Source organism: Lotus japonicus, chromosome 2 (genome assembly GCF_012489685.1).
Source record: "Lotus japonicus ecotype B-129 chromosome 2, LjGifu_v1.2".
In the NCBI taxonomy this organism is placed as follows: Eukaryota; Viridiplantae; Streptophyta; class Magnoliopsida; order Fabales; family Fabaceae; genus Lotus; species Lotus japonicus.
The window spans coordinates 70312422-70384190 of record NC_080042.1 but is presented as its reverse complement, the minus strand read 5'-3'; the positions used below and the strand labels follow the sequence as shown (position 1 = coordinate 70384190).

At 37.2% G+C, this 71769-nt stretch overlaps 5 protein-coding genes across 7 annotated transcripts in view; 2 read left to right on the top strand and 3 right to left on the bottom strand.

Moving 5' to 3' along the window:
* LOC130739189 (glycosyltransferase BC10) overlaps positions 1-158 on the bottom strand; it is a 6777-nt gene extending 6619 nt beyond the window's left edge. The window contains exon 1 of one of the 2 annotated variants that reach the window (XM_057591427.1): positions 15-158. The gene's annotated coding sequence lies outside the window, so the exon portion shown is untranslated. The remainder of the gene's footprint in view (positions 1-14) is intronic. The other variant, XM_057591428.1, reaches the window with a different exon arrangement.
* Positions 159-1674: 1516 nt separating this feature from the next.
* Positions 1675-5630, bottom strand: LOC130739188 (uncharacterized). 2 transcript variants are annotated; one of them, XM_057591425.1, is made up of 5 exons: positions 5288-5630; positions 5027-5206; positions 3417-4242; positions 3189-3322; positions 1675-2712 (listed from the first exon to the last, which is right to left on the bottom strand). In XM_057591425.1, exons 1-5 carry the CDS (start codon positions 5398-5400, stop codon positions 1866-1868), a joined length of 2100 nt encoding a protein of 699 aa, XP_057447408.1. In that variant the 5' UTR covers positions 5401-5630; the 3' UTR covers positions 1675-1865. The 2 variants fall into 2 exon arrangements, with proteins under 2 accessions (XP_057447408.1, XP_057447409.1); XM_057591426.1 differs by having other exon boundaries at positions 5027-5186.
* Positions 5631-35113: 29483 nt separating this feature from the next.
* Positions 35114-63112, top strand: LOC130739187 (nuclear pore complex protein GP210). The gene is made up of 36 exons (XM_057591423.1): positions 35114-35553; positions 36778-37043; positions 37488-37654; positions 37763-37979; positions 38545-38891; positions 39930-40109; positions 40324-40453; positions 40538-40686; positions 41236-41347; positions 41441-42027; positions 42407-42530; positions 42626-42900; positions 43713-43820; positions 44027-44089; positions 46007-46198; positions 46903-46962; positions 48110-48178; positions 48405-48551; positions 48638-48757; positions 53052-53171; positions 54086-54241; positions 54328-54390; positions 55290-55423; positions 56044-56455; positions 57661-57763; positions 57854-57966; positions 58635-58706; positions 59853-59928; positions 60599-60706; positions 60828-60969; positions 61052-61135; positions 61219-61435; positions 61698-61764; positions 62041-62132; positions 62255-62315; positions 62436-63112. The coding sequence occupies exons 1-36, from the start codon at positions 35375-35377 to the stop codon at positions 62795-62797; spliced, it is 5874 nt and encodes a 1957-aa protein (XP_057447406.1). The 5' UTR covers positions 35114-35374; the 3' UTR covers positions 62798-63112.
* Positions 63113-64293: 1181 nt separating this feature from the next.
* LOC130739186 (heterogeneous nuclear ribonucleoprotein 1) lies at positions 64294-67421 on the bottom strand. Its single transcript, XM_057591422.1, has 6 exons — positions 67159-67421; positions 66916-66956; positions 66603-66766; positions 66396-66495; positions 65682-65851; positions 64294-65072 (listed from the first exon to the last, which is right to left on the bottom strand). Exons 1-6 carry the CDS (start codon positions 67290-67292, stop codon positions 64560-64562), a joined length of 1122 nt encoding a protein of 373 aa, XP_057447405.1. The 5' UTR covers positions 67293-67421; the 3' UTR covers positions 64294-64559.
* Positions 67422-68974: 1553 nt separating this feature from the next.
* Positions 68975-70252, top strand: LOC130736960 (uncharacterized). Its single transcript, XM_057588735.1, has one exon. The coding sequence runs from the start codon at positions 68975-68977 to the stop codon at positions 70250-70252; it is 1278 nt and encodes a 425-aa protein (XP_057444718.1).
* Positions 70253-71769: the final 1517 nt, after the last annotated feature.

Genomic DNA, 71769 nt, shown 5'->3' with positions numbered 1-71769 from the left:
ATGAGTATCTTCACCTTGTTATTATACCTCAGTTGGGAAGTAGTAAAGTTGCTAGCTTTATTTTTTCTGGTTGCGTGTGAAGAAGGTGAGTAAAATGCTTTGTAATATGATTGGGATTTGTGAGTTTTTGAGGCTTTGTTTATAAAATATTGAGACTTTGTTTTCTGTCATATTGAAGTGTGCACTGTGATTTGGTGAAATTTGTAGTGTGGCTTTTGTTTTGTGTTTAGAGTAGGTGTTGGATTGGGGAGTAGTACCTAATGGAAGGTTGTTTGTGACAAACTAATGATTAGCAGTTTGTTAGGGGGTGATGTGATCAAATGCAAGAATTTCAGTTCACACAATTAAGAATTCATATTCGCTTTTATGTTGTTTCTCTGCCGCCAATAAATCATCGTAAATTCTTTCAATAGATTATTTTTATTTAAATTAATCTTAGTTATAGATTATAAAAATCAATAGTCTATAATTATGCAGGAGTATCCGTAGAGAATCTCTATGGCCGAAATTCAAATTGCATTAGTAGGCATTGCAAACAAAATTGCATTATTAGGTGAATTGTGTGCTTGTCTTATAAAAAGAGGTTTGGTAGTACCCATAATAATATTTAAAAAAAAGGTGTCGACAATCCTTTTAACACATAATTAGCATGTTTGGATGGGAAATGAGTGCATAATTTAAAACATGATATTTCTTAATATGTTTTGCTTTATTTTATGTGACTCTCAAAATCACTTGTTGGCATGCAAAAGCTATTAGTATTTGCAGTTTTTAAGAGACTACTTTACAAGCTATACTGTGTAATTTTCTCTTTAAAAGTGCTTACAGAATTAGCATTACAAATCGGATAAAAGTGGAAATTGTTATAGTTTTCTGTTAAGTAGTTAATTATTATTGTTAATAGGAAGTTCTAAACATATATTGTTCCTGCTTTGTAATTTATGAAGCTTTGCACTTACCTGCACATGCCATTCTTCTATATAGTTGGATGATAATTCTCACTACAATGGTGATGTGGATGGCTTATTGGGTTAATTAGTAAACAGGCCAAGTGTCACTTATCACAGGAACATAATTTCTCCAGACAGTGAATCACGTGGCTCGAACTGTGTAGATTCTCCAAGTGGTCTCACGGATGTAGAAAAATCAATATCCAACTAAGTATACACACGTAGCGTCTAAAATTTCTAAATTCAATGCTTAATGGAGCACAAAATTATATGATATTATGAGAATCAGAATAGTTTATAGTTTTATAATAGTAATAAATATAATTGGGAGGTGAGTTTAGCCAGAAGGACTGCCAAACTGTTACGATATAGCTTATGATTTGATTTTATTATCACAATTGCACCTGCAGTATAAAAGACAAAACCATTGTTACAAACAAAAAACGTACTTAAAAAACTTCTATTTATAAACTTTCAAGGCATTTTTGGCTTATCCACATATTATTGTCTATAATGCTTTGTTTTAAGGAATAAGAAAGCATATGAGCTTTACCAACTCATGTTGATTCAATTGGTAATGACAGATAATTTTTCCTCAAAATGTTGTGTTCGATTCTTAGTGTTGAGGTAGAATTGTGTTGGTAGGCAATGTGGAAGTACATACGTAAGCATCACAAAAGCTCTAATGTGTGGTGGTGATTGAACTAAAAAAATAACAGATATGAGGCTCAACAATAATTCACACTTTAGGCATCTAAACCTTTTCTCCTTCTCTACTGCTCAATAGTTTTCATAACCTAATTACAATGACAATGACTCGTGAAGAAATATGATATGAATTAGAGAAAAATACATAAACGTGAAGGGAAAAAATTTCTTGCATGCATTGCATGTCCAACTAACCAATAGTACATGTCAACAATGATGAAATAAAATGTGAACACACAGTGCCCAGCATGGCAGATGAACAACACCTACGTAGAGGTAAGTGGCACTGTTCCATGTCCAAAGGGATTCCACCCAATTCCAATAGTCACCAACATTAGTACCATGAAAACCTTCAAACGTGCCTTTCATTAGAACATATGCAACTGGCGGAAACCCAATAAAACCTAAAGCAAGATTACAAATGGCCCTTAGTAAGGTTCTCAAGCTCCTAGCTTGAACATCAAGCCTCAATGGTCGAGCCATTAGACAAATCGGGACGATGAGTAAAGCCCCGATTTCTGCTGTAGCAAAGTTAATGACTGACATGAGAGATAAACCAATGAAAGTGGTTGATATGGTTACAGACTTTAAGCTAGCCCATTCACTTTTCTCAGGTTGAGATGCTGCAGTTTCAAAAATTGGAGAGCCCAATATCAAGGACAGAATTACGAGACTAAAAGCTGATAGCAAACCCCATGTTATAAAGTTTGTTGTTGCCGTGGTATTGGGTATTTGGCATAGGAAATATGGGAGTAAGGAGACAACAGCACCCCATAAATGAATGACCAAGACCTTTCTGGCTGAGTTCAGCCATTTCCAAGATTTGCGGTTGACATCAACTTCAGAGGCAGGTGTGGCTAGGGGAGTGGATTTATTAGCATCAGCATGGAGGGAAGCCGCAACTATTGGAAGCGGCGCAACAAGTAATGCAAATGGAATCATGTAAACGCCAACCGACACAAACTTACTAGGGGATGTCAAGAGGTACAAAAAGAACGATTGATGAAACTTCTCAAGAAGGTTGTTTATTGAGCGTATGATTCCTTCAATCAACCTGCAACAAGAAGGAAATGTTATGACCGCCACCGGGGATCAAACAAAGAGAGAAAGGTATTCTGGCTTGCTTTGAAATGTGAAAGCTAAATAACATTCTATAGAATTAACATATGCTAGTTATAAGAATAACAATTTCCAACCACAAGAAACCCCCAGTTTCCCATCACAAGCACCCCCCCCCCACCCACCCACAATTGGCAAAAGAAAAAACAAGGATACAAGATTGAAAGTGGACTGAGCCTTCAACTAATTACCTAGTACTTCTCACTTTCTTTAGTTTCTAAAAACAAATACAAGATATTCTTAGTTTCTGTGCAGTAGCTTGCTAGTAAATGGCAAACATAAGCAGATGGGAATCACCATAATAGACTTGACTATTGTAAAATCTGTACGATAAATCAATTGATGGACAGGCCAGCCATTTATTCAATGATTGTTACAAATGCAACTTGTATGAGTGACAACTACACATACCTTCCGCCACGGAGCATGAAATCATTACGCCTGATCATTTTAGCAGGAGAAACTTTTGGAAGAATTTCCAGAGTAATTGCATCAACTTGATAGTCACGGAAGGCACCATGAGGACCAGTGGGAACACCCAAACCCTGTGAAGAATAATACACAGACACAGAATATTTATGAAGAGGCCAGAGGGAATAAAATAATAAACACTTTTTAGATGGGGTAAAAGTAAAGCACCTGGTAATACAATGAACTTGCCAGGGTAGCAGCGCCCTCAACATATTCAGCAGCAGGAATACTGAATTTCCATTTAGGATCTAAGCTTCTAGCAATATGTCCCAAAGATTCAAATATAACACCTAAAGTATTGAGCCACCTGGATCCAAGTAGAGACCACATCTTCTTCACTTTCATCCGCAAACCCTGTTTATGCACCGCTAGATAATTTACAATATTGATGAGGTCGAGGTTCGGCATCTGGCCATTGGACGCCTCAGCATAAATATTAATACTGTCTTCAATATGGTTACCTTGCTCTGCAACCTTAATTACAAGAGCTGCAGCCATAGTTCCAGCACGTCTAAACCCGTCATATTCATCAATGGTGTTGCTGCCATTACACTGTTCACTATTAACTATGCCAATTCCACGAGAAACAGGGGCCTGATATTCTGTTAGCCAAGCAGCCACAGCAGAATACTCTCCATATTGAGAATCAGCCACAAGCCATACAACGTCCTTCGCCAGCCAAGTAACTCGCGAAAGCAGTGAGAACACTGAGTAAGCAATGCCCAAAGACAAAGCCTCCCCTGGACCAACTTTCTTCGAATTGATAGGTGTTACCAAGACAATAGCTTCCTTGCCATCCCCACGTGGCGCTCTAACAATTCCAACAGTGTTCACCCCTAGCAAGGAACAGCTTATATTTTCTGAGATTAAGCCTGAATCAGGACTGGTAAAAAAGTGCAGCGGATGGAACTGATTCAATTGAGGATAGAACTTGTGATGAGTAACTTCAGCATCCAAGGCTGACATATACTGTGCAATAAGTTTTTGACTTTCACTGCATTGAAACAGAGTGAATTTCTCTTTATTTCTTTTCTCTCATAAAGTCATAAAAATCAATTTCAATACAACAATAGCCAACCATTTTACCATTAAGAGAGACCAACTACATGAATCAAATATTATCAAAATGTCCTGCCATGTATCAAGCTCAAAATAGATCATTTATTATAAACCTCTCTTACGTCTGATCAAATCCTCCATACGATATTTCTACGAGTCTTCTGCACACATGCCAAAATCACCTAAGAAAAGATATAGGCCCCGTTTGGAACAGCTTAAGCACTTATGCAAGAATTTGAGAGAGCTTATGTAAACAGTTCATGGCCCCCCTACAAACCGTTTTGAGCTAATTTTCATAAGTTGTTCACATTAGCCTATAAATAAGAGCTTATGCTTATCAGTAAAACTATTTTCAGCTTATTTTAGTAAGTTTCACTTACGTGATAAGAGCTTATTGCCATAAGCGCTTAATCAAGTTGTTTACCCAAACACCCACTTAAGCCCCCCCCGCCCCAAATTATAATGTTAATACTATCTTACTTAGAGCATGTTTGGTACGAGCTTATTCTTCTCTTATCTACTAAAAAATACACTAAATAAGCTCCAAAAAATGCTCTATGGTTTGCATCCAAACAGGTAACTAGTATGACTAATCATAAAATTTCCTTTTTGACAATGGAAAGCTTCACCAACTGCTATAATTAACATGGAAGGATTGAATTTGAAAGGTTACATACTAAACATAGAAAGGGTGGATATGGAAGGGAATGAGAAGTTACATGGAAGTGAGGTGCGACTGAGTTAACTCGTTGATGAGCTTATTTGCCTCGGAAACATCGTGAGTGGAAAGCATGCTGTTAGCTGAACCTGGCATGAGGGCATTCTCGGAAATGTAGGTGTTCTTGGCGAGGATGGGGAGAAGAAGAAGAGCCACCACACCTGCAATGAAACAAACGACGCTGAAAAACACAAAACGACGGTGAGAAAACGAGAACGAAGTGAAGAGGATGAAGGAGAGTTGAGAGAGTGAGAATGGTAACCTGACGAAGTTGCTGTGAGAGATGAGGAAGATCCCTATGCGTACGATTGGGCGAGCTCTCTGCTTCTGCTTCGCCCTACCACCGCCTTCGCCTTCACCTTCACCCTCACCCATCACCTCCTTGCACTTCAGATTCGCCGATTCAAAATCGCTGCTTCGCAATCAACAGCAGAATCGAGGAACAGTAACACCGAAGATAGTAGATTCCGAATCTGGATCGGAGATGAAGCTGTTGGGGACGGCGGCGGAAAGGGGAGGAGAAAGCAACTGTAAGCGCGCGGCGGAGCAGAGGGGGCTTGACGGCCAGTGATGAGAGGATTGGCGGAAGTGCTCAAGGAAGGAAGAAGGGGGAATTTTGTTTGATTAAATATTAATTTTCGTCCCTGCAAATTACATTATTTCTAGTTTTAGTCCTTAAAAAATTAAAGAACATGGATTGTATAAAAATTAGAGACTACCCACGGAAATGAAATTACGTACTTGAATGATAGCTGAAGTGGTAAGGAGCTAAGGGACATATAAGTTAGGATGAGGAGGTCCAGAAATCAAATCTTAGAGGATTGGGTGTAATTTATCTTTCTGATGTACCAACAAAAACTCACGGAAATGACGATTGGTAACTAACGACAGTATTGGTGCGTCGATGGTAAATAATTACCGACAATTCATATACGCCACAATCGATGGTAAGCATTCAAGTCCCGTTTGGGAGAGTTTATCTGATAGGATAGGCGTTTGTGCAAGTATTTGGGAGAGTTTATGCAAACAACTTATGACATATCATTACCATAAGTTGTTTTGAGCTTATTTTCATTAGCTACTTAGGATAGCTTATGAAAAAGAGTTCAGCTTATGCTTATGCTTATATATATATATATATATATATGGGGAATGCTAACTTACTCCCACTTATTTTTTAGAAGGAGTAAGTTAGCAAGCAACACCTTTTACTTTGCACAAATTTATCCCTTGTGTTCTATTTAAAGAACAATTAAAATTTTGGGCTTTTTGTCATTTCGTACTTCTTTTCATTCCACCACGTCAAACCCCACCTCTCACATTTAATTGATTTCCCTGAGTCTGGTTCCCAAGTTCTTCTTCCTTGAACAGTGAGTAAATTTCGAGGATCAAAAATCAACGAAGCAATATTGGTAAACAAATTGAAAAAGGATCATTGTTTCATTGTCTATGCTGGATAATTTAATTTTCCTGTCTGGTAAAGCAATATTGTATTCAAAACTCCTCTCTCATCCTCCCAATTCCAGATTCACGTTATCTTTATTTAACAAACAAAAAAAACAAATAAATCCCTTTATGAATGTCGAAGCTAGAACCACCCATGGAGGCCGGAGCAATTATGGAGGCTGGAGCAACCACGCCGCTGTGCCGGATCTATAAAATACAGTCACGAAATCGCCGGATCTACAACCAATCGCCACTGATGTCAAGCCCATCTGAAGGATTTCCATCGTTTCTGAGATGACAGGGCAAGCCGATGGAGGTTTTTTTTCTTGGGTTAAAGAGGGAAGATGAAAGAACGTGAATCGAGATGAGAGAGAAATTATGATTTTTGAATTAAAAAAATAATTAAAATTACAAAACTAGCCTTAAAATTAACTTGTCAGCAATAGGGTGGTGAGGTTTTTATGTCTAAAGTAAAAGGTGTTACTTGCTAACTTACTCCTTCTAAAAAACAAGTGGGAGTAAGTTAGCATTCCTCATATATATATATATATATATATATATATCTTATTTTTAATTTATTTCAAAAAGTTTTTTAAAATAGCTTATGAATAAGCGTTTATATCATAAGTGTTTATGGTAGTCTATCCATAAGTGCTTAATTAAGCTGTTTTTCCAAACAAGGCCTTAATAATCAAGACTTTCAACTCTCCTCCATAATAATCAAGACTTTCAACTCTCGTCCATATGATACTTGAAAACTTGAAACCAATTTCCAAAATCCTTATTTCAAGAGTGCAAGGAAGGCTTGATTTCTGGCAAAGTTTGCAGGCAAGACTTTTTCGGGTAGTGATGAAGATGTTATTCGAGAGTTGGCTGGGGAACTTAAAGAAAATTTTCCTACTAGTTGTTAGGATTTTTGCGCTTTTTCTCTTAGGTGTTTGTTTTTTGTCTTTGGGTGACTTTGTGATTTTGTTTTTTCCCTTCCCATTGGGTTTGGGTTGTACCCTCTTTTGATTATTGATAAATAAATAATAATGCTCTAAAAATTTTTTCCTAAAATCACACTCGAATACTACTGACAAGAGATTACTACCATTGCAGCACTTGTAGGTATTTGCAGAGGCAACATTTAGACATCACTGATTACAAATAATTGTTGAGGAGGAAATAATTGTTGAGGAGGAGGGGGAAGAGGAATTTGTCAAATTGGTTAAACCTCACTCAATATTACATGTTGTGGTCCATGAATAAAAATTAAAAAACTGTAACTTGTTATTAGTATCGGCAACAGGGAAGTAAATTAAAGGTTCGTAAATAATGGGCATAGCAAAACAAATTTGTACTCTTGTCAAAGCCCAAGCAAAGTTCATGTGTACCCTTTTAATTGTCATCTGCCAGTTATCAAACTATCCATAGTTTGAGCCTAATTCAAGTAGTTTAGATGTGTCTCACTTTATATTAAAAAATGTTTTGTGAACATAGGCAGTGCAATAAAAGGAAAGACACTCTTGAAGAAGAAATGCTGAGAAAGGAACAAATGATGATGTGCATATATACCAGAGGAGGTTGCTGAAAACCTTTGATTTACCAGAAGAGATGGATAGAATAAGGCTTGTGAGTTGTGGGTTAATGTAATGATTTCTTTCGCGCTTTTTGAATTTGATGCAGCAAGGACCTTTTATGAGGAATAAGGTGTTAAGATAAATATTAACACATAATTCGAGATTAACAAGGCACACTATAAATCAAACAGTTATTTTACCTAAACCATAATCTGATCAGGCCATAATATGCAGCAGCTAGCAGCAAACCAAAGATAAATATTAAGAGTGTGCAAAAGAAAGCTAACAAAATCTAAAATAACAAGAGTTAAAAAAAAAATCTAAAATAACAAAAACAATTATAATAAGTCACCTTTGTTTTTCTACCAAAGACCAGGTGTGAACCACAAATTTCGATCATCAGATACTTCTGAGAGAGAAAATTTTCTAAATCCCTTATCCTTCAAAGAGAAGACCCGAAGATCATGCTGCTTCACAACTGAACTGTGGTTTGCAATAGGACAAAAGATAATACTATTGCCTCCACCCAACTTTTCAGGAAGGTTAATGTCCTTAGCAGATATAACTTGAATTCCAACATAATCCATTAATAAAACACGGTCGTCTAAGTCATCAATCTCTATCCATTTGTGGCCACACATGTCAAGTTTAAACACGCGAAATTCTTTTACCTCCATGACTTTGCCTTTGCCATTAAAATATTCATATCTCATGCAATGAACAACTAACAAGATCTCATCCTCATCTCTTGCCAACACACATGTCTCCGTAACCCTGAGCTGGATAGGTGGAATTTGTTTTGGTTCCAGCTTCTCAAATGTAATGTTATTGGAGTCTGTGAGATTAAAAACAGAAACACAACCTGAATGATATAAAAGCATACTCATAGCATATAATTTGCTATCAAGAATAATAAACTCATCAAGTCTTCGAGATTGATCGGTTGGAATTAGAGTCCACTTCTTGTCAGTCACCTTGTAAACAGCTAAAGTATACTATTCCATCCATTGAGCTTTCAGTGCAATAGCACGAACTGTTGGTGATTTTAGTATTATCAATGAATTTTAGTAGTAATGTGATTTATTGTAGGCCGATGCGATTATGCGTTAAGCTCGGAAACGAGTTAGGGTAGTGCGGAGTGCACGCTTGTTGAGTCAACGCATAATTGACCGCGATTAGATTGCGGGGTTCCAAGAGGCGGAGCCTTAGTTTCATGTACAGAAAAACAAAAACCGATTGCTCTCTACATTCCTAGTCTGTTCTCATTTGCCTGAAGCAGATTGTTCTTGAAGAATTATCCCAACAAGGATTTCGTGAACCCAGGCAAGAATAGGGTCGAAATACTTTGTTCGGAAAGTGTACGAACACGATTCTTTCAAGTTTTCCATGATTATCATACCCAATTTCTAACAAACGAACAAAGTACTCTGATAATCATGGCTGGAGGAAGCACCGTCAAGGAGATGACTACTAATTTCGGAAAATTGGACAAGTTTCAAGGACAAGACTTCAGGCGTTGGCAGAAGAAGATGCATTTCATGTTGACAGCGTTGAAGGTGGTGTATGTCCTGTCTACACCAATTCCAGAACTTCTGGAGGATGACACGGTTGAAAATATAAGGCGCAGATCAAAGTGGGAGAACGACGACTACATATGCAGAGGGCACATTCTTAACGGTATGTCTGATCCCTTATTTGATGTTTATCAAAACGTGGAATCTGCAAAGGAATTGTGGGATTGTCTCGAATTCAAGTACATGGTAGAGGACTCATCTAGTAAAAAGTTTCTTGGAACCGATTTCAACAGTTACAAGATGGTTGAATCAAGGTCTGTCATGGAACAATTCAATGAACTCCTCCGAATCCTTGGACAGTTCACACAACACGGATTGAAGATGGATGAAACAATATCTGTCTCAAGTATCATAGACAAGTTGCCTCCTTCGTGGAAGGATTTCAAACACAATTTGAAGCATAGAAAAGACGACTTGTCTTTGATTCAACTTGGAAGTCACTTGCGCATAAAAGAATCTCTAAGGGCGCAGGAGGGTGACAAGGGAAAAGGAAAAGAAGTTGCTGGACCCTCGGTTAATATGATCGAAGAGGGTGATAAGAACGATAACAATAGAAACAAAGGAAAGAAGCGTGCTTTCAAGAAGAACAAAGGCAGTTTCGGTTCTAACAAGAAACCGAAACTAGAATGTTGGAAGTGTGGAAAAACATGCCACTTCAAGAGGGATTTTCGTTCAGGCAAAAAGCACGACAACGCGAATGCAAGTGGTTCGGGAAAAGGGTCAAAGGACCAATCCCAAAACCAAGGTCAGAAATCAATTTGTGATTTGAATATTTTTATTAAACATTCGGTTTCACTAATTTCTGAAGCATTTTATGTGCAGGATGATGCTATCGCGTGGTGGATTGATTCTGGCGCCACAACACATGTTTGCAAGGATCGTTTCTGGTTCAAGACTTTTGTTCCAATGGAAGATGGATCTGTACTCTACATGGGAGATCATCACTTTGATCTTGTTGAAGGCAAAGGAAGCGTGGTATTAGAATTCAGTTCTGGAAAGACTATTACTTTGTTTAATGTTTTATATGTTCCTAAACTACGTAAGAACTTAATTTCTGGTCCTGTATTGAATAAGCTTGGATACAAGCAAGTGTATGAATCCGATAAATATGTTTTATCGAAGTCTGGTGTGTTTGTAGGATTTAGATATTATAATAATGGTATGTTCATGATGAATTTGAATGGAGTTCCTATTGATTCTGGTTCTGTATTTATGTCCATTTCGAATGTTAATAAATCATCTTTATGGCATGCTCGTCTAGGACATGTACATTATAAAGAATGCTTGAAATGTCTAAAGATGATTTAATTCCTGTATTTGATGGAAATGTAGAAAAGTGTAAAACTTGCATGTTAACAAAGATCACTAGGCAACCTTTTAAAAGTATAACAAGGAAGTCTGTCATACTTGAATTGATGCATAGTGATTTATGTGATTTGCATGCTACTCCATCGTTAGGGCATAAAAAGTATCTTGTCACTTTCATAGATGATGCATCCAGATTCTGCTATGTTTATTTGTTGCATGCTAAGGACGAAGCCTTAGATAAATTCAGAATTTATAAAACTGAAGTTGAACTGCAACAGAATGTGTTGATTAAAACATTACGTACGGATAGAGGTGGTGAATATTATGATCCTGTATTTTTCCAATCCGTAGGAATCATTCATGAGACTACGACGCCTTATACACCTCAACAAAATGGTGTGGCTGAAAGGAAAAATAGAGTTCTTAAAGAAATGGTGAATGTCATGTTATCATACTCTGGTTTGAGTGAAGGGTTTTGGGGAGAAGCCATGTTAACGGCTTGCTATTTGTTAAATAGGGTTCCTAATAAAAGGAACAAGACTACCCCCATATGAACTTTGGTATAAGAAACGACCCAATTTGACATTTCTACGTGTTTGGGGTTGCAGGGCCGTGGTTAGACTCCCGGACCCTAAAAGGAAAACTTTGGGTGAAAAGGGTGTAGCTTGCATCTTTGTTGGATATGCTGAGCATTCCAAGGCTTATAGGTTTTATGTTATAGAACCTAATGACTCGATTTCTATTAACACGATTATAGAATCGAGAGATGCCATATTTGATGAGAATTGTTTCTCTTCTATGTAAGATCAAGTTTTGATCTAGTAGTACAACTCTATGTTTTGATGATTACAAGTTAACCTTTTGATATGAACAATTGTGGTACTCTAACGTGTTTCTCTGAGTGTACTATTTACAGGCTCTGACCTCAACTCAATCTCACACAAATCAGAAGCACTGTGTATAAAGAGCAACCCAAGCAACGCTTTCGCATTCACCATGTTCAGTATGAACAGTGGAAAAGCTTCAGAAGTTCTGAAGTTATACAAACTCTGATGTGGACTCAGTCACTAGAAGTTCTGAAGATCCAGAAAGTCTGATAACCAAGAAACACTGAAGGCTCAGATGTTCTGATGGTGTAGAAGACTCTGAAGATCTAGAAGCTGATTAGTGAAATTCTGTTGTCCAGAAGCAAGATACTCTGAAGACCATGTTCTTCCCTCTGAGCTCAGAACCAGAAGAAACAATGGTCAGAGGATCTGGGCTTTCCCTCTGACTCTGATCTACCGGCTTCACAAGTTCCAATATGAAGCATTCCCCTGATCAGAAGTCTCCTAGGTTTAAAGGTCAAGTCGCTATCCAAGTACAAAAGCAACTGTACCTTCCTGACGACCTACCTAACAGTCTCAGACACAGCAGAAGCTGGATTTTCCAGAACTGCCCTCCAACGGTAGCATTTCCCATACAACGCTCAACCCTAATCCTTGGAGTATATAAAGAGGCTGAAGACTGAAAGAAACGGCTAGAAGCATTCACATACGCGCAAGACAAACTTAAATTCTTCTAAGCTTTCTTTCATCTGAAATTCATTGAGTTTACTATTAGTTTTTTAGAAGCAAATCTCTTGTAAACAATTCTTTGATAAACAGTTTGTTTAGTTCCTTTAGGAGATCAAGGCTGATCGGATCCTAGAGAAGACTAAGAGAGTGAATCTTAGTGTGAGCTAAGTCAGTGTAATTGTTAGTCACTTGTAGGTTTCAAGTGCAGTTGTAACTCTTACCTGATTAGTGGATTGCCTTCATTCTAAGAAGGAAGAAATCACCTTAACGGGTGGACTGGAGTAGCTTGAGTGATTTATCAAGTGAACCAGGATAAAATCCTTGTGTGCTTTTCTATCTCTTATCTTTAGCACTTAAGTTCTCGAAAGATTTGTCAAAATCTTTAAGGTGGAAGTTTTATACTGAAAACGTTATTCAAACCCCCCTTTCTACCGTTTTTCATACCTTCAATTGGTATCAGAGCGCAAGTTCTGATTACCACACCTAACAGTGTTCAGTGATCCGGGCCGGTGTGAAAAACAATGGCTGCCACCACCAGTGAAACTCAAAGAGATGGTTACAATGCAAAGCCTCCTATGTTCGACGGTCAAAGGTTCGAATATTGGAAAGATAGACTGGAAAGTTTCTTTCTGGGTTTCGATGCAGATCTCTGGGATATTATTGTGGATGGCTACGAGCGTCCAGTTGATGCAGATGGCAAGAAGATCCCAAGGTCAGAGATGACTGCAGATCAAAAGAAGCTGTACTCACAACATCACAAAGCAAGAGCAATTCTTCTAAGTGCTATTTCCTATGAAGAGTACCAGAAGATTACAGATCGTGAGTTTGCGAAAGGCATTTTCGAATCTCTGAAGATGTCTCATGAAGGAAACAAGAAAGTCAAAGAATCAAAGGCATTGTCTTTGATCCAAAAGTATGAATCCTTCATCATGGAGCCAAATGAGTCCATTGAAGAAATGTTCTCCAGATTTCAGTTGCTTGTAGCTGGCATACGACCTCTCAACAAGAGCTACACAACAAAAGATCATGTCATAAGGGTCATCAGGTGTCTTCCTGAAAGTTGGATGCCTTTAGTGACTTCAATAGAGCTCACGAGAGACGTTGAGAATATGAGTTTAGAAGAACTCATCAGCATTTTGAAATGCCATGAGCTGAAGCGCTCAGAGATGCAAGATCTGAGGAAAAAGTCCATAGCCTTGAAATCTAAATCTGAAAAGGCTAAGGTTGAGAAGTCAAAAGCTCTTCAAGCTGAAGAAGAGGAATCTGAAGAAGCGTCAGAAGATTCTGATGAAGATGAGCTGACTCTGATCTCCAAGAGACTCAATCGCATCTGGAAGCACAGGCAGAGCAAATACAAAGGCTCTGGAAAGGCAAAAGGAAAGTCTGAATCCTCAGGTCAGAAGAAGTCCTCACTTAAGGAAGTCACATGCTTTGAGTGCAAAGAATCAGGGCACTACAAAAGTGACTGTCCAAAATTGAAGAAGGACAAGAAGCCAAAGAAGCACTTCAAGACAAAGAAGAGTCTGATGGTGACATTTGATGAATCAGAGTCAGAGGATGTTGACTCTGATGGTGAAGTCCAAGGACTCATGGCTATTGTCAAAGACAAGGAAGCAGAGTCAAAGGGAGCTGTTGACTCTGACTCAGAATCAGAAGGAAATCCTAACTCAGACGATGAAAATGAGATATCCTTGATAGCTCCACTGAAACACCAATCATGGTATCTGGACAGTGGATGCTCGCGTCACATGACGGGAGAAAGGCGTATGTTCCGAGAGCTGAAACTTAAGCCTGGAGGCGAAGTTGGCTTTGGAGGAAATGAAAAGGGTAAAATTGTTGGTACTGGTACTATTTGTGTAGATAGTAGTCCATGCATTGATAATGTGTTATTGGTAGACGGCTTAACACATAACTTATTGTCTATAAGTCAATTAGCTGACAAGGGTTATGATGTTATATTCAATCAAAAGTCCTGCCGGGCTGTAAGTCAAATCGATGGCTCTGTTCTGTTTAACAGCAAGAGGAAGAACAACATTTATAAGATCAGATTATCTGAGTTGGAGGCTCAGAATGTGAAGTGCCTTCTGTCTGTTAATGAAGAGCAGTGGGTATGGCATAGACGGTTAGGGCATGCCAGTATGAGAAAGATTTCTCAGCTGAGCAAGCTAAACCTTGTCAGGGGCTTACCCAATCTGAAGTTCGCTTCAGACGCTCTTTGTGAAGCATGTCAGAAAGGCAAATTCACAAAAGTCCCTTTCAAGGCAAAGAATGTTGTCTCAACCTCAAGGCCGTTAGAACTTCTACATATCGACCTTTTTGGACCAGTGAAAACTGAGTCTATAGGTGGCAAGAGATATGGGATGGTTATCGTTGATGACTATAGCCGCTGGACATGGGTAAAGTTTCTAACCCGCAAGGATGAGTCTCATGCTGTGTTGTCTACCTTCATTGCTCAAGTGCAAAACGAGAAGGCTTGTAGGATTGTGCGTGTCAGAAGTGACCATGGTGGAGAGTTTGAGAATGACAAGTTTGAGAGTCTGTTTGATTCCTATGGAATTGCACATGATTTCTCTTGTTCCAGAACTCCTCAACAAAATGGTGTTGTTGAGAGGAAGAACAGAACTCTTCAGGAGATGGCTAGAACCATGCTCCAAGAAACTGGCATGGCTAAGCACTTTTGGGCAGAGGCAGTAAATACAGCATGTTACATTCAGAACAGAATCTCTGTGAGACCAATTCTGAATAAGACTCCTTATGAATTGTGGAAGAACATAAAACCCAACATTTCTTATTTTCATCCTTTTGGCTGTGTTTGTTATGTTCTCAATACTAAGGATAGATTGCATAAATTTGATGCTAAGTCTTCTAAATGTCTATTACTTGGTTATTCTGAGAGATCTAAAGGTTTTAGATTTTATAATACTGATGCTAAGACTATTGAAGAATCTATTCATGTTAGATTTGACGATAAGCTTGACTCTGACCAGTCAAAGCTAGTTGAAAAGTTTGCAGATTTAAGCATTAATGTTTCTGACAAAGGCAAAGCTCCAGAGGAAGTTGAGCCAGAGGAAGATGAACCAGAGGAAGAAGCTGGTCCCTCTAACTCACAAACTCTGAAGAAGAGCAGAATCACTGTAGCTCACCCTAAGGAATTGATTTTGGGCAACAAAGACGAACCAGTCAGAACCAGATCTGCCTTCAGACCCTCTGAAGAGACCTTGCTCGGTCTGAAAGGATTGGTGTCCTTAATTGAACCCAAGTCCATAGATGAAGCTCTTCAGGACAAGGATTGGATTCTGGCCATGGAAGAAGAATTGAATCAATTCTCCAAGAACGATGTTTGGAGCTTAGTGAAGAAGCCTGAGAGTGTCCATGTTATTGGAACGAAATGGGTATTCAGAAACAAGCTGAATGAGAAAGGAGATGTAGTCAGAAACAAGGCAAGGCTAGTTGCTCAAGGCTACAGCCAGCAGGAAGGAATAGACTACACTGAAACATTTGCTCCAGTAGCAAGACTGGAGGCAATCAGACTGTTGATCTCTTTTTCAGTAAATCACAACATAGTTCTACATCAGATGGACGTGAAGAGTGCCTTCCTAAATGGTTATATTTCAGAGGAAGTCTATGTTCATCAACCCCCAGGTTTTGAAGATGAGAAGAAACCAGACCATGTGTTCAAATTGAAGAAATCACTCTACGGTCTGAAGCAAGCTCCCAGAGCATGGTATGAGAGACTTAGCTCATTCCTTCTGGAGAATGAGTTTGTAAGGGGTAAAGTAGATACAACTCTTTTTTGCAAGACTTATAAAGATGATATCTTAATTGTGCAAATTTATGTTGATGATATTATATTTGGTTCTGCTAATCAATCTCTATGCAAAGAATTTTCTGAGATGATGCAGGCTGAATTTGAGATGAGTATGATGGGAGAATTAAAGTACTTTCTGGGAATACAAGTTGATCAAACACCAGAAGGAACATATATCCATCAGAGCAAGTACACTAAGGGCCCGTTTGGTGGTCAGGATAGGATATGATAGGATATGATATGTGAACAGGATATCAACAGGATATGATAAGAGCAGGATAGACTCTTATCATATCCTGTGTTTGAGGTGCACATGATAAGGACAAGATATGATAAGGAAAAATGTATCAGATTTATATTTGAATAAAAAATACATTTAAAATTGATCATTCTATTAAATTTAATTTCTTTACATTTTCATGAATGAGTCTATATTTTAAAATAAATAAAATTAATTTAAATTTTATTAATTAGCCTATTTTATTGTTTTGAAGATACCCTATATTTTAAATAAAATTATGCAGTTAACCGATTGGTTTTCACTTAGTTGTGACACGTGATAATTAACAATAAAAGTTAACTAAATTAAGAATATTATTATTTCAAAAGTAATTTATATTTGAATTATAAATTATTATATAAGTAGATAAGTAGTTTTAAATAATAGGAGTTGAAAATAAAAAATTAATCTATTACTATTAAAAATCAATATTTGTAATCAATGTTTTTCACTTATTTGTGACACGTGATAAACAATAAAAATTAACTAAATTAAAAATATTATTATTTCAAAAATAATTTATATTTAAATTATTATATAAGTAGATAAATAATTTTTAAATAATAGGAGATGAAAATATTAAATTAGTCTATTATTATTAATAATAGATCAATATTTGTAAGTGAGTAGTCTATTTTTACTATTTATGAATAATAATTTTATTTATTTTTTATTTTAGTTAAATTAATATTTTTATATTTACTAATTAATATTATTATAAATTATAAATTATAAATTATATAATATTAAAATAAATTAATTTGGAGTTAGGATACTGAAAGAAAATATATAACTGGTATCCTATCCTGCTCTATCCTAACTCCCCCCTCAGGATAACTTTTACACATGATTGACAGGATAGGATAGAAGACAGGATAGTGTTATCATATCCTGCTGGTGCAACAAACAACAGATAACAACAGGATATGATTATTATCCTGTCCTATCCTATCCTATCCTGGTCACCAAACGGGCCCTAAAGAACTTCTGAAGAAGTTCAATATGCTGGAATCTACAGTGGCCAAGACTCCAATGCATCCTACATGCATTATGGAGAAAGAAGATAAAAGTGGTAAAGTATGTCAGAAGCTCTATCGTGGCATGATAGGTTCACTTCTATACTTAACTGCATCTAGGCCAGACATACTATTTAGTGTTCATTTATGTGCTCGTTTTCAATCAGATCCAAGGGAAACCCACTTAACTGCTGTTAAGAGGATCCTAAGGTATCTGAAAGGCACCACTAACCTTGGCTTGATGTATAAGAAAACATCAGAGTATAAGCTTTCAGGTTACTGTGATGCTGATTATGCTGGAGATAGAACAGAGAGAAAAAGTACTTCTAGAAATTGTCAATTTCTGGGAAGCAATCTAGTCTCATGGGCAAGCAAGAGGCAATCAACCATTGCACTATCAACTGCAGAGGCAGAATATATCTCAGCAGCAACATGCAGCACTCAGATGCTCTGGATGAAACATCAGTTGGAGGATTATCAGATCCTTGAGAGCAATATCCCAATCTATTGTGATAACACTGCTGCAATCTCATTGAGTAAGAATCCTATCTTGCATTCAAGGGCAAAGCACATTGAGGTAAAGTATCACTTTATTAGAGATTATGTACAGAAGGGCGTACTTCTTCTGAAGTTTGTTGATACTGACCATCAATGGGCAGATATCTTTACAAAGCCCTTAGCAGAGGATAGATTTAATTTTATTCTGAAAAATCTAAACATGGACTTTTGTCCAGAGTGAAGATGGATCAGAACCTCTGACTATGATACTTCTTGATCAGAAGATGTCTAGCCCAGAAGGTAACTCAATCAGAGTGTGTGTACCCACTGGTACTGACTCTGAAGCTGAGACAGCAACACGTGTGTCAGTATTTCTGATGCATAGTTCCTTGTGCCCGTGTGACAGTCTGTTATGATTGCGTGTAGATGTGCTTCTCTCCTGTGTGTGATTTGTGTATTTACTGTTACTATCTATCTTTAATTTTCAACCGTTGATCTTAAATTGCTTTTTGAATCAACAACGGTTATTTGTCAAAACCCACTATACACACACGATCTCTTTCACTTCCGGTTTTTACTCTCTCTCTCTCTGCTATTTCGAAACCGCTTATCCTCGTTTTCTCTCTCGATCTCTCTTCATCTTTCAACCTTCATCTTCTACCTCAAACCTTCAACCGCTTCAAAAATGGTGAGTCAAACCAGAAGAGTTACTGCAGATGCAACCCAGTTCCCTCACATGGTAGTTGGTCTAGCAACGGGTCAAAGGGGCCCTGAGAATCCGACACAAGATCAAGGTCAAGCTCAAGAGCAGATTATTCCAATTGCAGAACGGGGCTGTGCCGTTCACTGCGTATATGCTCCTGAGGAACTTCAAGTCCTGGCAGAATGGAGATTCGACCTCGACAACCTGGCTACAAATGGGTATGATCTTCGTCCTGAAGTCCAAGTTCAAGGTTTGGGAAATTACTTCAACAGACTTCGAGGACCGGTGTATGATAAACTGGTCAAGGAATTCTGGAAGCACGCCGACTGTGATGATACTCAGATGGTATCTCACATTCTTGGAAGAAAGATCATCATCACAGAGAAGTCCTTCGTGAACTTGCTGGGTGCAGAAACTGCTTTTGGGTATCGTTTCCAATTCACGGAATCGAAGCTGAAACCCAAGACGAAGGATGAGATCAACAAGGCCATGTACACCAATTACAAACCGGGCAAGACGAATTACAAGGTAATGGACCTTCATCCCAAGCTCAGGATCTGGCACAAAATTTTGCTCCACTGCATAAACCAGAGACCAAAGGGCAGTTCCCCAGACTACATCAACTTCAACCAGAAGGTGATGTTGTTCTTCATCCAAGACCAGAAGAAGATCTGCCTTCCCTACTTCCTGTTCTCCTACTTGAAGGAATGTATCCGGAAGTCTCGTACCACTGCCTCCATCAAGTCAGCGATCAAGTATATTCCCTTCGGGAGACTTTTGTCTGATCTCTTCATTGAGAGTGGCCTCATTCAAGATCTGATAAATGCTGGATGCATAGAGGATCTGACCACCATTGTCAGTGATGTCTTCACGGCAAATTCTCTAAAGAAGATGGGCCTAATCAAGAAGAAGATTGCCCAATCAGGAATCAGATGTCTCTCTGATCAAAAAGAAGAAGGCTGGTCAATCCAAGAGAAAGCAAGATGAAACCAGCAAGCCTGATGATGGTGATGATGGTGATAATGAGGATGGTCCTCCTAAGAAGAAGAAGAAGCAGGTCAGAATTGTGGTGAAGCCTACTCGGGTGGAACCAGCTGCTGAAGTGCTCAGAAGGACTGAACCTCCTGCCAGAGTGACAAGATCATCAGCACATTCAAGTAAGTCTGCAATTGCTTCTGATGATGATTTGAATTTATTTGATGCACTCCCCATATCTGCCATGCTCAAACACTCTTCAAATCCCCTCACTCCTATTCCTGAATCCCAACCAGCTGCACAAACCACCTCTTCATCACATTCCCCAAGGTCTTCATTTTTTCAACCTTCTCCTACTGAAGCACCTCTCTGGAATTTGCTCCAGAACCAACCCTCTAGGTCAGATGAACCAACCTCTCCCATCACCATTCCATACAACCCATTAACTTCTGAACCCATCATTCTTGAACAACCAGAGCCTACCCAAACAGAACCTAGACCCAGAACCTCTGATCACTCTGTCCCAAGAGCATCAGAACGTCGGGCTCTCAGACCCACGTATACAGACTCTTCCACAGCCCTTACACCTGTATCCTTCCCAACCAATGTTGCTGACTCTTCTCCCTCCAATAACTCTGAATCCATTAGAAAATTCATGGAGGTCAGAAAAGAAAAGGTGTCTACCTTAGAAGAGTATTATCTCACTTGTCCAAGCCCTAGGAGATATCCTGGCCCTAGACCTGAACGTCTAGTTGACCCAGATGAACCTATCTTGGCCAATCCTTTACATGAGGCAGACCCTTTGGCTCAACAAGCTCACCCTGCCCCTGACCAACAAGAGCCTATTCAACCAGAACCTGAACCAGAACAATCTGTGTCTAACCAATCCTCGGTTAGATCACCTCATCCTCTGGTTGAAACTTCAGAACCTCACCTTGGAACCTCTGAACCCAATGCTCAAATGTTTAACATTGGCTCTCCACAAGGTGCCTCTGAAGCTCACAGCAGCAATCACCCAGCCTCTCCTGAAACCAACCTCTCCATAATTCCTTACACTCACCTCCGACCCACATCTCTCTCTGAGTGCATCAATATTTTCTATCATGAAGCCTCTTTGATGCTACGCAATGTGCACGGTCAGACTGACCTAAGTGAGAATGCTGAACGTGTGGCTGATGAGTGGAACAATCTGGGCACTTGGCTAGTGGCTCAAGTTCCAATTATGATGCAGCTCCTGCATGCAGAGGGAAGTCAGAGGATTGAGGCTGCAAAGCAAAGGTTTGCTCGAAGGGTGGCTCTTCATGAACAAGAACAGAGACATAAGCTTCTTGAAGCTATTGAAGAAGCCAAGAGAAAGAAAGCTCAAGCAGAAGAAGCTGCACGTCAAGCAGCAGCTCAAGCTGAACAAGCCAGATTAGAGGCAGAACGACTTGAGGCTGAGGCTGAAGCCCTTAGATGCCAAGCACTTGCACCAGTAGTGTTTACTCCTGCTGCTTCTGCTTCCATTCCAGATCCTCAAGCTGCTCAGAATGTTCCTTCCGGTTCTACTCAGTCAAGCTCATCCAGACTCGACATCATGGAACAACGTCTTGACACTCATGAATCCATGCTAATTGAAATGAAGCACATGATGATGGAACTTCTGCGTCGGACTGATAAACCCTAGTTTTAGGATCTCTTCGCTTTTCTTTTTCTTTAACGTTGTTTTATTTTTTGTTAACTTCTGTTTCTTTTTATTTAATTATTCTACTTTGTTCGTTTGTGATTATCTATGCATATCTATATATATTTTTGTCACATGTGTTTGCAAAAATCTTTTTATTCATACTCTCTTTATGTTTACATCATACATTCTTTCCATAGAATCTAGAATGGAGAATCCCTCCTCTTTCTTCTGCACTCCTGGCGCTGCTCTGACCTATCCTTCTCCAGACGCTCCAGTGCATGCTGGATGTTGTTGAGCCTGTTCTTTAGCTCATCCCTCTCCAGAATCTCTTCTGCAGTCTTGAGCTTATCTTCCAAACTCTCTTTTTCTTCCAGCAGCTTGAGTTCAAGCCGGCTGAGTTCTTGCACCTCCTCCACGAAGGCAAGAAATTCCCTCAGGTCTCTCTTCAACTCTGGACGCAGGTCCTCCTCCAGCAGTGTCCGTGTCAGCTCCGAGATGGTCGTTGTACCCTCTGGATGCCTGATGTTCAGGAACAAGTCCTCCTCGAAGGCCTTCTTCCTCAGCTCTTCTAGTGCTACGATGTATGATGCCATTTTTTCCTTACTGAAAATTGTTCGAGGTGTGAAGCTTACCTCTCTCTCCAACGCTTTATATAGGCTTCACTTTCTCTCTGAAAGTTAATGCTCCTACGGTTTCTCGAGGTTAAGTTCTTGGTAACTGACCCTTCTCTTTACTCCCTTGACCGGTGGTAAACGTTCTTCTCTTGCATTAACTCTTCTATTTATTTCGCCTAACTCTGATTCTTGCATAGTTTTCATTTTCTTTAAACTTAGACCTTCTCTAAGGGGGAGTACCTTGTACTTCAAGCTAAGTTTTTCACACCCCAAGCTTTTTGCTTATGACAAAAAGGGGGAGTACACCCAGTTTTTGATGTGTAAGATGTTTTTGATGTGTAAGATGTGTTAGTGTGATTTTTTTTCTCTTTTGAGAGAATTTAAGAGTTCCACCTTCATGACCATAGATGTGTCACTGGGCAAATACAAGGAATACATTTCACTTCTTCTGAAGTGATTCTAGTTGACTCTGATACCCAAGACTCTGATACCTTGTCCGTGACTCTGATTACTTATGCGCTCTGATTACTCGATTTTCATCTATGTCATAAGTTTTTCACTCTGAACTCTTATATCATTTAGCTCAGAATCTAGACTTTACTAACGTTTTCATCAAGTATTAGATTCAGGGGGAGCTAAGCTCAGAATCAAGCAGTGACTTGAATTCAGAATGAGCAAGATAAACTATTCACATCAGGATAAGTATTATTCTATATCTCTAAACTATGAGTGAATTTAGTTTAATGTTTAAGAATTGTTCATCAAAAATCTTAGTTTTGTCATCATCAAAAAGGGGGAGATTGTAAGATCAAGTTTTGATCTAGTAGTACAACTCTATGTTTTGATGATTACAAGTTAACCTTTTGATATGAACAATTGTGGTACTCTAACGTGTTTCTCTGAGTGTGCTATTTACAGGCTCTGACCTCAACTCAATCTCACACAAATCAGAAGCACTGTGTATAAAGAGCAACCCAAGCAACGCTTTCGCATTCACCATGTTCAGTATGAACAGTGGAAAAGCTTCAGAAGTTCTGAAGTTATACAAACTCTGATGTGGACTCAGTCACTAGAAGTTCTGAAGATCCAGAAAGTCTGATAACCAAGAAACACTGAAGGCTCAGATGTTCTGATGGTGTAGAAGACTCTGAAGATCTAGAAGCTGATTAGTGAAATTCTGTTGTCCAGAAGCAAGATACTCTGAAGACCATGTTCTTCCCTATGAGCTCAGAACCAGAAGAAACAATGGTCAGAGGATCTGGGCTTTCCCTCTGACTCTGATCTACCGGCTTCACAAGTTCCAATATGAAGCATTCCCCTGATCAGAAGTCTCCTAGGTTTAAAGGTCAAGTCGCTATCCAAGTACAAAAGCAACTGTACCTTCCTGACGACCTACCTAACAGTCTCAGACACAGCAGAAGCTGGATTTTCCAGAACTGCCCTCCAACGGTAGCATTTCCCATACAACGCTCAACCCTAATCCTTGGAGTATATAAAGAGGCTGAAGACTGAAAGAAACGGCTAGAAGCATTCACATACGCGCAAGACAAACTTAAATTCTTCTAAGCTTTCTTTCATCTGAAATTCATTGAGTTTACTATTAGTTTTTTAGAAGCAAATCTCTTGTAAACAATTCTTTGATAAACAGTTTGTTTAGTTCCTTTAGGAGATCAAGGCTGATCGGATCCTAGAGAAGACTAAGAGAGTGAATCTTAGTGTGAGCTAAGTCAGTGTAATTGTTAGTCACTTGTAGGTTTCAAGTGCAGTTGTAACTCTTACCTGATTAGTGGATTGCCTTCATTCTAAGAAGGAAGAAATCACCTTAACGGGTGGACTGGAGTAGCTTGAGTGATTTATCAAGTGAACCAGGATAAAATCCTTGTGTGCTTTTCTATCTCTTATCTTTAGCACTTAAGTTCTCGAAAGATTTGTCAAAATCTTTAAGGTGGAAGTTTTATACTGAAAACGTTATTCAAACCCCCCTTTCTACCGTTTTTCATACCTTCATTCTATACCTAGACCAAAGCACTCTATACCAAATTCGGATGAATATCTAAAGGATGATCATTCAAATGATGTACCAAGTGAGACATTCGAACCTCGTAAAAGCAAAAGAGCTAGAAAACCTAAATCTTATGGGTCTGATTTTCAATTATATCTAGTTGAAGGATCAAAGGATCAGATTGATAATCAATACTATTATTGCTATAGTATAGAGGAGGATCCAAGAACGTATGATGAAGATGTGAAATCTCGAGATTCTGCTTTTTGGAAAGAAGCAATTGATGAAGAGATTAGTTCTATCATGGAAAATAATACGTGGGTATTATCTGATTTACCACCAGGTTGCAAACCATTGGGATGCAAATGGATCTTCAAAAGGAAGATGAAAGTCGATGGTACAATTGATAAGTTTAAAGCTAGATTGGTTATCCAAGGCTTTAGACAAAAGGAAGGAATTGATTACTTTGATACCTATGCTCCAGTTGCTCGTATCACCACTATTAGATTGTTGATTGCTTTAGCGGCTATTCACAATCTAGTGATTCATCAAATGGATGTCAAAACTGCATTCCTGAATGGTGATTTGGAAGAAGAAGTGTATATGAAGCAACCTGAAGGATTTGTAATGCCTGGTAATGAGCATAAGGTGTGTAAGCTAGTTAAGTCGTTGTATGGGCTGAAACAAGCTCCGAAGCAGTGGCATCAAAAGTTTGATGAGGTTGTTTTGTCTAGTGGTTTCATTCTGAACCAAGCTGACAAATGTGTATATAGCAAATTTGATACATCTGGTAAAGGAGTTATCATTTGTCTATATGTTGATGACATGTTGATATTTGGCACCGACCAAAATCAAGTTGATAAGACGAATAATTTTTTGTCATCAAAGTTCTCCATGAAGGATATGGGAGAAGCGGACGTTATTCTTGGTATTAAGATTAAACGGGAGAATAAGGGGATTGTAATTACGCAATCTCATTACATTGAGAAAATACTCAAGAAGGTTAATCATGAAAGTTGTTCTCCGGTTAGTACTCCCATGGATCCGAGTGAAAAACTTATGCCAAATACATGTAAACCTGTGGATCAGCTCGAATATTCAAGAGCTATAGGCTCTTTGATGTATGCTATGATTAGCACTAGACCGGATATTGCTTATGCGGTTGGAAAGTTGAGCAGATTTACTAGTAATCCTAGTAGACATCATTGGCATGCGATAACTAGGGTATTCAAGTACTTGAAGGGTGCTATGAATTATGGATTGTCATATGTGGGATTTCCTTCGGTGTTAGAGGGTTATTCGGATGCTAGTTGGATAAATAATGTTGAAGATTCATCTTCTACAAGTGGATGGGTGTTTTTGCTTGGGGGAGGTGCCATCTCATGGGCTTCCAAAAAGCAAACATGTATAACTAGTTCTACAATGGAATTTGAGTTCGTAGCATTAGCTGCTGCTGGTAAAGAAGCGGAATGGCTAAGAAACTTGGTATATGAGATTCCAATATGGCCTAAACCGATATCACCAATTTCTATCCGTTGTGATAGTGCTGCTACATTGGCTAAAGCTTATAGTCAAATGTACAATCGAAAGTCTAGACACTTGGGTGTTAGACATAGTATGATTAGGGATTTAATCATGAATAGGGTGATATCCATTGAGTTTGTTCGGTCGCAACAAAACTTAGCTGATCACTTGACGAAGGGGTTAGCTAGAGACTTAGTGAAGAAGTCGGTAATTGGGATGGGATTAAAGTCAATCTAAATCTATTAGCTATGGTATACCCAATTCCCTTCTAATACAACGTTAGAAGCAGAATTCAATGTGGAAAGATCATAGTTAGAGATTGGAGCATTTGTATTTATCTTCCCAAGGTATGTGCTCAGACCTGCAAGTGATGGCTAGGTTGAAGTATATCTTCTTAATGGTTCTTTGAAAAATTGCAAATGCAGGTGCAAGATTAAAAGGATCACCTATGTGAGCATGAAGTTTTGCCGCTTCAAGAAGCTTGGACTTGGCTTCCTATATGCTTATTAATGGATAAGGACACATGGCTTGTAAAGTGTCAAGTATGAATAGTAGAGTGTTATAAAAACATATGTGTACGATAACTTCAGATATTCAAATGGGTTGACGGGTTCAATCGTTATGACACCCCGATTCTCGAGTATTTGGAATGTGTATTTGTACTAAGATGAAAATTCAATCGCAAGACATTTTCATTTATGCATTTGTTTGATTGTTATATATGTGTGTTATACACTTGTATATATTATTATATATATACTGAGTAGATCAAGGATTACACTAAAATGGGGGGGGATTTGTTGGTGATTTTAGTATCATCAATGGATTTTAGTAGTAATGTGATTTATTGTAGGCCGATGCGATTATGCGTTAAGCTCGGAAATGAGTTAGGGTAGTGCGGAGTGCACGCTTGTTGAGCCAACGCATAATTGACCGCGATTAGATTGCGGGGTTCCAAGGGGCGGAGCCTCAGTTCCATGTACAGAAAAACAAAAACCGATTGCTCTCTACATTCCTAGTCTGTTCTCATTTGCCTGAAGCAGATTGTTCTTGAAGAATTATCCCAACAAGGATTTCGTGAACCCAGGTAAGAATAGGGTCGAAATACTTTGTTCGGAAAGTGTACGAACACGATTCTTTCAAGTTTTCCAGGATTATCATACCCAATTTCTAACACGAACCACCACAAGAAAATCTGAGGAATTTGGTGCAGAAGAAGAGAACACGAGTTTAACAGAAATTTCTCGAGAAAAATCCCGACCTTGAAAAGTGGCAAATGTGGGAGCTCAAACCGTTCACCAGACACTGGATTGCAAAATAGAAGCAAATCATAATTCCAATTTTCCTTATAATAGATTTTCTGGAACACCAACCATCCTTGCACTGAAAAGACCTTATTAAGATGAAAATAACCCGTCCTCCAAGCTTGAGGGATGGGGATGGTGTAAGAGGCGTTGTTTTCTTGTTTGATGTCTAAAACAGTGATAGGATATGTGTAGTAGGAGGAAGCAACATCACGAATGAGAATTGACGAGCAGGGAGACATGTTCCCTTGGTTGCGACAGCATCTTTAACTATGCGCCGCCATGACCGACATACTTTTCGACAATTGAGGTAATCCACCAACATTAGCTTTCGTAGAATCTCTTCCAACAGTTCACGTTGGATATCTGACCAACGGTTTCTCTCTTCTCCTCGAGCCATTGCATAATACAATTCCTCATATCAGATCATTCTCATTCAACTCTTGATTGATAGAGGAATAAAAACGTCTTCATATGTTATAAACGTCGCAATAATCTTTTAAAGCTGGATTCAATTTTAAAAAAAAATCTAATAATTTTTTAAATTTAATAATTGTTGTTGTAATTTTTTATGGAATTAAAAAGTTATCCTATTTTTTTAGTCAACTCATTGTGTTTAATACTGATCCGAATACTTACTATCATTTATTTTAATTTGTATGAATATCAATTATCGTGGAATGATGTAGCAATAATTAAAATTTAAAAATTGTTTGAAATTATCCTAATCCTTATAATTTTGGTTAATTCCTCTCAGATTCTATTCTTTTTTTTACCATTTTTATCAACATCAAATTCAATTTTTTTTCTGTCAAATTGTTATTTTGCTTTTATTTCTCATTTACTGTTATTTTAGTTATTTTGTAATTAATAGGATATTATATAATCTTCTATATATGTAAAGGAGACTTGAGTTTTTTGCACTCCTTTACATTAAAGGGATTAAATAGTAAAACATTTCTTTTGTATTAATAATACCTTTAGTAATAAAATTACAAACTAAATAAAATTTCTTAAATCATAATCTATTCAACTACCTACTAAATTGTAAAAGTCACTTTGAACCTACATATGAAATACATTAAATTAAAATATTAAAAATGAATAGAATTATTTAAGTCATTAGCTATTCAACTACCTACTAAATATAAAACTCACTTGAAAGTTTGTTACAAATACATTGAGAAATAAAAAAAATCATTTTGTATTATATACATTAAAATAAAAACAGATCAACAAAATTTACTACGCAATAAGTTAATCAACTACCAAATAATTTCCGTGTTTGTTGTATAAGGTAGAACATAACATAACACTTTAGTTCTTTAAAAAATGTGATACAAAAAAGAATGAAACAGACACTCTAATAAAAAACATTACACTGATGTTTATCGACCAAAAAATTACATTGATAAAAGTACCCATGATTTACATATGAACAATTTTAGTTATATAATGATAAATAAATATTAAAAATAATTTGTATAAATAAATATCTTAATAAAACATTGATTTTAAAAAATATGTGTGGATGCTTGATTTCCCTTAAGCAATGTCTCAGGTTCGAGTTTTATGGATGAAAAAACTTCGCTGAAAGAGTTAACTCCACCAATATGTGAAAAATTTCGGTTCGAGCAGGATTGCCTATAAAGGAGGATTCCTCTGAAGGAGGATACATGTAAGCACAAAAAAAGAGTTAAAAAAATTTATTTGTGGTAGGAAGTTTAATATGAGTTAATATAATGATTTAAAAATATTTGTTTACTTTAAAAAAATCAAAAAAATATATAAGTCATAATATTTTTATTTTTTAATTTAATTAACGTAAAAAAATTCATTAAATACATTAAGAAGTAAAAGCGCGCGTCCTACATTTGTATTAAAATACATGAACCAATAGCAAAGATTTAAACTATTTTTTGATAATCTGATTTTAATTTTCCTGGTTCTAAACACAATTATTATTTTTTATTTTATAATAAAGATATTTTAATATTTATGTATTAATTCAAGCGATAATCATTTTACAATGTTTAAAATGTTGTAAATAAACTCGTACAACGTGTTATATCTATTGTATAAAAATATTGTATGTAAACTCGTGCAACGCACGAGTATTATATCTAGTTAGTAGTATTTGATAACCACTTCAATGAACTTGCAACGGAATTCTTGGAAATCAAGAGCTTACTTGAACGGGATTGGCATGTTCAACTTATCCACATCCCTAGGAGTGCTAATGATGTCGTGGATGATCTTGCTGCTATTGGAGGTGCTCACAACTGTGGTTTGACTCGCCTTGAGGTCCCTCCTCGAGAGATTAATCTCATCTTGGCTAGGGAATTGTTAGCCTTGTAATTTTTTTCTTTTGGTTTTTTAATTTTCTGATGTACCAAAAAACAATTAGTAGTATTTGATTGCTTCTGGTTTCTTTTTTAGTTAGCTGACCTTTATTACATCATTATAATATTATTTAAGTTTTGTTTGACACATTTAACTGGTTAGCTGAAAAACAAAGTTAAAAGCTTAAAGCTAGTTGAGAGTTGAAGACTAAGAGCTTACAACTAGCGCATTCAACAAATGTTTAGAAAAATTTGTTGTTGAACAATATGAAATTGTATATTATCATAAAAGAATGTGTTATTTATATATTCAACGCTGGTATTGTGACTTGTGCACTGCACGTGATATTAATTTTATTTATAGCATAATTTTTTTCAAATTTATATTATTTTATTATGTTTATTTAAAGAATTGAAAGGAGAACGACGCTGCAAGACAAAAAACGACGCTGAGAAAAGGAGAACGAAGTGAAGAAGGGTAAGGAGAGTTGAAAGAGTGAGGATGTTAACCTGACGATGTTGTTGTGAGAGATGAGGAAGATCCCTATGCATAAGATTGGGCCAGCTCTCTGCTTCGGCCTATCGCCTTCACCTTCACTTTCACCCATCACATCCTTACTCTTCAGATTCACCGATTCAAAATCGTTCCCTCACAATCAACAACGAAATAGAGGTGGGTGTTAGGAGGTGCGACATGACGTGGCACAACGATGGTGCTGGGAGTCCTGGCATGGTGCAGTGGAGCCTTAGAGGTGCAACATGGCGGTGGATTCTGCGAGGCACGACACGACGGGATCGTACGATTGGCGAGATAAGAAAAATACGAGAGTTGTGAGAGTATGAGAGAGCATGTGAGCAGAACGACATCGTTGGATGGAAGTGCACAATACAAGTGAACCTATATGACCTTAATTTATTTCCACCATTCGATGCATCCAATGATTCATAGTGTTGCAGGAGAGATGTTGGAGGGAGTTGGCATTAGAAGATCTGAAACCCTCCACCTTAGATAAATAGGAACATAAAATAGAAAAATGAGTGATATAATATGTCATGTGACGTAAAAAATAGAGATATAAATGAATTATGTAGGTGTAACGCCCGCCCCGACTTTCAGGGGTTACGGTAACAACCTGCTAAAATAAATATGCAATGTTTTCCAAAGGATTCATAAAAGTGAGTATATGTTTTTTTTCCAAAGTATTTCCAAAACATGTCATGCCATCTGAAAATAAATTTACATCGAGCCTTGAACAAGGCAAATACCCGAGGGTAAAAAAACGAAAACACACAACTTACAAAACCTAACAAGAATCAGATTCAACAAGAATCCATTATGCAAAGACATCACAAATCTGACATACTCCCTACGATTTCCACGTTAGGGAAATGCAGGAAAGCAACGTATCGGAACCTACCCGAAAACCACAAATATAACTTCCTAAAAACATTATGCAAGCTTTAACCAATAATGGTAAGCTCTTCATCTCAAGGCTCTAGTCCTACACCCGACTCTATTCTTCAAGTCTTCCACAGTTCTTCAAGTCTTCATCTCCAACTAGCATAAAGGTTAAACTCCATCGAAGATTCTCCATCGCCTAATAGCGTTAAGCGCCCAAACAACAAGTAGCAAGCATAAAGGGTTAACTCTATGTAATTACCACATATAACAGAGAAAACATGCTAGTTGACTTTAAATACTTAGAATGGTAAATAAACTAGAAACTTAACTCAAATTAGATGACAACTCATCATATCGATCATGAAATCAAATCATATATTTGATATAATCAAACGATATGGTTTTAAAACAGATATCAACGAACTTAACGACATAAATTAACTAAGGAATCAATAACTTAACAACATAGATTAATTCAGATAACAATAACCTCAAAAGTATAGATTTAGATCAAATTTCAATAACCCCAACAATATAATCATCAAATCAGATATCAACAACCTCAACAATATAATGTCAAATCAGATCTCGTCAAAGCCGACAACCTAAACCAACTCAGATATCAATAGAACCAACAATATAATCAACTCGGATATCAACAAAACCAACAATATAAATCCAACAATAACGTCTCGCAAGACGGGACAATCCCGTGGGACAAACTCACATCATCGCCACTTTAACGTCTCAAAAGACGGGACAATCGCGTGGGACAAATCCACCTCACTGCCACTTTATAACGCCTCGAAAAGACGGGGCAATCCCGTGGGACAAACCCACCTCATCGCCACTTTAACATCTGAAAAGACGGGACAATTGCGTGGGACAAATTCACCTCATTGCCACTTTATAACACCTCGAAACACGGGACAATCCCATGGGACAAACACACCTCATCGTCACTTTAGCATCTCAAAAGATGGGACAATCGCGTGGGACAAATCCACCTCATTGCCACTTTATAATGTCTCAACAGACGGGACAATCCTGTGGGACAAACCTACCTCATCGCCACTTCAAGCAAGTCAAAACATTTCATCCAACTCAGTAGTCACTCAACCAACAATCTCAAATCCAATAATCAAGCCAGATTAACCACATGTTATTCATATTTTCAACAAAACAACAGACAGAGCAACAACAATAACCAATGGCCTAAGCCCCAGAAAACGGAGACACACATCTCAATCAGTTCACACGGTCGAAGCCTCCAGAAAACGGAGACACACGTCTCAATCAATTCACACGGCCGAAGCCTCTAGAAAATATTTTCCCAGTTAAGTACAACAATCATAATCAAATGTCAATCAAATTTAAACCTCTTCATCTCAAACGCATGCAGTGCGATAAAAGCATGCAAGACTCAAAGACGCGCTAAAACCGAGTTACCCTTACCTTAGGTGTTTTCCTTCCTAAGCTGCAACTCCAATCCAATTACATCCTTGCTTTCCCGTGTCTGCTCGCTTCCTTTTATTCTTTGGCTCCGTCGCCAAACGCTCTCGTTATTCGTACCCTCAAGTCTCATGGTCATGGGACTGGGCTTCTCTTCCTCTGGTCTGGCCGTGCTTTCCCCTCCCTCTGGAGACTATCAAACCAAAATTGATCTTCACTTCGGCAAGAGGAGAGAAGGAGCTTCCTTGTTCTGAGTTCAGTGATTTCTTCGGCGAAGGTTGGCCGGAGAAGACGGTGGTTCACGGTGGCCGGCGGCGGTTCCCGGTGGAGGTTGTCGAAATTGGAAATTTCTTTAGGGGTTTTGCTGCGGGCGGCGAGAGGAGTGAAGTGGTGGTGTTGGTTTGCCAAACCGACAGTGGTTCGCCGAAGATCGGGCTTTGAAGGTGCGGCGACTAGGGTTTGATGTCGTTTCTTGGTCGAACCTGGAGGTGATGGTGGAGCGGTGGTGCTGCGCGTGAAGGAGATGCCAAGGTGGTGGCGGTTCGCTCATGGTGGTTCTCATGGAGAGCAACATCAGAACAGGTGCAAGGGTGGTGCTCTGGCTCGTGATTGAGAGAGAGAGGTGGCGATGGTTTTGCTCAGTCAAGGAGGGAAGAGGTGGCATGGTGGCGGCGGCTGCCATGGGGAGAAGCAGATGATGATGATTTTGTTTAGGGTTGCAAAAGAATAGAGGAGGACACTGAAGAAGATGGGTTTGGAGAGAAAGAAAAAGAAACATGTATGAGAGGGAGAGAGCATGAGAAAACGGGTGAGAGGGAGTGAGTGAAAAAAATAATATCTTATTGTGGGAGTGGGACCCACGTGAGAGAGAGAAGGTGATCAGAAATTTGAATGTGTGGTGAAGATGAGAGGAATAAAGAATATACCTTTGTAATGCTTGAGCTTAGATAGGCTATCATAGGTAAAGGTGACCTGCTAGAGCAGGTCATCTCTTCATAAAAGAAAGAGATAATTAAAGAGTAGAAATTCCTAGAATTAAAATGAAATAATACACACAAAAATAATTATAATTTTATTCTTGTATTTAAATTAAACTCTATAAAATCAAAATATTGAAATTAATTATTACTTGATTAATTTTCATGAATCGCGATTAGATTCGAGTAAGAAAAATAATAATACTATGAAAATATTAAAATATAAAAACGCAGTTAAATAAATATAAGGACAACATTCCTTCAGGTATTTCCCGCCATCGTGGCGCGAGTAATATTCAATAAAAATAATTAATAAATAAAACGCGTTGTCGTAATATGCAAAATAAATAAATAAACGTTCTATTTAATTTCAGGTCTTATAGTAGGGTTTAATACTGTATCAGCACTCGAGATCTAATTTGCTTACTACTAGATCAAGAAATGATTATGTGAGCCCACTACATGGTCCATAGTGAGAGAAATATGTGGGTCAAGAGAGATAAAACACAAACGTGGGGGTTGAATGACTCTGATGAAGAAGTAGGTATGCAATGAAGTCCTTTTACGACACAATTCTCACTACGACAGGTGGTTGTAGGGTGATGGAGCCTCGAGGTTAGTGATCATGGGTTGCAAGGATTTCGCGATTAGGGGTATTTCCTTCTTTCATGTAAGTTTGTATGAGGTATCCACTGTGATCAAGCGTGAGGTGGTACGATATGCCCATAATACATGAAGAAGCTGATTCAACCAGTCCTCTTTTGCATATTCCATATGTTTCTTAAGAGCATTAAGGATTACATTGTTAGTAGTTTCAGTTTGCCTATTGTTTTCTGGTGCTCCACTGAAGAGAAATGTTGGGTAATAGTGGGCCTTTGAGTAGCTTATGAAATCCTCTCTTAGCAGTCTGGGGTCGTCTAATATTGCATGTAGAATTATGCAACGGGTAACAATGTTCTATATAATAACTTTTGTATGCGAGCTGACGTTATAGTAGCAAGTGGATATGCTTCTATCTACTCGGGGAAATAATCAACAGCTCTGATCATGAAGCGTACTTGTATGGGACCCATAAGAGGTTCATTCCCATTGGTAAAATGCCATTGCACAATGAGCGAAGAAAGTCCCTCCATCATAGCTTTATTTAGGTTCACGTGCCCTTGACAAGTGCCACAATTTTCGACATAAACGACTGCATCCTGGTTTATGGTGGGTTAATAGTAACTTGCTATTGAAAGTCAAAAGAATTGTCATAGCTCAAGTGGTAAGAGTTAGGGGACATAAGGGTTGAGGAGAATAAAGGTGGAAGGGTCCAGGGTTCAAACCCTGTGAAAAGACTAATTTACTAACAACTAACATTTGTGTGTGAAAAAAAGCTAAGAATTGTCTGAACTGTTGTGCAACACTATTTGGATTTGTCCCACTGAACCTATATGAATAGACTAAAATGCATAACCCATTTAATTAAAGCAAACAAAAGAGTTGCATGAAACTGGAATAGGATTCGGAGCCGGGAGAAGCAAAACATTGAAGAATCAAGATTGCAAGCTAAGTTAGAGAAGAGAGAAAGCTTGAATCCAGTGGTTGAGGGAGAGCGAAGAAGAAGTGAAGCTTTCATTGTACATATAGATCCTCTTCATTTCTTTTAGGGTTATTTGAGTTTTGTTTCCTCTTTGTTTTTTACTTTTTACGCAACCTCTTTCTAGTTAATTAATTGAGTTTTGTTTGACACAAATAATTCAATGACATTTCACACACACATCTTTTTTTTTCTTTTTCTATCTCCATGATTTATTATATCACATCATATGTAACCTTCATTGGATAGACTTAACTAACTTTTTTTACATCAAAAAGATAAATTACACCCGCCAAAAATTGATTCTTGGATCTTCCCTACCCAACCCATATGTCCCTCAGCTCCTACAGGTATCCTACGAGCGTAGGAACGATCGACTTAACTAACTAGGTGTATACCTAACATTTTCCTTACTAAAATATTGTTGTGAAATAGCAGAATTTCTATGCATTGAAAGACTACTTTCCCTTCTTCTTTCTTGTTTTGCCAAGTAAAGACGTTACTACTTTCTACTTTTTAATCTCCTTTCTATTGGGAAAAGATTTTATATATGCGAGTGCGATTCACTGTTTCAGTTCAGTGTCTACCAGTTACTTCTTTCCCCACCTTCAAAGTTTAAACCCTAAACCCTTCCATTTCACAAAATCACCAAAACCCTAAACCCTGAAATCCCCAACACAATCTCCAATCTCTCACACTCTTCATCTCTGCGCAATGCAAACCGTGTTCGTGTGAATGATCTGATTCCACCGAAGAAACCGATGGCGAAAATGGCCTTGTTGCTCTGCTGTGCGGTGATGATGGTGGCGTTGGTTGAACACGCTGCATCGTTGCATTCTGCTTCTGGTCCTCACATTGCAGATGTTAACCTTCTCTTGCCGCCCAAAATGACCTTCCCTGTTGAGTACAGGCTTCAAGGAAGCGACGGTTGCTTCACATGGTCACTCTCTATCTCTCATTTTTCATCTCACTTTGTTGCTCTCTGCCTTCAGTTTTATGATTTTTACTGTTTTATGTATTTGAAAGCAGTGGAAATTATAATTTTGTAATCAGAAGTGAAAATAGGAAATAAAAGCTGAAAACATTTTTGGAAACCAAACAAACAGGTGCTTAATTGTTTATTCTAAAGTCTATACAAGTGTTTCCTATGTTCCTCGGATTTTTCGATTAGTGTTCGTTGGTTTGTTTTGGTTGTAGATTGTACGCCATCCATCCTCGTGTTATATTAAGAGAATGAATTAGATTTTGCGAGGCCTAACGCTACCCAAAAGCTAGCTCAAGAGTTGAGGGTTGCCTTCCCATGTATAAGGGCTATCTTGGCCATATCTCTAGTTAATTGGAGATTTCTCAACAGAATGATTAATTATATTAGCTTCGATGATAATTTTTTTGACCAAAATGTCTTTATTTGTGTTTTAGTGTAGTTCAATACTGAAAAGTCCAAGGCATATGGAGAATAGCTAATTGTAAGCACTTATCTCATAAGTGGTTATTCATAAACTAATTTTAGAAACTTATTGAAATAAGCTCAAAAAAGCTTATATGTAGGTATAACTTTATAAGTGTGTTTACATGCTAATATGATAAGCTTATAAAAAATCAGCTCTTGGTAGACCATAATATATTTTCATAAGTTTAACCAAACACCTATATGAGGGTTTGTGTTATAATATAAGCTCAAATAAGCTATACCTTAAACACCCAAAGTATCATGCTACCCTTCAAGTAATTTTAGTAGTTAGGTGGTGAGAGGTACCAATGAATAAGGGTGTTATTGAAAAAAATAACTTATATATTTTTGAGAATGCACGCATTTTTAGAGAATGAATACTAACTGCTATGATAAATTATTATTATTTTTTTCCAAAATAACCTTATGTGTTAGAGTGTAGTTCGATACTGAAAAGTCAAAAGAGTATGAATTATATTGCTACTCTTAAAGTAATTGTAGTAGTTTGGTGGCAAGAGATACCAATAAATAAGGGTATTGATTGCTAGAAAAAATAATTAATATATTCCTGATTCCTAAAATTATAAATAATTTGAGACAAATCAATAGTGTTGGCGTCAAATTTTATTGGACAGAGGGAGCAGTATTTTGTAATTGAGTTGATCCTGATGTTTTAGCAAAATTTATTTATTTAGCTTTGCAACAAATTGTTAGGTCGTGGGATCATCATGATATCCTGTCTGTTTTGCCTGAGTATAATTCAAGCAACAAGTGCTCAACTAGTGCAAGGCTTCGGTCAATCGCCCCTTATAGCGGTAGGAAGGAGACTGCTGTTTATGCTGCAGATGTGAAAACCGGAACTGTGATTCGCTGCAAAGTCTTCATTGACAACATATCCAGAATCCAGATATTTCACAATTCTATTAAGCTTGATTTAGACGGACTTGCTACGCTGCACGTCCGTGCCTTTGATAATGAAGGTATTCATGAGTTATTACTGATTTTGTGCATATATTGGGATTTTTGTACTCCTACACCGTTATATGCCTCTTCCATATGATTGATGTTAATATTTTGCTGTATTCTGATTTCAATTTCTTGTCTTTACATAATTTTTCTCTTGCTGATGTGCTTTCTTTGCCATCTTTTCTGTTGAAAACTTGAGTATGAACAGACCTTTAGTAAACAAAAGAAGGCAACCTGATACAGGATATGCGTGAGAATCGCTGTGGGGTTTATTTTGTTCCTTTTGTCTTTTGAGCCTGATAGACTTAGGCAATCAACTATTCATCATTTAATTATTGATATGATTGTTTCTAACTTAACGTTTGTTTCCTCACTAATTCTTAATTTAATTTTTTTCATTCCTTAATTAAGTCTTGGTCATATTCAAAATATCTATTAAACTTCTCTTTGTGCTGCAGAAAATGTATTTTCCTCATTAGTTGGCTTACAGTTCATGTGGAGCCTTATGCCTGAAGCTAATGGATCACCCCATCACATTGTTAATGTTCCTCTAAAGGACTCTCCCCTCAGTGATTGTGGGGGGCTCTGTGGTGACTTAGATATACAAATAAAACTTGAAGATAGTGTAAGTGTACCACTGGCTGCTTTAAATGAGTTAAGCTGCTGTTGTTTAACTAATAATGCATATCATTTAATATTATATTCAACCTTTTTTCCTGGCCCTGTTTTGTAGGGTGTGTTTTCAGATCTTTTTGTAGTAAAGGGAACTGAGATTGGCCATGAGACTGTGTCCGTGCATTTGCTTGAGCCACAGTCAAAGAAATTGGCTGATGAGATTGTTCTCACCGTAGCTGAAGCTATGTCACTTAGTCCTCCTTCACCGGTTTTTGTACTTGTTGGCTCAGTCATTCCCTACTCCCTGAAAGTCATCCGTGGAAATGTTCCTCAAGGTTTTCTTAATTTGTTGCCTTTTCATTTAAATCTGTGTTAGTCTTTTAATTGAATGTTTATGCTGTCTAATTTTAGAATTAGCTGCTAGGAATAAATTTGTCATAACTCATGACTCATGAGACTCCTGATTTGCAGCCCTTTTCTTGAAATTTTGCTCCAACATCTTTCTAAAGTTCAGGTTTTATTTGTCTGCATTCCACAATGTTTTAAATGCAATTGAGTGGTTACAGTATGGAGGTACCAGATGGAAAAAGGTTTTGGTTGTTGTCATTGTAGTGGTTATAGGGGTGTAGCCTCATAAGTTCCATTCCTCTGACATGCGTGTTCTGGGCTAAAAGCGTTTTGAATGAAATAGTAATCTATTATTCCTGCATTTTAGGTAGCTTGGCAGCTAGCTGGCTAGTAAGTGGGTTTACTATCATTCAGTTCCAATCCGCATTGGAGGTGTTATAGCCGTGCCTTAAATTTTTCCTTTATGTTGTGTAGGATTATCCCTTTATACTTATGACTTCCTGTTATGATTTTTTTAATAGCCTTACCGATATCTTTCTTTGGCTTTTGCAGTGGTCAGTTTACCCTCACCACATCATCTCTGGTCTGTTTCAAATGCTTCGGTGGCTCAGGTTGACTCAAAGACAGGGTTAGCATATGCGTGGAACTTGGGGATGACAGCTGTCATTGTTGAAGATACAAGGGTTGCTGGTCATTTACAAGTGTCTTCACTAAATGTGGTCCTACCAGCTTCTTTAAGTTTATATTTATCACCTTTATCTAGTTCTGGTGATCTTGTGGAAGGAATCAAATCTATTCCTCTAATGGCCCGTTGGTATGTTGTATCTGGCCATCAATATCTTATCCAATTAAAGGTTTTTGCACATGGTCATGATACACAAGAGATTTACATTACAGAGGTAGCTTGCATTATTCTACTTTGACTACTTAATAGCAACACTGTAAAGCATCTGTATATTGTTAAATTTTCTTCTCTGGTCTGCATTGATCCTATATATTTTATGATTTCAGATTTTAAGGACAACTTTTCTTAATGTTTCTGTTAGCATTCTACATAATAAATTATACTTTTTTTACATTGTAAAGTTTTCCTTGTTTTAGGGGAAAAACATGCAAAAAGGAAGATTTACTAGAATTAGCTTATTCATCATACTTCAGTTTTTGTCTTTTCCTTAGCCAGTACTAAACTCCTAACCCTTATGTAACAGCAAAGTATGCAGCCATAACCATGCAGACAAGTCATCCCACATTTTAGATGGATTTTGTAACACTATGTACCTGTTGGTTACTACCTGAAATAACGAGTTTTAAATCTTTTTGAGGGTATGAAAAAGCTTAGGGGAAGGGTGGGTGCCCCATTCCAAGGTTAGGTATGCCACAAGCCTTAGCAAGGGTTTATAATAATTGTACTTTATGGATGACCAGCCAACAAAGGACTAGTTACATGAAACCTTTTTGTTGATGTTGTTTGATCCTGCTATTTGAGTCAAGTCAAACCTCATTGGTTAAAGACAATAAATATATTTTAAGAAAGACAAAGCTGTTGTTTATTGAAACAAAGAACTCTTACTATTTAATTGTTATGTTATCCATGGCTTATTCATTTTTTAATCCTTGCACCATTAGAGGTCAAACATTACTGGTGAAATAATGTCCCTACCAAGATTATGATTCAACTTAGGTACGTTAAGTCTCCATAGTATAATACTGTAATGATCAGGATGCATATTCAAATTTGCCTATTGGCATCAAGTAACATGGTCATGGCATTTTTTGATATTTTCAGCTTACATTGCTAGTCTTTTTTCTTCTGCTTTATTTATAAATTATATATCTGCATTGGGAATTTCGTCTGTAATCAATATCTTTCCTAGGAATTGCTTTTGTGGGTTTGTTTTGATGGTTTTCCACTTATAGCATTCTTCATTGTATTGCAGAAGGATGATGTTAAGGTTTATGATGACCAGTCTGATTACTGGAGAACATCTTGGGTTTCAAATGATATTGCCTTAAAACATGGTTGGCGGAATTCAAAAATTTTGGAAGCTTATTCTCCAGGACTTGGAAAATTGACGGCTTCTCTGAGCTATCCTGGTGGGGCTGATGACAGGAAGGAGGTGATCATTCTTTCTTGAAAGCTTTCTTGTTCTTTGAATTTTTTCTGCTCAATTATTTGTAGCTTCTTTTACTTGATGGTACACCATATTTTGCTGTGTGGTTATCACATATTACTTCTTTGTTTGGGTTGGAGAGACGCTATATGTTGCTTTGTAGTCTTAGTAACATTCTTGTGCCTTTTCAGGATCTCACTTATTTTTTTAAACCTTGTAGATTATCAAAGTCGTGCAAGAAGTTATGGTTTGTGACCAAGTGAAGTTCACCTTGGACAATGAAAGTGGAGTTGTCTTACTGCCCTGGGTCCCTGGTGTTTATCAGGATGTTGAGTTAAAGGCTATAGGAGGTTGGAAGCTTTTTCTATATGCTATCTGAAATAACTAGCTTATTTCTGATGTACTTATACTTTTGATCCCCCTCCGTGCTGTAGGTTGTGCAAAAACAGTGAGTGACTACAAATGGTTGTCCTCAGACACATCCACTGTATCTGTGTCAGCTTCTGGTATTGTCCAGGCAAAGAAGCCTGGTAAAGCTACTATTAAAGTGTTATCTGTATATGATTCACTAAATTATGATGAGGTAATATAATTAAGGTGGATATATAATTTTATTTATTTGCACCAAATATCTTTTGTAGATTTGATTATGCTTGGATCCTTAAACCCAAATTTCCTTTGATTTGAACCTTGAATTCATCTCTTTGGAGTATTTCTTTCATCCTCTGTTTAAAATTTTAAGGCTAATGAAGGGGTCAAGCATTAAATGGAGCCAACCATGGTGAGCTTGCTTGGGCAAGCCAGAGATGGTTATAAGTTGATGATTATTTTGAAATGTTTTCTGCCTCTTAGGATTTCTGAATTATGATGGGATCCAGTACCAAAACAGTCCTTCCTCAATCATGCAGTTCGCAGTTGCTCTGCTACTCTGTCACAAATACCCCCTGTCTGATGATAATGGGATGATTTTCTTATTATAAAATATTCCAAGATGTGTTTTCTGTCAGACATTCCTTGGCCGTTTGTCTGTTTTCTATCTATCCATGAAATATTCATATTTATTTTTTTAAAACGCTTTGGATGTCTATACAATTTGTCCATGTTTTAATTTTGTATTATTATTTCCTTATAGGTTCTCGTTGAAGTCTCCATCCCAGCTTCTATGGTTATGCTTCACAATTTTCCTGTAGAAACTGTTGTTGGTTCTCATCTTCAAGCTGCTGTGACAATGAAAGCAGTAAATGGTGACACCCTATTTGAGGATATTGTGAAGTTTCTTTTTCATTTAGTAACTATACTGCTTGGCATTTTTGGTTATGTTGAAGTTTCATGTGCAGGTGCCTTTTTCTACAGATGTGATGCATTCAATTCTTTGATAAAGTGGAAAACTGGAAGTGAGTCTTTTGTAATTGTTAATGCAACTCAGGAGTTATCATACTTGGAAACAGCGCCGTATAGTCAGCTCCATCCATCAGCTGATGGCTTTCCCTGTTCTTGGACACACATATATGCTTCTAATCCTAGTCAAGCTGTGATCCATGCCATACTTTCTAAAGAACATAATCAATACGGTCTTGGTCCAGTTGTCTTAAAAGCATCTTTGCGAATTGCGGCATATCAGCCCCTTGTTGTATATCAGGCAGGTGACGGGAACCACTTTGGTGGCTACTGGTTTGACTCGGCTCAAGCAGATGATAATAAGCTATCACATAGCTTGGAGGAGTTATATCTTGTCCCTGGGACATATTTAGACTTGCTACTTTTCGGTGGACCTGAACGGTGGGACAAAGGTGTTAATTTCACTGAAACTGTGGAAGTTTTGGATGAAGAGAATGCTCTGGCTGAAGATGGTCTCCTTGTGCATCGTGTATCTGACGACTATAGGACTTCGTATGGAATTTTATGTCAAACACTGGGTACCTTTGTAAGTATCTGTATTCCTTTCTTAGTAGAAAGTTTCCTGGTGTTGGTGTACAGTATGTGTGGAGCATTAGTCCGTTAATGTCTTAGTTAGTTTAGTGGCTGCCACATAATTCTTTAGTAGCTTGTAGCAGAATTCTATTCTAAACCCAACTGTAAACAGCTAAATGACCAACTGTAAACAGCTATATGAATACTGCCAGTTATATTTGAATATGGTAGAGAATAGGAAATCTCTTATTTAGACATCTCAGTAGTCTCTCTCTCTATTTTCTCTCACTTTGCTTCATGTTTCAATTTTCTCTTGTTAGAATGCACTGGAATATTTGACTTGACACAAAGGTCGGCAAATAATAATTTTTTTTTTGTTTCAATTGACTCAGAAACTTCTTTTTAAACGTGGAAATTTGGTTGGGGATGATCACCCTCTGCCTTCAGTAGCTGAAGCTCGGTTGTCAGTGATATGTACCATTCCTTCTTCTATTGTACTTTTAGCTGATGAACCAGGTTGGTATTATTTCACACAATGATCACAATGAGTTTTAGTCATTGACAACACAATTTTTCAGTTTTCTCTTTCTTAATTGAATTGTGCTTTCCAGTAAATGAACGTGAAATTATTAGAGCAGCCGCTCAAGCTGAGCGTACTTCAGGTAGACTTCGTGATGCCCCAGTTACTGTGGCAAATGGGCGCATTATTCGGATAACTGCAGCTGGTATTAGTGATTCTGGAGAAGCTTTTGCAAACTCATCTTCTCTCAGTGTGAGGTGGGAACTTAGCAGTTGCGATGGATTAGCATATTGGGATTATGCTTTTGATACCGTGAAGTCCAACAATTGGGAGAGATTTTTGGTTTTGCAAAACGAATCAGGATTGGTACTGAGAGAATCATAATAATTTTTTCATTTTATTTACTTTCTGTCTTCTAAGTTCTAACCATATTTGAAATTTTGAATCCTTCTCGTAGTTTAACAATGGAGTTTTGTGTGATAACTTGCTGTTCCAAAAACTTAATTTATTTGATTTGCCTTTGAACACCATTTTAGTTTACACATCCCCACTTATACTCTGTAGTTAGTACTAACAATGAGTCTATATCAATGTTTTAATGTTTAACTTGTCAATATTTAATATTTTAATTTCCTTAATTGGGCGTAGGCAATCTCTGTAGAGTATTTTTGTTATTTGTTCAGTGGTTATTTATTATCATTGGCCTGATGGTCATATCGTACTATGTTTACCTTACCAGTTTGATGTAAATCTTGACTCGATTTCATCAATCTGATACTCTTTACTTGCAAAATAGTTTTGGTTGAGGAATCTCTAAACTACCTTATTCACATACTTAATGAATGCTTTAAGATTGTTTACGTTGTTGTCACATATGTGATTTATACATGAGTGCAAAAATCTGCTGATAAGTTATGGTATAATAATAAGCTTATTGCTGCTATTTGACATGACACGGGACTCTTGTCTGTTAATTCTCAAAGTTTGTTGTTGCATAAATAGTGTGCTAATTTTTACTGGGTCCTTTATCATGTGTGTATCTTGCTGTGAAGTTTTGTGTAAATTTACCCCTAATTGCTAACTCTTGTTCAGTAAATAATTACATTATTTTACTTAAGTTGTCCTAATGTATGGTTAACTGAAGTTACCTTAAATGTTTTGTGACTTTTGTCTTGTAGTGTGTTGTTCGTGCTACTGTTACTGGCTTTCTTGATAGCTTCAGAGATGATACATTTCACCAGTTTTCTCAAGCTGAAAATGTGCTGACAGATGCAATTCGTTTACAGGTACAATCTGTTGGAATTAAATTTTCTACAATTTGAAAGTGGTTCTTTTACTTGATTAAAATCGATTAGTTTATAAGATTCATGGTCAAGTTTTACATCTTCTCTCTGCAGTTCCATCCTTATGATGGGATTTTGCAGCACCTAGATATTCTTATTGTTGTTATTCTGTCCTGAGAAGTTTCTTATATATTGTTGCAACAATGCAGCTTGTTTCTACCCTAAGAGTTGATCCGGAGTTCAACTTGATATATTTCAATCCTAATGCAAAGGTAACACCCTTACTTGTTGATATTTCCCATGTCGGTTGACCATACCTCAGAGGGACCTAGAATTACTAATTTTTGTGTGAAGATTACATTTTCTGTGGCTGTACTCTTGATATGCTTTTTATTCTTTTATGAGAAGTTGGATAAGTTTTCATGTATCTACTATTATAGCATGGAAGTGTTTCCTCAGTAGTTATTTGTTGATGTTCTGCTGTAGGCTTCATCTGCACAATCCTGTTGGAGCAATATTTTATCCGATTATATTATGGTTGGCTACAATATAATCATAGGGTATCATAGATTTAATGAATATGGATCTTTTGCATATTGTTTGGTTGGAGGTGAATGGAGGGGAGGGGAGGGGAGGGGAGGGATTTTTAAAAACTGATTTTGTTTGGTTCAAACTTTAGGAAGGGAGGGGAGGGAAATGGAGGGGAGCAAAATCCCTCAAACCTCAATTTTTTGTTCCCCCTAAAAGGGGGGGAATTAGGAGGGGAAATAAATTTCGGACAAAAATAACCCTGCACAAATTTAAAAATTCCAATTTTCTTTCTCCCCACACCCTCCTCTCTCTCTTCTTTTTTCACAGTGATCCACCTCTTCCCCCGCACGCATACCCAGCAAAAGAAAGAGCCTCTTCTAATCGACGAAATCAGCAACGTATGGAAAACCGCAAACCCATTTTGAATTTTTCACAGTTCTCCTTGTTAATTGCTCTCTGTTTCGTTTTACCTGTGTGTACCCCACCTGTTTGATAAAATGCTTCTGTGAATCATACAACTTTGTCTGTTGTTTCATGCTATATTTTAAAACCCGTATATCAAACTGGTAACACTAACACCTCTTTTTCCCATTGCCATTTGATTGAAACAACTTTACCGGTTTTAAAATTTTGATTATAAAGTTTTGATTTGTTTGACTGTAAGGTTTATAAAGTTTGATTATAAAGTTTCTTTTCATTTTTTATTATAAATTTTGATTATAAAGTTTTCATTTGTTTTATATATGTTTTATCAGTATGCAAGGTCTCAAAAATTTCTAGCTGAATTATAAAAATGCAGGGTATAAAAATAATTTTAATTATAAAAGCTCTTCCCTCCCCTCATGAATCAAATAAAAATAAGTTATTTTCTCTTCCCTCCCCTCATATGAACCAAACGTAATAAGTATTAAAATCCCTCCTCTCCCTTCCCCTCCCCTCCCCTCCCCACCATTAAAATCCCTCCCCTCCCCTTCCCTCCTTTGAACCAAACAATGCCTTGGAGTTTCGGCACAGGCCTTTGCACTGTATATTATTAGTCATGTAAAAATAGATCATGATTGCATATTTTGGTAGAATTGTTTTAGCTTGAAGGATGCTAATAGTCAACTAGCTCATCAACTTTGTTCATCTTAAGTGAAATTCCATTTTTTTAAAAATGATTAGTCTTTGATATGAAAGTTAAAACTTACAATTGATGGGCAATGTAATAAATCTCACTGTGCCGTAACCATCCACAGTATATTATATACTGTTACATGAAACCAAGAGAGTGGAATGAATTGTACTCTGGAAGTAGAAGAGCATGTTTAACCCAATTTTAAAATTGTTACTGACAATTTAATTAATTACCAACATATGCTTAAATACCAGAAAATAGTGAAGCGAAACCCTCATTAAACCTACACGATTGATGTTTTTGTCCCACGGGGCATATTTGAGTTGAAGCCTTATATATATTGTGGTGTGGGTGGAGGTGGTTCCACCTTCTTCCCTTTCAAATGCAGGTCTTTATCGTGCATGGTACTCTAACCTGCTTTTTATTGCCCATTTGTTATGCAAATATGTCTTGCATACTGCTTTTGTTCATGAAAGTCAACTGTTAGTGCATTTGCTTAGAACTTAAAAAGGTTTTTGCTCTGTTGTGTATCTTCCTCCAGGTTAATTTGTCAATTACTGGTGGGAGCTGTTTCTTGGAAGCTCTTACAAATGATTCTCAAGTTGTTGAAGTTATTCAACCTCCATCAGGATTAGAATGCCTACAACTGATTTTGTCCCCTAAAGGATTAGGGATAGCTAATCTGACTTTATATGATGTTGGGCTTACTCCTCCACTCAGAGCGTCTGCACTGGTAAGCTCCGTTTTCCCCCAATTATGAATTGCTTTAAATTTTAGGAAACTGCTTGGTTTTGATATCCCTGCAGTAGTTTTACGATCGATAAGAGGATTTTAAAATTTATACATTGTTATAATATAACCCATTCTGTTAGAATGATTAATTTTCTATCACCTTTTTCTTGTGTGCTTATTTATGCAATTATTTTTGTCTGGCAAGCCATGCTCTCTGATGTGTCTTTCATACCTAAATATCAATACCAAATGTCTTAATTGGTTGTAGTTTAACGCATTTCCTGCTTACAAGAAATATCATTTCCCTTGTCTCGTTATTATTAGTTTAGTATAGAAAGAGATATATTTTCGAATTGATTTATAGAAAGAGTTTAACATACACTCCGTTTACTTTTCTTAAGGAGCTGCTGTTAGGTGTACCAAAATAATGACATTTAGTTTATATGGCTCTACCTCATTCTAACCTTCTTTCCACCCAGTGGGGAAAAACTTTTGTTATCTAATTTTGACCTCAATTTTTTTCTACTAAAGCTTGCCATCTTGGTGGGGAAGAAAGTAATAAGAGCTCAATTTTTCGCCTACCGGTGCAAATAGTATTTGAATTTTGCATGTTTGTTTTCTGTACTGCAACACAACTTGGTCCAGGTGTCTGATCATTGCATGATGTTGTTTAACGTTTGATTCTTACATGGTTGAATGTTGCAGGTCCAAGTTGCAGATATAGACTGGATTAAGATCAAGTCAGGAGAAGAGATTAGCCTGATGGTATGTCTTTCTCTAAAATTTTCTTGTTTATATTTTTTATTTTATCTAAAATGACTTAAACATGAGATTTTATTGGATGTGTCCATCCATTACATACATAATGGTCTTACTAAATAACAGGTGGAGAGAAATCAAAAGAAAGCTGAATAACATTGTTGTAGCCTTCCTAAACCAGACTAATATTTCTCATTTATGAGAAGAAAAAATAGAATTTAATCCACAATTGATTGACCACATTTCTATCATTGCTTGTCTCTAGTTGTTAACAACCAACATTATTGATGGCTTTGGGGTGTTCCTTCTTTCTTATAAAACCCATGGAGTCAAATTCACTAGACATAGTAATGAATTTTTTTCTTGACTGGCAAGGCTCGAGAACTCAATCTGTCTTTGCAATTTGCCTTGGAGAGTAAACACATAAAGCTTGGATGTGGAAGAAATTGGATTGTTTAATGTGGGGAAGAAATGAAAACACTAGTTAAGAGAAGGATAAAGGCTGCCACTTGCGTGTAAGGGAAACCTTCCTTATTGCATTCCACATGAATTCTATTTTATTGGTGATTAGGAAGCAATATTTTCTTTCCCCGTATGAAAAATTCTCAATGATATGGGGACAACTCATGGCTGAACTTCATCTAGATCTTTGAAAGAGGTGGTGGAGAGTAGAATGATAATTGATTTAGATTGGTTTATTGAGTTTATTATTTATTTAGCATTTTAATTTTACAATTAGGGTACTTTTATTTAGTATTTAGGGATTTTATTCTAATGTTGGGATTATCTTATTTTAGCTTAGAATTGGAATATAATTATTAGATTGTTTGTCTTTTTTGGGGGTGTATAACCTTCAGGATAAATGTCTAGATGCATTTGATCATTAATAATTTGATATACAATTTTCCGTTCAATAGAATATCTTAGTTTGAGCTGGAGGAACACTCTGCACTAAAAGGAATACTAGGCTTATCTTGGTTAAGGAGTATTCTTGGGATACTTCTCCTACATCAGTTTATTGACACCCCCAGCACCACCATTCAGCTGACATCTATAGTTTTTGCTCTCTTTTTAGTCATTTCTAAATATTATAAGTGGATATGTGTCCAACCTAGAATTTTTCTACTATGATGTGCTATTCTGATCTTTACAGGAAGGAAGCTTGCAAACTATATACTTAACCGCCGGTACTAATGGTGGAAATAGTTTTCATTCTTCTCAGGTTTGACTTGTTTTCCCTATTTAATTTTAGGAGCTACAGTCCAGTCCTTTACCTGTTTTAATCTGATCTTGAGGGACATATATGCAACTTTACTTCAGTAAATATGTTCAGCAAGACTATTATCTTATCATTTTCATTGTCTTTTACTCTTTTTGAATATTATGTTCCCCATATTCGTGCGTAAGAGCATGTGATAGCAAGTTTTCTATATTTGAAACTGATGCAGTTTGTTTACATGAATCTTCATGTAAATGTTGAGGATAGTATAATTGAGCTGGTGGATACTGACAATTTCTCAAGCCTTGTTGGCGGTCATGTTAATGCAGCAAGTTTTAAAATAAAGGGAACGCATCTTGGAATTACAACCCTTTATGTAAGTCTATTGTCAGTCTCTATAATCTTGTACGTCACCTGAATCAAAATTCATTATAGACTTATGTTATTATTTATTGAAATCAGGTCAGTACTATACAACATTTTGGACATGTAATTCAAAGTCAAGCTATTAAGGTGGAAGTATATAAAGCCCCAAGAATACACCCTCATGATATTTTCCTGTTACCCGGTGCATCATACGTGGTATGTTTCGTACAAGTTTAACTTGGGAGTGTGAACTTTGGTAAAAGCTCATATACTAATAAATTTCTCTGTATTTCTTGTTTATATTTTGGTTGGAAATGGAAAAGTTGATTTTTTTGAATATGAAAAAGGGCAACTTGGTACTAAAAAGCTTCCTTCATTGCAAGATCTAGGAGAGAGGTCAGACCCAGTGTGGGTCTACTGTAAGCAGCCTTTTGCATTTGCATGAGGTTGATTTCACGACTAGGGTGTGGGGCGGCCTCTTAGTCACAAGACAGCAGCTCCAGTCTTTGCGCCAAGGCTTCTTCTACTTTTCTTTGGGCAAACTAAGTGCTTGCAATTTGACTTATCGGTTCATGGTTCATGTAATCTACTAGGTTATTTGTTTACTTTGTTGGAGAAAATAGAGAATAACGTGAAAGAGTAGAGAGAGAGATTGAGGGAAAATATATTATTGACTTAATTAAAACTGAAAGCAATACATGTCTTATATAAAAGACCTAACTTACTAGAAGATAACTAAAAGATAACTTCTTATCATAATAACTAAATCAGTTATTATCTTTTATTCTAGCCTCTATCTAATAGCACTATATCACTATCTATTAGCTAGATTTAATATTTGAATTAATATCCATAATACTCCCCCTTAATTCAAATACCCAAGAGATACTACACCTATCTCTTTCCTTAAGATCACAAATCTTTCAGTCTTCAAAGGCTTGGTGAAGATATCTGCCTTCTGCTCATCAGTGGGGCAGTACACCAGCTCCAGCTTCCCTCCATTCACTTGTTCACGCAGAAAGTGAAATCTGACTTCAATGTGCTTACTTCTTCCATGAGAAATTGGATTTTTAGCAAGACTAATTGCTGAGATGTTGTCAACCATCAGCTCCATTGGCTTCTTAGTCACAAAACCCATTTCTTTTAACAGTTCTTCAAGCCAAACAGCTTGGCAGGCAACAAAGGACCCTGCTATGTATTCAGCTTCACATGAGGAAAGAGCAATGATAGGTCGCTTCTTTGAGGTCCAGGAGATTGGAGCTCCATGCAGCTGAAACAAGTACCCAGAAGTACTTTTCCTGTCATCAAAGTCACCACTATAATCAGAATATGTGTAGCCAACCAGTTCCAGCTCCTTTCCAAGCTCCTTTTGCCTTGGAAACAATATTCCATAATCTGTAGTACCCTGCAGATACCGCAAAATTCTTTTGGCAGCAGCCAAATGTGATTTCTTAGGTGCACACATGAACTTGCTGATGAGTCCTACACCATAGGAAATATCAGGCCTTGAGTTGCACAAAAATCTGAGTGAACCAACAAGTTGCTTGTACAGAGATGCATCAACATCCCCTTCATCATCCCTCCTCAACTTGATATTCACTTCAGATGGAGTTGTTACTGGATGACAATTCCCCATGTTGAACCTCTTCAGTATGTCTTTGATGTACTTCTGCTGGTACATGAAAATTCCTGCTGCAGTATACTCGAATTGCATGCCCAGGAAGTAACTCAGCTTTCCTAAATCTGACATCTCAAATTCAGACTTCAGAATCTGCTTCAGCTCATCAAGTTCTTTAGGATCTGACCCAGTTATCAACAAATCATCTACATATAGGCAGATGAGTAGCAAACCAGTGTCTCCATGACTCTTTCTGACATATACACCATACTCCACAGAGCACCTATGAAACTTGAGCTGAAGGAGGAAACCATCAATTCTCTTATTCCATGCTCGTGGGGCCTGCTTCAAGCCATATAAGGCTTTGCTGAGCTTGAAAACCATGTTCTCTTTTCCTTGTATCTCAAATCCTGGAGGCTGACTCACATAAACCTCTTCTTCCAAAGGTCCATTTAGAAATGCAGATTTCACATCAAGCTGAAAAATAGGCCAGTTTCTTGCACTAGCAATGGAAACCACTAGTCTTATGGTTTCTATCCTTGCCACCGGTGCAAAAACCTCAGAATAATCCAGCCCAGGTTTCTGTAGAAAACCTCTAGCCACAAGCCTTGCCTTGTGCCTAGCAATAGAACCATCAGGATTTAACTTCTGTTTGAACACCCATTTAACCCCAATTTTGTGCTTATTTGTAGGTAAATGGACCAGAGACCAGGTCTGATTTTTCTCAATTGCTTTCAACTCATCAATCATAGCAGCCTTCCAAACTGGTTTCGCAAGAGCTTCCTCCACATGCAATGGCTCAGCGTCAGCCATCAAAGCAAAGTGAATCAGATCGCCTTCATCATTAACTGCATGGTCAGGGACTGTCTGATACTCACTATATCTTTCAGGCCTATTCCTCTGCCTTTGAGGTCTTGGAACATAGTTTGCAGAACCATCTGAATCAGCCTGATCATCATGTGGTAAAGCCTCAGAATTAGTTTGGTGAACATGTGATAAAGGTGCAGAATCATTGTCCTCATCACTTTCATCACTCCCTGTTGAATTCATTGTTGTGACCATTAGCATTATAGGATCTTCATCAGAATCTTCCCTTGTTGCATAAGCTTCCTTGTCTGCATTCTTCTGCTGTTTTGGTTTACCAGTGCGACACTCATAGGAGTAGTGTCCCATCTTGTGACACTTGTAGCATTCAATATTCTTCTTATCAGTCTTCCTCTGATTGCCACCTTTCTCCGGAGATTCACCCCTCCTTTTGGACGATTCTGGCTTGTCAGAATTATGTTGAGACCACTTTGACTTGTTGCCGGACTTTCCTTTGCCTGTCCACTTCTTCTTTTTGTCATCATGATTGTCCAGACCAACCTTCAAAGCTTGTTCTGCAACTTTCACAGAATTACGATCAGCAAGGCGCATCTCATGTGCTTCCAATGAACTCTGCAACTCTTCTATCTTCATGCTGTCCACATCTTTAGATTCCTCAATTGCCACTACGATGTAGTCATATTTGGGAGCCAAGGACCTCATGATTTTCTCTATCACCATCACATTAGTGATCTTTTCTCCACAGCCCTTCATTAAATTGACAGTGGTTAGGATCTTGGTGAAGTATTCACCAACCTTTTCATTCTCCTCCATCTGAAGACTTTCATACTGTCTTCGAAGAGTTTGCAACTTTACCTTCTTTACCTTGTCACTGCCACTATGAACTTTCTGTATAATGTCCCACATCTCCTTTGCTGAAGATGCATTTGCTATTTTTTCAAAATGCGTATCATCCACGCATTGATGAATGAGAAACATCGCCTTACAATCCTTCTTCTTCATATCATTATGAAGAGTCTTCTGTTCTTCAGTCATGTCTTGGGTCAGTGGTTGAAACCCATTCTCTATAACATCAAGAACATCTTGAAACCCAAATAGAACTTTCATCTGAGAATTCCATCGATCCCAATTCTTATCAGTTAGAACTGGGAGGTTTACTCCCGGCAGATTGTTACTTGCCATCGTGAGGGTTTCGGTTTCTTGATCAAAATCGAGATTCACAGCGTGTAGGGGAGGAACCTCTGAAACTCGCAGCTTCCACCAATTTCAGAATCGCAGAATTACAATTCTGATGAAGGACGAGACTCGAAGAGTCGCACTTCAACAAAACCGAGCCAAACAGATTTGAAACACACAGTTTCACAGCAACCCTAAACCACCAAACCTATCACAGGCCTCGAAACTCGCAGCTTCGATTAGAGGTTGTGTTTGGCTCCGTTTAAACAAGATTGAAACACTCAGCTTCAATCTTCACGACCCGCAGGTCCAAGAATCGGAACGTGCTCTAGATACCAAGTTGTTGGAGAAAATAGAGAATAACGTGAAAGAGTAGAGAGAGAGATCGAGGGAAAATATATTATTGACTTAATTAAAACTGAAAGCAATACATGTCTTATATAAAAGACCTAACTTACTAGAAGATAACTAAAAGATAACTTCTTATCATAATAACTAAATCAGTTATTATCTTTTATTCTAGCCTCTATCTAATAGCACTATATCACTATCTATTAGCTAGATTTAATATTTGAATTAATATCCATAATATACTTGACTCCCTATAGATCATTTGTTATTCGTTTCAAGATTAGCTATTGAGTTTAGTAGGGTGTCTATTAAAATGTACTTAGTTCATGAGCTAGTTAGCAGAAGCCACGTGAAGCATCTCAGTTCTTGCTCACAAGTGTTTGATCCTTACTTTCTCTTGTCTTAAATGTCTTGTTTGGTGATTGTTTATCTTTACAATTTGGTTCTTCAATATTGGGCTAGTGTGACTATTTATACTATTGTTTTCTCACTTTTTCTTGGTTTTATGACGACACCATTTTATTTTATTTATTTTCTTAGTTTACCATGGAAGGCGGCCCGACTCTCAGTGGTCATGTTGAGTATGCTATTGAAAATGACAAAATTGCAAGTATTGATAAGTATTCTGGAAGGCTTTCGGCAGTTGCTCTTGGTAACACAGTAAGATGTGAAATTCTGTTCAGACTTAATATTGTTCTATAGTTTGTTTGCTTATTTTTATTTCTAATTTGTTATGAAGTATACACTACAATGCATATGCATATTTAACTGATTGTCTAGCGCCAGCTATCTCCCAAATAGACCCCGTGTTGGAAATATTTTTCTCTTCTCCACCTCATGCGTACCTACTTCCCCATACCTCTTTAACACATCTCTCTGGAATAAACTTTCCAGATATATATATATAGTCCACGATTCAACTATAAAGAATTGGCCCATTTTCTTCATTTGACCTCCACCTCTATCACCATCCCTATTCTTTTTCTGATTTTGCAGTCCATACTGTATCTTCTGAACATATGCTCTCTCCTTTTCCTTCTTTTAAAGGAAGATGGAACACGTGTGATGATTATTTCAACCGTTTACTTCAAATAAACCAGATGTTAAATAATGTCTTAAGAAGTTAGTGCTCTATCACATTCCCTCCTTGGATCAGCGGGCAGATATTCTTTCAAAGGTTTCGTTTCCCCTTCAGTTTGCTACTTTCAGAGACAAACTCAATGTGGATGACAAGTTTTCACTTGATCAGCCACCTTGAGTTTGCAGGTGCAGAGTTTAGAGTGTAGTTATCACTCGGTTTTAATATACTTTTTGTAATTCTGTTAGTGAAGCTGTTCTAAGTCTCTTAGTGGTTGTTGATGCTGTTATGTAGTTATAACAGCTGTAAGTATAGGCAGTTTGTTCTAGCTCTCTCTCTATATATTTATATATGATCTACTCTTGTAATCTTCTCTATGAACATCAGAATTTCTCTCAATTTCCTGTTTACTGTTTTTCATTATTACATTTAAGCATATGTGCTTAGGATAGATATAACTTCTAAGTCTAATCCAAGACCTCATTACTATTGTCAGACCATTCTTGCTAGTGTCTTTGTGAAAGGCAATACTGTGATTTGTGATGCGAGGAGTACTTTAAGGGTGGGAATTCCATCTACTATCACATTGCACACGCAGAGTGAACAACTTGGGGTTGGCCGCACATTGCCAATTTATCCGCTATTTCCTGAGGTAACAATTTAAATAAAAAAATGAGAAGTTTTTGTTTATTTGTGTATTTCAAATCTTAATATTGATCACCTTTTTGGTTTTGTCAGGGAAATTTATTTTCTTTCTATGAGCTATGTAAAAATTACAAGTGGACTATTGATGATGAAAAGGTTTGTCTTTATCTTCAAATTATCTTTTCATTTCAATACCAGTTTTTTGTCCTTTCTATACAGGAAAAAATGTATTAAGGGCACCAGTGCTGTGGAATCAAGTACACACAGGGTGCAATATTTATACATCCTAGGAATCAAAAGACCATTATGGCCTAAAAGTCATGTTACAAGGGGAAAACTACACTAAGAAACATTAGAATTAGTAGGAAAGTTTGCTGTGATCTAAATGAAACAACTTTTTGAAAACAAAGCTTACAAACTCTTTCTGAAACTTGTCCTTACTGTTAGATATGAGTATTCCCATCAAATCATATATAGACCACTAAAACCAGTCTGAAAGTATTCTCTAACATATACTGACCCTTCTTTGCATTAGAATTGCATCAACAGGAATATAATAATTATCAACTGCTGCATCAAGATGGAGGTATTCCAAACTAAATAAAGTTTGTGCTTGCTAGTTATGGAACTGCAAAAATATCACTATCAACCCTAAGATATAAAACTAAACTACCACAATGATATTCCCTCATTATCAACAGACTCCGTCTAATGCATAATTCCATTCTTAACCCTAAGTATAATAGATACCAAAGCTAATATATCAGCTACTATAGTTAGCAAACTTGGGAGAAACTTTAAACTTGACACACCAGAAATCATGCCCAAAAAAACAATGTAGACATTTTCCCAACCTAATAATAAAAGACTGATTGAGCATGACATTCCGAGCCCCTACCACTCCCCTTCATGGGGTGTAAATCTGTTGCGTCAAGGAAGTATTCTGTCGGTTGTTGCTCTCCATGTATCTTTACTAATCAATTTCCTCCAAAGAAAGTCATACTCAAATGATGTAAGATAATATTAAGAATATTGACTTTGATTTGTTTCTTTAGGTGTTGAGTTTCAAGGTAACAGAGAGCTTGCATGTTGATAAATATGGCATCCAGTTTACAGCTTCAGAAGAAAGTCAAGTTACTGGTTACTTTGATGAGAATGACTTTGGCTTTATTAACGTCTTGCATGGAAGGTATTAAGTTAAACATGATTTTTGTTGAGAATAATAGCATGTTATAGATATGTAAAACACATAATGTGCACTAGTCTTTTGGGTATCCTATAAATGCTCCCACCTGCGTACGTTAGGTGAGAGCATGAATAGTTGTAAGGTCAGGATTAATGCCTCTTATTTCTCATTGTCTTCATATGTGCTGTCATGTTTTAAAAGTCACGTCAAATTCGTAAGTGGTCATATGATAATTAAGTAAGTTTTAAGTAGTCATATCATATGATAATTAAGTAAGTTTTAAATTTGATCATCCGTGTATGGTTGTTTGGTCAAGATATTATGCTTCCAGTTCACATATCATTGGTACAGAATCTTCTGAACTTTATATCGGTTTTATGTAGTTTGCTTGGTTTTTCTGTAGACATGATTCATGATAAGGCATTGTGGCTTGTTTGATCCATGCAGTTGGAAAAAGTTTGGGTGTTATTTTTGGTTGCTAAAATTAATTCCTTCCCATAGTAATAATAGAAGTGTACGCATGATTCACTAATTACAACCGGTGGTCAATATATGAATTATCATAAATAAAAGGCAGAGTAGATGAATATGTAATTCAGTGCCATAATTTTTGTTGGGGTTAGATCTGCAGGCAAGACCAATGTTACTGTGTCATTCTCATGTGAACTTTCAAATTTTGGGTCGAAGACACAGTCAAAGTTTTACAGTTCATCTTTATCCGTAACGGTGGTTCCGGATCTTCCCTTGGCTTTGGGAGTCCCAATAACTTGGATTCTGCCTCCTTATTATACAACTACAAGCCTTTTGCCTTCCTCCTCAGAATCTTATACACAATATGATAGTCAGAACCGCAAAGGAACCATCAAGTATTCTTTATTGAGAAGTTTAGAGAAAAATGCTGCTCTGCAGAACGATGCCATATTCATTGATGGGGATAGAATTAAAACAGCAGAAAGTAATGCTCTTGCATGTATTCAAGCTAATGATCGTATCACAGGAAGAATAGAGATTGCTTCTTGTGTCAAGGTTGCTGAGGTATGTAATTTATCCTTCACTTACTGTTGATTCGGGGCCACTTATTAGCACCCATGTGAGAGTAGAACTTACTGGTGCTGTCTTTTACAGATGTCAACTTTAGCTTTGCCACAGTTAGTCTTTAGAACATTTACTGATTTTATACTTATATTCCCCAATTTTTACATTGTTTTCATTAATAGGGATACGATAGAGCTGCGCTATCACTATATTAGAACATATTTTTGACATGCTAGTGGCAGCCTTAGCATGTCAAAACATGTTTTTACCTATGTTGTCAATCGCAGATCTCGGCGCATAGCGGCCAGCCCCAAAAATTGGATAGCGGGATGCTGGAATAGTGAATTTTAGTCTATATTTTATATAAGTTATACCATATATATACACACAATCAATGATAAATATTACTTGAAATTCATAACATATTCATACTTTCTTAGTAGCAAACTAGCAATAAAAGTCATAGGTCTTGAGAGAGAGCAAGGATGAAGAAAGAAGAGGAAGTGAGGAGAGGGTCGATCTCTTCCTCCCATCTAGGGTTGTTTTTTCGTCACCAAAACCTGGAAATAAAACACCCCCAACGTTTAAAATTGGAGGACGTTTTTGAAAACGTTAGACCCTTCTTTGTCTCGCTAGGATCGCGTAGGAAATGCCGGGAAATGGGCTGGGATCCCAGCCGGGACAGCCAGGACAGCGAAGTGGGATGGGACTGTGGTGGTCGTTGCAGTACTTGGCCAAGATGGGATGGGACACTGGGACCTCGCGGGACCCCGCCGGGATTGACAACCTAGGTTTTGACATCCACTGGATATTTTATTACTAACTATTAAATTTACAGGCATCCAACTGAAATTGAAATCTAGTGTCTAAAAAAATACCCCTACATGTTTGGGATAAGAGAGGAAAAAAATCTTAATAAATTTCATGGTATACTGTAATATATTTTTAATTGAATGCGTTGGAACATTATTTAATGATTCTTACTTTCATAAAATAAATGGGTAAATAGTTTATTTCTGGTCCATCCATTATGGTCAAACCCAGAATCTATCCAATACTTGCATTTGCTACTCCCCCTTCAGAATTTGCTTCTGTCTCAGCAGGATAAGTATATCTATTATATTGCCCATGTTAATTGCATTCTTGACATGTCTATTTGTTGGGAAACTCTAATCTTTACATCATAATTTCTATATTATCATCAGGTGACTCAAATTAGAATAGCCAGTAAGGAGGTTCTCCTCAAAGTGATTGACCTTGCAGTTGGTGCAGAACTTGATCTCCCAACAACCTTTTATGATGCTCTAGGTATCAATGCTCCCTTAATAATGATTCGCGTGTAGGAACTTTTGGAGTGAAAGTACTCATCTTTTATTGTTTCTTACTGTGCTTTGACAGGAAGCCCTTTCTATGAAGCATACAATGCTCTGCCTTTTTTTGCTGAAACTAACTACCCCGATGTTCTCTACATTAACAAAACATCTGATGGAAAAGGGAATGTCCATATCAAGGTTCTTTTTATGGGTTTTATTAGAAATAGTATTTCTTTCTCGGTTTCTCCATGTTCTTTGAATTTTGAGAAAAGCACAAGAACCTGGAACTTGGACATTCATAGACTTTTGGAGTTATTTTTGTCAGATTTAAAACCAATCACGTGCTTTCAGTCTTTCACTTTAAAGTTTAAACTTTGAGATAATTAGTTCATGACATGGTATTGAGGTGTCTATGACTAGGTTATTTGAAGTTTGAACCTTGCTGCCTTTATTCTGTTGATAAAAAGTTTAATTTCAACACATGGATGGGCTTGCACATTAACCACCCAAAGGGTTCTTAGTGAGGGAGCATGCTTTACATAAAAACCATTCATATGTTTGTCTGAAAACATAATTTTAAATATAGTTGGTTCGTGACAATTGTTTTGCCTTTTTTATGGTTGAAAAATCCTATCATGCGACTTTGGTCTCTAATGAAGTTGAGTACACATTGTGCATCACAATCAGTCTTAATTCACTTTAATCATCCTTATGATGTAACTTGAAGAGAGCATCTGTGATTTCATGGCATTGGAATAAACACTGTTTATTTACAGTCTAGCCAGATTTTTTGTCTGGTCTGTTGAACTACTTTGCTCAGCTGAGTAAATTAATGAAATTGTTTCCTCACTTATTCCTGGTTGAAGGCGATTCGGCATGGTAAAGCTCTTGTTCGTATGACAATTAGTGACGCTCCGCAGAAGTCAGACTATATGCTGGTAAGCATTTGCTGTTTGTTGCCCAGCACTTCAGGCTCCTGATACATATCTTGATTTCTTATGCCATATGATAAACTTTTGCAATCCATACTTTTATGACAATAAGAAGTGTTTTATTAATACACACATGCTTCTATTTTTGTTCAAGTTCATTTATCTTTTCAAAAACCTAGCTACTGCTGATCTGACTTCCTTCTCTACTATCTCTGTTTGCTACTGAGAAACAAAACCTAAGATATAACTTTTAACCTTAATTAGATGTGATATCCACATGCATGATCCAGTTAATAACATTTCCATTGTAACAATGACTCCATGAGTATGATATGTTAAGTGAAATCATCTTGAAATGAGAAGGACTGGGGATAATTTTGTAATGATTTTTTCCCTCCATGTAGCTTTTGCTATTAGGGTACCTGATCCTCATGTGGTTGTTTATTTCTCTGCATTTATCAAAAAATATTTATCATGCATAATTTTTGAAAAACTTATGATTCGTTTTTTAAGTACTCTTTTTTATTTTTGTATTAATTTATTTCCTGGTTTGATTAACAATTATAAGAATGTCACTATTTTCATTTTGTATTCAAGATTTGCATAGGAAATGGTGAAAACACTTAAAATGTTGTTTTTACTATTTCCAGATGTAAGGTGGCTTTTTGTAATTATTAATAAAAATAGGAGATAAAAAACACATTGTTGCCCTTGAGGTCGCTCTTCATTTGTTTTTGGTTTTCATTCAGTTCATATGCTTTTGTTTAAAATTGAAAAAATGGTACATTTTGTCGCTGTTTTTTCCTTTTTCCATGATGTTGCAAATGAAAACAAGACTTTATTTGCAAATTCTTGAAAACCTAAAAACAAAGTAACAAGGTAAAACTTTTCTAATTATTAATGGAAACATAACAACAAAACTGAAAATAAATCAGACACCTAATTGTTTAAAGATCAATGATGGACAAGCACACTGGACACTGGAGCTTGTACGTGTCATTTGCCTTACTATTACCATTAATTTATTTCTCACTGCTACCTAAAGACATCCCTATGGGCAAGTTATTCTCTTATGTGCACTATTCATCCTTCTATTTATATCTTATATCTCCTCTTCTTCCGTCTATCTGAAATCTTCCTTTCCCCCTGCAGATTAGAGTCGGTGCCCAAATATATCCTCCAAATCCAGTTCTTCACATAGGAAGTCCTCTCAACTTAAGCATAAAAGGTGTGGCTATATTGACTATTTAGTTGTTGCTGTTAATTTATTCTTGTAACAATGTCTTCTCTCATAATATATTTTTTTAATTTTAAACCTTTTATTTACCTTCACTTAAGCAAGTTAGTTTAGAACATGGTATTGGAGACAAATCAAGGGTTGAGGCAGGCACTGCGGATGATGTAGTTTTTGGTTTAAGTCTATATGCTCTGGTGAATGAAACTGATTTATAAAAGACTAGAAACATTGGTCATTAGCTCGGAATCTGATGGATCAGAAATCCACGGGTGACTTCAGCTAGATATTTTGTCATGGGTGTGTTGCAGTTTCTAGGCTGGGGTTAATGGCCTTTGTGAACTAAATGGATATCATTTGGAATGTGATTCCTAAACTTATCACAATTTATCCCTGTGGATTAAAAATATTTAAAAAATAATTAACAATTTCTGAAGAATTACAACAAAATAGGGTGGGTGGAAGAGCAGTCTTGCTAATCTTCTCAAATTTCTCATCGGGCATGTTAGAATTGAATAATGAAATTGTAGAGAATAAGGGGGAGATGATAGAACTGTATAACGGAATCACTAACTTAATTCTAGTTAGATAGTATGAATATGATGTTTTGTCTTTTCTGTATTTCTGGAGGAAGGATAATGTCATTTTTATCTTCATGTTTTAGGTTTGAGTGATAAAGTTTCTGGACATTGGTCTACAACAAATGGAAGTGTAATATCAGTTGACCCATTATCTGGGGTGGCCAAAGCTACTGGGGAAGGTTCAGCCCAAGGTGAAGAATAGCAATATTTAAGTACAAAAGATGAATTTGTAGTTGTTAACTTGTCATTTCTTGAGTTTTTGCTTAATAAACAACTATACAACTCCCTATTGAAATACGTTATTATGAACAGTATCTTTCCATTATGCAAAGTCCAAACTGCAAACAACAATTACAGTATTAAAAGGAGATAGTGTTTCTGTGGATGCTCCAAAAGGGATGTTAACTAATGTTCCATATCCTGCTAAAGGATACAACTTCTCTGTGAAGTTCAGGTTTGTAAACTATAACTCTAGACATGAACTTGGTTTAAATGGCAACCTCTAACTCTTTTTGTGACTGAATCAATTGCAATAGCAATACCTATGGTGAAAGGCTAGGTGCAGCTGGAGGAAACAAGAGAATTTCATTTGATTGTAGAGTAGATCCGCCATTTGTGGGGTATCTCGATCTTACTCTTACTTATCTGGTACCCTAAATAATCAATTCATTCTAGTTATATCTTCTACATCGATTTACTGAAGGTACGTGAAACCGTGGCTGGATTTGGACTCTGGCAACTCATATTGCCTATTTTTCCCTCACTCACCAGAGCATTTGGTACACTCAGCACCGAAGTTAGAAGGCATGAGACCAGATGTATCTCTCTCCATATATGCCTCTCTTAAAGAACACGAACATGTTTCTGGATCTGCATCGACACTTTTTATTGGAGGATTTTCTTTAATGGAGATGGGCAAGGTATGGTGTGCCAACAAAGCAAAATCCCATGATTCTTTTCCACCTCATTGCCTCGAAGTACATATCTTCATGATGAAAAAAGTGTTTGATTAGGTTGAATGATGCTATGTATTGTTGGTAATATCTTGATGAAGTTGCCCTCCTTTGTGCCTGTGATGTGCTGTACTGCAAATTCAGTAGAAACCCTCAATCTGATTGTGAAACATTATGTAAATTTTTTTATGATGTTTAGTATTTTCATTTTCATTTTTTCTCCCCTCAGAGTCCAATGCAGCTGAATCTGACACCTGGCTCTAACAAAACTTACATGACAATCTTGGGAAATACTGGTAAGATGGCAAACCATGCTACATCTTTTAGGTAGATGAAGGAGCATCATTGCAATGTTATTTTTTTCATTCATATGACAAGATGACTAGAACTACCTCCACCCCAAAAAGGCCCCTCCCTAGGATGGTTAAAGAAAAAGAGAAAAGGACTAAGTTGCCCTTAATTTCCTCACGACAATAGCTATCATCATCACATGTTGAGGGCAACGTCGATACAGATATATAATCATTGTCTTCTACCATACGAATACTAACTATTTGGCTGTCTTATTACAGATGTTGAAATTCACTGGCGTTACCGAGATTTGATTATGATCAGTGCCATTCAGAAAGAAGATTTTGGCCTTCGAGGGTTTGCACAGTACGAGGTAAGTGCTCTAAAAGTTCACAACTAACCGCTGAACTGATTCCCACAGCTAGACAGATTCAACAATGTTTCAATTTATATTTATACAATTAGGTTTTTTTTCTTTCTTGTCCATATTTCCAGGTCAAACTGCTGAAAGCCAAGAGATTCAAAGACAAAATCACCATCACACTCCCAGCTAATGGTTACGTATTCCTGAAGTTTTTAATGACTTTATTCCCATCAGCAATTGATGGTTTTTTTCATTAAAAAGGAAAATGATTAAGTATATGTCAGAATCTTTCTTTTACCCGTATTATTACAGGCCAGGGATTGGAAATAGACATAAGCTACGAACCAGAACCGGAGGAAACAGTACTACCCAGTGTACCCATAAATAAAACCCTCTGGGCTAGCATCCTTGGGTCTATCCTGCTGTTGATTTTCTCAATTGCTATCTTCTTGGGATTCCTGGACAGACCAGATAGATCTCAGCAAACAAGTGCTCCGGTCACTGCCAGCATTGGAGCTCCTACAACTCCTGAAAGAAGCAGCCCAGGTGTTCCAAATGAAATGTCTCCTCGGACACCCCAACCATTTGTAGACTATGTACGGAGAACGATCGATGAAACTCCATACTACAAACGGGAAGGGAGGAGAAGGGTGAATCCACAGAATACATTTTAGACTCCTATCTATGATACCGTGTCAGAGGCTGACACAGGTGCACAGTATCTTGCATTCATTAATGTTGTAAAATTTTCAAACTGTCAATTTTGGTCACTACATGTAGTTGTGTAAATTTAGGAATGTAAACTGTCATTATGTGAGATTACATTAAATACTTGTCCCATTGTTAGCTTAGTGTAGTAAAACATTTCCTTGCACGTGTATCTGTAATTGCATTTCACCTTATTGCTTCTCCAAATAGATTATTTTTTTAATGTAATAGTTCCATTCTCCAACTTACAATATTCTAATTAATATTCATATTTATAATAATGTTGTGTTATATTTTCTATAATATGTTGCCTCCACGTCATGAAATTTCTGGATCCGTCACTAGTTAGCGTTAATACGTAAGAGGATTTGTAAAAGGATTTATAAAAGGATATAACATTATTCTTTCATGAATGAAGTTAAGAAAATAAAATTTAAAGAAAAGCTTATATAAGTAGTTTCGTAGCGTCACAATTGATTATAAAGTAAAAGACCCTACTTCAAACATACTAAAAGAAATTAGTGTAAGTAATTCCTGAAATCAGTTAGAAGCAAGTGTATTCATCAATATTGCTCTAATCAATTGAAAATGTATTCATAGGTGAATCAATAGTGCAATTCTGACAAAACATGAAAGATGACCGATCATGTTTAATCAAACAGTACGATTGGATTGATGAATTTAGACAAATGACAAATAGATATTAGACAATCACATCATGGCACATGGCTGCCTATCCAAACACCTTGCTTCAATTTCTCTTCTCATATGGACCCAATGGCCTATCCCCCATAACGTTTGCCACTGAAAGTGAGAAACAATAGATACTGAGAGAGCAACCAGAACCACGTTTTTCAATCTTATAAAACTAATGCAAAAAAATTATTATTCATTTACTTTGGGTGATTTGAGCTCAAACATGTGCATTGTCTTCAATTATATGCCTATCTGCCTCTTATGTGATTGCATCTCTAATTACCCTTAATAGGACTTTTTTTTGTCATGTACTCATTGTCATACTCATGAACAATTCAATCCTCTTAACGCTATCTTATCAGTCATCTCTTGTCCAGGGAAGGTTAGCAGTAGGCATCAATTTAAGCAGAGAAAATGACACCTTTAATTTGCTATTAAATATAGACATGCTGTCTCACTCTCTAACATTCAATTTGCTTAACAAAGAACTCCAACTGTTAGCCCCCTTTGATAATTGGCAAAAGACATCAGCCCCTTACAATAATCACACTATGGTCTCTTAGAAATTAGAATCACAAGTGTCAACCACATTGGTCATACATTAATCCCTTAAAATGACTAATATAACCAACTAAGAACACATTCTTATAATCTCAAGAACTAATGCATCTGGAATAAATTTGACGACAAATTTGGAGGATTACTCTATATATGAAAATAACAAATAAACATGAAGGAGTAATCAAATCAAACAAAACGGCAGCAGTAAGAAACATCACCACAAGTATAATTGACAAGATTGAAAATACAACAAACTGCAAAATTTGCAGCTCTTACATCAATCACAAACCAGACTTCAGAAGGAAAATTTGCTTCAACTTCAACAGTTAACAAGAAATAAGTATGCTGATAAATCCTTGACAGCTTTTTAAAAAATGAAAATATGTAATCTAAATGAAGAACCACAAACTAAAAACTTGTTTTGATGCTAGACATATCAGTCCTAGACTAAAAATGCTAGGTTATAAGCTTCTATCTTCCATAAGGATGATATCGACCAGCACCATATCCACCTCTACTCCCATAGAAGGAGCCTCCACTAGCCCCTCCATATCCACCCGCTAGGCTGGCATCATAGCCACCTTGATAGGCACCAGCGGCAGAAGAACCCCCACCAGCAGCAGCACCAGCACCGTATGCCCCATAACTCTCACTAGCTCCACCATACCCACCAAGATCATAGCCTCTGCTAAAGCTTCCACCATAACGACCAGCAAACCCAAGGGAAGGATCTCCTCTGTAGGGCCCCATTGCTCCAGCATATCCTCCATACCCACCAAACTCGCTTCCATACCCACCATAAGCACCACTCCTGCCAGCATAGGCAGCACTAGATCTGTAACCACCTGCAGCACCATAGCTCCCACCAAAGCCATCATAAGCTTCTCCATATCCACTACTGTACGAAGACCTTGAGTCATTATAGCGCTTGGATGATGGAGTAGGTGGGTTTGGCTTCTTTGGTTCAGCCTTCTTGATTTCCACCTACAAAGGAAAGATGGTTCAATTTATCTTATTGACAGGAATCACATTTGATGAGAATTGAAAACTAACAGACAAAATAATTCAAGAAGTTTCCTGATCTATCAAATCACAAATAAATTATGTAACATGTACAAAAATGTCTGCTATTCATAAGGCACCAACCTAAAATAGTAGGTCAAACAATTAAAACTAAGAAATATGAATATCAAGGTTGATATATTAGATTGATGCACTGCTCAAGGCAACTCTAGCAAATGGTATAGATGATTTCAGGACTGAACCTAACCCGCGCCATCCAAAAAAGGAAAGAAAAGTAAAAGAGTAGGAGGTGATTTTCAAATTCCTACAAGGAAATATGATTGAACTTCATCCTCAAGCACTTTACGGTTCACAGTAGTTTCTCAATGTTGCTACCAACAAAAGAATAAAAATAGCCCAAAGAAAATTAAGTGCAGCTAAAAAAATTAAACTAAAACAATAATGCAAGCCTCCCAAGGAAATCCCACTCTAATAATGATGTTACAGAAAAAGAAATATGGAAGTAAAATTCCACAATGTGAAGGAACAATAATGCAATGCAGGTACTGTTTAATATGAAAGATGCCTCACCTGAGTTCCAGCAAAGTCAATCTTGTTCCCCATAGATAGAAGATCATCAACAGCATCCTCCGAGTCAAAGGTGATAAACCCAAAGCCACGAGATCGATTGGTGGAGTGGTCACGCATTATTTGGTTGTCTTTGACTTCTCCATAGCGTGTGAAGAAGTCTCTAAATTCATCTGCACAAAAGTATCTCTGGTTAAAAACAATATCAACCAAAGCAAGGTGCCATTTGCTGCAGCTATTCTATGATTTATAAGATACTTTTAAAGTCAATTTCAGCACTTTAGTATTTGAAAAACAGCTGTAAATAAATTTAACTGAGCTTTAAAGAAAGAATGTTGTCAACTCTTTTTACCCACCACCATACAAACATGACGCATCAATGCATCATTCACATCTACACGGATGTGAATTCTGTGTGTGCAGGTGGTTTGCAAGACATTATACGTGAAGAAAGCTTGAAAAACATTATCAGGTACACTACAATAAGTAAGCTCTGTTTGTGTACAATATCAGTGCAAACTTCTTGACAGGCCCTAAATAATACTCACATTAAAACAATGCTAAATTCTAGAATATGAAACTTATATAATTTTTTATGTCTACACTATCCCGATATTTAGGAGTTTGCTCTCTCTTGAGGTGTTGTAATCAGCCCCCCTCGTTAAGTTACCTCACAGTCAAGCAGCAAAAAATTAGCTATCTAAAGAGGCAACCTACCTTCAGTCACATTTGAAGGAATACCACCTACAAATATTTTCTTTGTCTTAAAATCCTTAGAACCAACTGCTCCCCTTGGTATCGTCCGCTTAATTTCAACCTATATATGATCCCAAAACCATAAGAGCCAGCAAAGCACACATTCACTAATCACTACACATAAAACTCCTAATACAATAATAAATTATCAAATACAACAACACATACTTGCTTGCCATTGATGATATGAGTGTCCTCGATGACTTTATCAACCACAGAGGGATCCGCATACGTAATAAACCCGAACCCACGAGGCTGAGCAGTTTTCCTGTCCTTCATGATAACAGAATCTGTAATCTCACCATATTTACCAAAGTGCTTGATAAATTGGGCTGCAACACAGAAACACAACCAACAAAGATAAGAAAACAACACACAAAGCTCGAAATCGATACATTATAGTAAAGGGATTAACACCCCCTATAACTATAAATTTATAATCACAATTACAACAATAAATAAAGACAAAGCAAGCACTAACCAATGGTCGTTTCTCTCGCTAAACCACCTATAAAAATCTTTCTGCAAATTATGGGGTTGAGTGGAATTAGAACCAAATCTAACAGCATCATTAACATCTAATCTAAAATATACACAAAATTGAATAAACCCCTTTTCATTGAAACGCGAAAGAATTGAATCTTTTAAGCTGGGTTTGTCAAGGTTCGAATCAAATCGGAAGGCAAACAGATTTCAGAGCGAAAACGAGAAGATTGAAAGTTACCCGGGACTGGCACCGTCGCCGGTGAGAGGTTGAGAGTTGTGGTGCTGGTCGTGGTCTTCTCTGTGAGAATAGGTTCTGGCGACGTCGTTGGATTCTCCGCCACCAACTACATGGTCGTTGCCGGGTGATTCCATGGGTTCCGAGAGAGGGAGAAGAGAAGAGGTTTCGGTTATCGGAAGCAGAGACGTGAGAGAAGGGAAGAGAGAAACCCTAGATTAGATATTTGATATGATATGCGTCTTGTGTTTGTTGCTTTGTGATGCTAAAACCCCTTTTAAATTTTCTTTGGGCTTTTTATATGATTTTTGGGATGATACATGGGCCGATCTAAAATCCCTTGTATTGTGGCCATCGAGTTTTTGGGAGAACTATTTTTAGGGGTGTGCACGTACCCGAGACTATACTTGAATACGACGAATTTAACTGTTCAAAAAAATGGAATGAATGGGTTCAATGACGGGTTAACGTGTTTTAAAAAGGAAAGAAATATATTTGAAATTATTGGTGTCGGGATATTTGAGTTTGTAAAATTCTTATCGGTGGTCGAACTCAACTGACTGCATCATTTAATATAGAAAATATGTTAAAGCGAGCATATAGGTTGACCTACCATCGTGTTCCTGAAACCTTCTTCCTCTCGTACGGTCATGCGCCCTTTGAGCCCATATCTAGAAGGTTATGGGCTTATGGTTTTTTTGCTCGAACTCGACTAAAAATGGTCGACGCTCGGACCTAACACTATTTGGATCCCAAAATTTTCTCCATACTCCACTTAAGAAAGTGACATATGCGGCTTTTGCTGGCTTGGAGAAAGAATTTTCAACACCCTGTTTGTGGGTCTAATTGTTTGGAGCTAGCCAAGACATTGAAGAGGAACACTTATGACTTTCATGTCTATGGTAGTGCTTTGTTGGATCTTCATGTTCTCCTCCCGCGCGACCTGGATGTTCGTATTCATCATGTGCGTCGTGAAGCTAATGTGCCTGCATATTGCTTGGTCGGGCTTGGTGATGAGTTACAGTGTGCTATGCAGGATTTGGCCTCTCCCCCATATATAGTTTTGTCTCTCATGGCTAGGGATCTGATAGCTCTATAGTATTGTTGTCTTCCTTTCCCATTCAAAAAAAACCTTTATGTTTAATTTATTCATACTTATTTAACCCGGTAATGTATTGACAAAGTTATAATTAAAGAGTTAAAAAAATAGGCAATAATTATAATATAAAAATACATGTCACATAATAAATAGCTTATGATGTAGACGTAGATTCACCGAGTTTGCACTTCTTTCTCCTATAAGTCAAGCACATTTTGAAGACGAAACAAGTTCTATATAAGACCATCTGTAATGGTGTTGAATTGAGGGTGTTTAATGTTGAAAGGGGTGTGTAATGGTGTTTAAATGAAGTGTTGAAAGTTGAAAGGGGGAGAGAGGAGTTGAAAAAATTAAACATAGTTGAAACCTGCGTGTGGGACCCAGTGGAGAGAGAGAGGGGCTGCAGATCAACACGTGGCTCCGTTTGATTGGTCCGGGCGATTTTCGTTTATCCTAATCTTTCCAACTCAATTATTTCATTCAAAAAAATAATTTAAAAATATAATTTTTTTACCAAAATTCATGATTTTTTTTTCTCTATAAATAGAGATTTGGTTCGTTTGATTTGGACACAGAAAAAAAAAACAAAGTTTTCCATCATCTTATTCATCTTATTATCTTTCTATTATCCCCTTTGCTTTGTGGGTGATTGAGAAAGGTTGCTATTGGAAGGTGGGTACTGGTACCACTATACGACTATGGGATGATCCTTGGCTCCCTATGGCTGCGGGCTTCAAACCTCTTTCTGGGCAGCAATGGCGTGGTAGTTTTTCTACTGTCTCTGATTTGTTGGATGGCACGTTGGGTAGATGGAAGGATGATGTGGTTCGGCAAGTCTTTTGTGCGCATGAGGCTTCTATGGTGTTGAGCTTGCCTTTGCCTCGGACTGTAACTGCGGATATGTTAGTGTGGGCTGCCACTGATAACGGTCTTTTCAATACCAAATCTGCCTACCAGCTAGTTCTGAGTTCCCATGATGGCCCCTCGACGTCGATGGGCGATGATCGTGGTGGTTTGTGGAGTAGCATTTGGAAGACCAAGTCCATTCCTCGTTGTAGGGACATGATGTGGCGTATCTGCCATGGTTTCCTTCCAACGGCTGTCAATTTGAGTCGTCGTGGTGTTGATATGGATTTGCTATGCCCTATGTGTGGGGAGGGGAATGAGACAACGACTCATGCGCTGCTCTTTTGTCCTGCGGTGGCCCCAATTTGGTTTATGTCTCCCTTGTCTTTTGCCTTCCATGGATCTCAACCTGCTAATTTTTCGATGGAGGCATGGCTTCGGACTTTGCTGGACCAGAAGGATGAGTGGGTGATCGATAAGGTATCCACGTTGCTGTACGCAATTTGGGCTAGACGAAACCTCTGGGTTTTTGATCAACGTTGGCTGACTTTGGAGCAGACGTTGAAGCGTGCAGCTGCAATGGAGGTGGTGAAGCTGGATGATTTTCAGGGGTTGGGTAGTGCTGGTTTGAACATAGCCCAGGTGGATAGACAAGACGTGTGGCAACCACCACCGAGAGGCTCTGTGAAGGTCAATGTTGATGCTTCTTTCAAGCATGGTGAGGTGGTGGGTACGGGCATGGTGGTGCGAGAAGCAGATGGTGGTTTGCTCCTGTGTGCGTCGGGGAAGATGGTTGGAGCTCTATCGGCGGCTATGGCGGAAACAATGGCCTTGCGGTGGGCGCTGGGCCTGGTTTTGGAGATGGGTAACCAGTGGATCGTTGTTGAAACTGATTGTGCGGTTCTTCACAGTACTTGGAGGAGTGCTCATCATGATCGCTCTTACCTTGCAGCTGTGGTCCAAGATTGCGTGGCTCTTTCTACTGGTTTTAGTTCTTTTTCTTTTGTTTTGGTTCGTAGAAATGCAAATCGAGCAGCGGACTACATGGCAAAATTTGCATTATCTAATCTTTGTTTTGTTTGGTTTGGGAATTTCCCTATGGGTCTGGAGCATATTATTGCTTCTGATGTAAGCTCTCTTGCTAATCAATAAAATTGAGCTCTTTTACCCTCAAAAAAAAAAAAAAATCCTCTTTGCTTTGAAATAAAATATATTATTGTGTGCTTAGTTTCTTTTCTTCCATTTGAAGTTAATAAAATAAAATAAATTATTGTGTATATTTTTTTAAAAAAATATTAAATTGTTAAGTGTTTTAATTTAATTTACGTTAAAAAAATATTACGTTAATTTAATTTAATTTAAAAAAATAAAAAAAACATTAAATTAAATTAAATCGATAATAATTTATTTAATTTATCTTTTATCGAAAATTTTAATTTTTTGAAATCATAAAAAGAAAAATATAAAATTAAATCAAAATATGAAATAAAAAAAGTGGTGGGGTAGGGGGTAGGGTGTTGAATGAAAAACCATTGGAGTGGGTAAAAGTTGAATGAAGTGTTGAACTTGAGAGAGAAGGTGATGTGGAGTGTTGGGAAGAGAAAAAGTGAAGTGTTGAGGGTGTTGAATGTTGAAACCATTGGAGATGGTCTTAAATTGAAATAATATAAAATGAAAAGTTAATGCATTTGATATGTAAAGAAGAATTAATTTTTTCTTCATTTATAGCATGTTTATTGGGAGCACGTCGGAGGCTTCTGGATGTGCATTTTATTTTCCAAAGCTCAAATGGGAAGCTTCCGCACATACATGTACGTTTTTAGAAAAATAAAAACATTCACACAACAGGCACTTAGTATGTAGGTGAGTTTGCATGCGGATATATCATTAATTAATCTTTTCTAAAATGATAAATTAGAAAAAAATCAAAATTCTTAAAAAAGTGGATTAAAAATAAATAAACAAATTTGATATAAATTAGAAGAGTCACGTTACGTTGAACACAATGATATTTCACGTTTGAGTCAATATGACGAAATTTTACTTCTCTATTTATTTGTTGGGACATGTGTTTTTCAAAATTCTTTAAAAAGTGAATTAAAAATAAACAAACAAATTTGATATAACATAGAAGAGTCACATTGGTTCTACGTTTGAATTTCAATTGAACACAATGATATTTTACATTTGAGTCAACGTGACAAAATTTTACATCTCTATTTATTTGTTGAGACGTGTTTTTTTTTGTTTGCGTGAGCAACACTTATGAGTTACTATAATAGTTCTTTTATGTAGACCTTGTGATCGCACAATATTCGTCAACATACATGTTTAGTGGCGGTTATCAACCGCTGCTAAAAGTGTAGGGTAAAAAAATGTTTAGTGGATATTCAAGACTTCACAATAAAACACTCAAATTTATGGTGGTTATTGCAATATTTTAAAATAGATAGGATTTTTTTTAATACCATCAATCTACATAAGTCCACGAATCATAATTGTTAGTATAATTTTGTCCAGGTTGCTATGTCCTTGGAACCAGTGTTTTAAGACTCGACTCGGACCGGCCGGTTGGACCAGGACTCGGTGACCTGACCGGTCCGAGCCTCACATCAGACCGGTTGTGCATGTGACTCGGCCGGAACCGGTTTGAACCGGCCGGTTCGATG

Excerpts from the sequence above, each read along its gene's own strand:
- LOC130739188 (XM_057591425.1), bottom strand. The coding sequence starts at position 5,400 with ATGGGTGAGGGTGAAGGTGAAGGCGAAGGCGGTGGTAGGGCGAAGCAG. Across the intron at positions 5,207-5,287 it reads TCTCACAGCAACTTCGTCAG|CGTCGTTTGTTTCATTGCAG; the intron begins GTTACCATTCTC and ends TGTGTTTTTCAG. Across the intron at positions 2,713-3,188 it reads TTCATGCTCCGTGGCGGAAG|GTTGATTGAAGGAATCATAC; the intron begins GTATGTGTAGTT and ends TTCTTGTTGCAG.
- LOC130739187 (XM_057591423.1), top strand. The coding sequence starts at position 35,375 with ATGGCGAAAATGGCCTTGTTGCTCTGCTGTGCGGTGATGATGGTGGCG. Across the intron at positions 37,980-38,544 it reads CCGTGGAAATGTTCCTCAAG|TGGTCAGTTTACCCTCACCA; the intron begins GTTTTCTTAATT and ends TGGCTTTTGCAG. Across the intron at positions 43,821-44,026 it reads CAGATGCAATTCGTTTACAG|CTTGTTTCTACCCTAAGAGT; the intron begins GTACAATCTGTT and ends GCAACAATGCAG.
- LOC130739186 (XM_057591422.1), bottom strand. The coding sequence starts at position 67,292 with ATGGAATCACCCGGCAACGACCATGTAGTTGGTGGCGGAGAATCCAAC. Across the intron at positions 66,767-66,915 it reads AGCGAGAGAAACGACCATTG|CCCAATTTATCAAGCACTTT; the intron begins GTTAGTGCTTGC and ends TCTGTGTTGCAG. Across the intron at positions 65,852-66,395 it reads TCCTTCAAATGTGACTGAAG|ATGAATTTAGAGACTTCTTC; the intron begins GTAGGTTGCCTC and ends ACTTTTGTGCAG.
- LOC130736960 (XM_057588735.1), top strand. The coding sequence starts at position 68,975 with ATGGCTGCGGGCTTCAAACCTCTTTCTGGGCAGCAATGGCGTGGTAGT.